Raw genomic sequence first — 72,089 nt, 5'->3', positions numbered from 1 at the left:
AATGGTTTTATCCAGTGACGGAGGATTTAAGGGGTTGGGGTGGGCCATGGTCCCTTCAAAAATTATGTCTTTTATAGCAATTTTTTTAATTTCAAAGACTAAATATGATAATTTGATATCTTGGTCCCACCAAATTAAAATTAGAACATGTAGAGACTACGTTATTTTGAATTTTATGGAACCTATTGGCTATTTATATATAAGAGACTACATGTTTTTATTGAGCTATTTTTCCCCCTCGTTGTTAGTGTTCAAGCTATGTCACTGGTTTTATCGTAAAAATATAGCAAGTGTTTTAGAATGTACTAAATTACTTTAAATTAAAGTTTATTATTATAATAATTATAAATTATAAATTATAATATATTTTTTTAAAGGCAAGTTGTTGGCATCGAATACTCTCATTTGTCACACACACGCGCTTTCACGCACGAATCCCGAACCGCATTACAGGGATCCGAAGAGTCCCTCAATCTTGAGACTGTGAGTTCGAGTCGCATTCTGGACAAAAAAGAATGTGCATGTTTGTTGTTTAAAATTATTATTTTTATTATTATTATTATTATTATTATTATTATCATCTTAATATATAATATATTACGGAGTATATATCTATTAGAGAATTTCTGAGACAAAATTTCATTCCTCGTTTCTGAATTTACATCAACTTTAACTCCCTGTCCTTTTATTTGTACATCCCTCGTCCCCAATGTATCAGAAATCTACATCCCTCGTCCTCCCGTCTATTTTCTGTCTATTTTACCGTTAGCCTCCTATCACGTGCAGAGCATGTGGGGGTAAAAAGGTTATTAAACTACAGCGACGAAGAGCGTAATTATGTCTTCTTCAATATCCAATTTAGTCCCAAAATCATAAATCATAAACCCTAATAATATCAAATTCATTCCTCTTCTAAAATCAAATTCATTCCTCTTCTAAAATCAATTAGACCCCACCCCCAAATTGACCTGCAAACACTCCATTAACGGCGGCTTCTAAGATAGCATCTATAGTTGCCATGGCAGCTGCCGCCACTTCAACTGAAATGTCCAGTTCATATTGATTATAAACGTTCCATATTAATTGATTTCGTCGCGAGGTTTTGACCTCTATATGAGACGTTTTTCAAAGACTGCATTCATTTTTAAAACAACCATAACCTTTATTTTATCGATAAAGGTTTAAAAAACATTACGTAGATTATCAAATAATGATAATCTAAAATATACCGTTTACACACAACCATTACATAATGGTTTACAATAAGAATATATTACATCAAAATAAGTTTCTTGAATGCAGTTTTTACACAATATCATACAAGCATGGACTCCAAATCTTGTCCTTATTTTAGTATGCAACAGCGGAAGCTCTTAATAATCACCTAAGAATAAACATGCTTAAAACGTCAACAAAAATGTTGGTGAGTTATAGGTTTAACCTATATATTATCAAATCATAATAATAGACCACAAGATTTCATTTTTATAGCACATCTCATATCAGGCATTTCTCAAACTGCATAGAGATAAAAATCATTCATATGTTGAACACCTGGTAACCGACGTTAACATAATGCATAGAATATCCCCAAAATAGAACCTCTCGTCTGTATAATAATCTCGAAGTACTAAACCATCCATAACCTGAATGGTGGTTGTTAAGCCCAATAGATCTATCTTTAGGATTCGCGTCAATTAGGGACCATTTCCCTAATTCTTAGGTTACCAGACTTGAAGGGCGATATTCGGTTTAATAATCCAACCATAGAATGTAGTTTTGCGTACTTGTGTCTATCTTGTAAAACATTTATAAAACTGCATGTATTCTCATCCCAAAAATATTATATTTAAAAAGTGGGACTATAACTCACTTTCACATATTTTTACTTCGTTGGGAAGTAAGACTTGGCCACTGGTCGATTCACGAACCTATAACAAATATGTACATATATATCAAAGTATGTTCAAAATATATTTACAATATTTTTTATTACGTTTTAATGATTTGAGTTTGTTAAGTCAGCAGTCCTCATCAGTAACCTACAACTAGTTGTCCACAGTTAGATGTACAGAAATAAAGCAATATATATTATCGTGAATCAATCCACGACTCGGTGTCTACAAGTCTCAGACTCGATCACAACTCAAGGTATATATATTATTTTGGAATCAACCTCAACCCTGTATAGCTAACTCAAACATTACTGCATATAGAGTGTGTATGGTTGTTCCGAAATATATATATAGATTGGTCGATATGATATGTCAAAACATTGTATACGTGTCTATGGTATCCCAAGATTGTATAATATAATATAAATTAGTTAGGATATGTTTAGTCTATATTTGTTACAAAATTTTCGTAGCTAAAACTAGCAAATTTATCCAATTTTGTTTTACCCGTCATTTCTTCGTTTCAAATCCGTTTTGAGTGATTCAAGTTGCTATGGTTTCATATTGAAATTAAGTTTATGAATCTAAACAAAAAAAGTATAAGTTTATTGTTGGAAATATAGGTTACAAGTCAATATTATATGAGGTAGTCATTTCAGTCGAAAGAACGACGTCTTGATGACCATTTTGAAAAACATACTTCCACTTTGAGTTTAACCATGATTTTTGGATATAGTTTCATGTTCATAAGAAAAATCATTTTCCCAGAAGAACAACTTTTAAATCAAAGTTTATCATAGTTTTTAATTAACAAACCCAAAACAGCCCGCGGTGTTACTACGACGGCGTATGTCCGTTTTTACGGTGTTCTTCGTGTTTTCAGGTTTTAAATCATTAAGTTAGCATATCATATAGATAGAGAACATGTGTTTAGTTGATTTTAAAAGTCAAGTTAGAGGAACTAACTTTGTTTGCGAATAAGTTTAGAATTAACTAAACTATGTTCTAGTGATTACATGTTCAAATCTCCGAATAAGATAGTTATATATATATGAATCGAATGATGTTATGAAAATCATTACTACCTCAATTTTAGTAGGTAAACCTACTGGAAGTGACAAAAATTGATCTAGCTTCAAAGGATTCATGGATGGCTTGAAAGTTCTTGAAGTAGAATCATGACACGAAAACAAGTTCAAGTAAGATTTCCACTTGAAATAAGATAGTTATAGTTATAGAAATTGAATCAAAGTTTGAATATGAGTATTACCTTTTATTAGAAAGATATCTTACTATAAATAAGAAATATTTCTTGAGCTTAGATGGTTACTTGGATTGGATTAGAAAGCTTGGAAGTAATCTTGCAAACTTGATAGTATTCTTGATTTTATGAAACTAGAACTTATAGAATTTATGAAGAACACTTAGAACATGAAGATAGAACTTGAGAGAGATCAATTAGATGAAGAAAATTGAAGAATAAAAGTGTTTGTAGGTGTTTTTGGTCGTTGGTATATGGATTAGATATAAAGGATGTGTAAGTTTGTTTTCATGTAAATAATTCATGAATGATTTATAATATTTTTTGTAATTTTGTGAGATATTTCATGCTAGTTTCCAAATGATGGTTATCACATGTTTAATGACTCACATGGGCTGCTAAAGAGCTGATAATTTAGTGTATATACCAATAGTATATACATCTTAGAAACTGTGTATTGTACGAGTACGAATACGGGTGCATACGAGTAGAATTGTTGATGAAAATGAATGAGGATGTAATTTTAAGCATTTTTGTTAAGTAGAAGTACTTTGAAATATGTCATGAAGTCTTCCAAAGTGTATTAATAAATCTTAATATACTACATGTATATACATTTTAACTGAGTCGTTAAGTCATCGTTAGTCGTTACATGTAAGTGTTGTTTTGAAACCTTTAAGTTAACGATCTCATTTAATGTTGTTAACCCATTGTTTATTATATCTAATGAGATGTTAAATTGTTATGTTAACATAATAAAATGGTGTATGAATATATCTTAACATCATATATATATATGTTAAAATACTATTACAACGATAATCGTTACATATATATATTGTTTCGAAATCCTTAAGTTAGTAGTCTCATATTACTTGTATAGTTTATTGTTAATACACTCAATGATATACTTAATTATCATTTTATCATGTTAAATATAGTATATCAATATCTTAATACAATACATATGTATTTAGTAAGACGTTGTTATAACGATAATCGTTATGTATATCGTTTCGAGCTTCATAATTCAATATTCTCATTTTTTATGTATATCACACATTGTCAATATACTTACTGAGATACTTACTTATCATAATATCATGTTAACCATATATATGCCCATATATATAACATCATGTCGTTTTTACAAGTTTTAACATTCGTGAATCGCCGGTCAACTTGGGTGGTCAATTGTCTACATGAAACTCATAACAAATAATCAAGTCTTAACAAGTTTGATTGCTTATCATGTTGGAAACATTTAATCATGTAAATATCAATCTCATTTAATATATATAAACATGGAAAAGTTCGGGTCACTACATCAACCACCACTTACATTTACGACGGTCCGTCCTACCTGTCACACCCCCAAATAGGGCCTGGGTAATTGTGACTAATTATATCAAATCACAGTTGTATAAACGAGTACGACTATATATGAGACGTTTTATTGAGTTTTGCAGCGGAAGATAAATAGATTACATTGTATTTAATAAACAACGCATTAAATATCTTTAATTGATATGATATGTAATGAAGACTCCAAGCATAGCAAGCAATCATCATCAAATTAGCAAATGCAAGTCCTTCAAATTATCCATGAATGACTAGTTGAAATGTTGCTTTCAATTAGCAAATACACAGCGGAAGCATTATGTAGGACATGAGAATAAACATGCTAAATAGTGTCAACCAAAAGGTTGGTGAGTTCATAGGTTTATCATAAATAATGATTTCAATAATAGTGTTAGACCACGAGATTTAACAAGAGTTGATTGATATAGAAATATCAATCTAAAAGTATTGATGAGTTTGTAATATCGAGACTAAACAAAAGTTACCCCGTGACACTTGTTATTCATGTCGTTGAATCATTATTATGTAGTCAAAGACCAACGGTCAACTGACTAGAGACGTCACTCTCAGTAGCGCTACTCACAATAACTAAGTTTGCATCTTATACCTCAATAATTAACGATATTACGGTGGGGATTTAGCATGACAAAGCATGTATATAGCATAAAAGTTTGAGTACTTGTGTCTAACGTATAAAACAGTTATAAAAGTTGCGCATGTATTCTCAGCACAAAAATATATATAAAAAGGGAGCTATGAAAACTCACAATATGATACGATAATTTGTAGTAATTATGCGTATGATGGCACTGAACAAGTACAGAGTTGACCTCGGATTCACGAACCTATATCAAGTATATATATTAACACATATACTTGTAATCGAATAAGTTTGTATATATTATTTCAATTGTTATATATATTTCTGTATATATATACTTATATATATATATATATATATATATATATATATATATATATATATATATATATATTCCATATATAAATATTTGTTTGATGAAATAATGAATAATGAGTTGTATTATTTTGTAATAACAATAATAATACTAGTAGTAAAATGATAATAACCATAATAAGGTGTAAAATTAATAATAATAATTATAATAATTGTAAAAGTGAAAATTCTTATAATAATTAAAATATTATATGTTTACGGTAGTAACAATAATAATCATAGTATTAGTAATAATAAGAATGATATTAGTAGTAAAAATAATAATAATAATACTATAGTGTTAATGATAGCAAAAATAATAATTTTTGTAAAAATGATAAATCCTTTCTAATAATAATAATGCTAATAAAGATAGTCATATTAGTAATAATAATAATGATAACATTAATAATAATACTTATATAAAATGATACTAGTAATAATAACAATGATAATAATAGTTTGTATTGTTTTCAAGATAATAATAATAATAATAATAATAATAATAATAATAATAATAATAATAATAATAATAATAATAATAATAATAATAATAATAATAATAATAATAATAATAATAATAATAATAATAATAATAATAATTCTAATCTAAATAATGATAGTAATATTTAAAACGATAATAATAATAATGATAGTTTTAATAATAATACCAATAATTATAATGATAATACTAATAATTATAATAATACTAGTAATACTAATAATACTCTTAATACTAGTAATAATAATTATAATAACATTAGTAGTAATAATAATAATAACAATAATAATAATAATAATAATAATAATAATAATAATAATAATAATAATAATAATAATAATAATAATAATAAAGATAATAATAATAATAATAATAATAATAATAATAATAATAATAATAATAATAATAATAATAATAATAATAATAATATAGAAATGGAAAACTACCTTATATAGCCTTTTCTAAAAAAAAGTCATGGACGGGACTCGAACCGTGACCTCTCGCTCACCCGAACTCCTTCTAAACCATCCATTCGTCTTAACATTTCTGATTTAAATTGAAATCCATATCTATTTAACCCAGTTTTATTTTCTGTTTCCACTTCCTTCTTCTTCACAAAATTACACACGACCAATCGACTTCAAAATCCAAAATAACTATTTCGGGGTTTCATTTAGGACTTGTAAAGATCATAGAACTTGAAAGGGAAGTTTTTGAACAACAAAAAAAATAAAAATAAAAATGGAACTGCAAGCTGTTGCTGTTCGCAAGTTTAAAAAAAATTCGTTTTTCGAATTTAAGCTTGTTTTAGGTCTTGCTGTCTTCACGATATAGTTTGAAAATCATATATATAAACTATTAGAATCATCAATTGAATCTAAAACATCAAAACAAACTCAAATTTTGCTATGAACAAATCGGTTGACTTTTTCATTATAAACTTTGACTCCAAAATTAAGATTTGATAGGATGAATTGGAAATTGAGGTTTTGCAGATAGTTTGAACAAAATATTCCTAACAACACTACATTATTAGATTTTGAAATAAAAGTTGAAATCGAGGTTTGGCTAAAATGGATCAAGAACAGAGGTTAAGAGAAAGAAAAAAAATAAGAAAAATTGATTAAACTAACTAGTTATATATATTTGAATGTGTTAATGCAATGTTTATAATCAATCAAACTTGTAGTGTACTGATTATTGATCGAAAAGAACAAATTAGTGACCAGTAGACATATAAAAATAATCAGATTAATGGAGCAATTATAAAAGAATAAAAGGCAGAAAAATAAAAATAAAAGTGGAGATCACGATGTATATAAAAAAAATTAAAAAACAGATATGATCTAAAAGCAGATTTGGAATTCAAAATAAAAAATAAAAGCAGTTTGTTATCATATCTAATTAGGTATCTGTCTGTTTTGTTTTTAATTATTATTATTAATTAAATACATTAATAATAATACTAATAATAATTATATTAATAATAATTATAATTTTAATAATAATAATAATAATAATAATAATAATAATAATAATAATAATAATATTAAAAATAAATACTAAAATGGTAGAAATAATAATAATAATAATAATAATAATAATAATAATAATAATAATAATAATAATAATAATAATAATAATAATAATAATAATAATAAGTATTAGTACTACTTATAATAATACTAATGATAATAATAATACTGCTTAATAACAATACTAGTTAATAATAATACTAGTAATGATAATAATGTTAGTAATGACAATAATGATAATGATAATAATAATAATTAATATCAAGTTTAATAATGATATTAATAATAATATGTTAATATTAATAAAAATAATAATAATAACAATAAAAATGTTAAATTATCATTATTAATAATGATAACTATATAATGTTAATAATATTAGTAATTATATTAATGATAATGAGAATTATTAATAATAATAATTATAATACTGATAATAATAATGATTGTAAGTGATGTATATACACATACATATATATTTGCATATCTTTTTATAACCGGTTATTCGTGAATCGTCGAAAATCTGTTGAAGTTTAAATGAATCGTCTCAAAGATTTTGTTCAAATTTTGTCAAAAATTTTCGGGTTGTCATAGTACCTACCCGTTAAAATAAATTTCGCCTCGAAATTTAGTTGTTGCCATCAATCGGCGTTGTTTGTACATAGACGAGGATATTTACATTTTATTTGGTCTTTACGTTCCCAGGTATGCTCGGGGCCTTGCGTGAATTCCAACGGATAGTATATTGTTTTGTTCCAAGAGTTTAAATCATACGAATCATAATTTCTACAGGTTCTTCTATGAAGTACATTTTATCATTAATACGGAGGTTATTCAAGGGAATAACACGAGTGTCATTTGACTAGGTTATCCCCAAAAGGGATGATGGTGTTATACAAGCATTTCAGTAAACTAAACACATGAAATGTGTTATGAATAGTATTGAGCTCATTTAAAACCTTGCGCGTTTATGCCACAATATTAGGGCAGAGAAACAGAGAGGAGTTCATGAAAATCACAGTCAGCTAGAACCTTATCTAAGTTGACTTCGTTGGAAGTACCAATACCCACTGCTACTAAGAACCTAACTGATTTCTCCCTTTAGGACAAAGATCCATTACTATGTTGTATCAGTACTTTCAGTTTTTATCAACATTGGGTAATAAAGATGAAACAATTGGATTGCAGGAAGAGTATAAACGAAGCTATCACAAAAGAGTGAAATGAGGAAATTAAATGCTCGCCTTAACTTTTGACGTAGTCACGATTGATTTTCGGAATTCAAGGGATTTAAAAAAATCTTCATAATCTATAAGATTTGATTCTCCGGTAATTAAGGAATTTTGAGATTTCTTTGATTAAATGCGGTGAATTGCCTCGATTGATGTGTTTGAAATTTTGCTATAAATTAGCTTCTTCTGTTCCATTATCTTTACCACTTCTATACTTTCTTTCTCAATTCAAACTTCCAAAAGATTAAGGAAATGCTTAATCCGGTTCTGATTCTTGTTATTATATTGACCATATATACAGTCATTCTTCTTTTTCATTTACCACCGGAGGAATTTGTTTTCTTCTACTATTCCCTTAGGGTTATAATGTTTTTAATTCTCTCGTGTCTTTACGTTGCAATACGTATTGATATACACGGTTTGTAATTTCGGTATCGTTATCGGGCTTTATATTTTCCCTTATATGTCGGAGCTCTTTGCCTTTTTATTCTCTTCTCGACTCTAAGTAAAGTGAGTAATGGTCCAGAATTTGTAGGTATGAAGTTTCAAATGAACCTACTGTTCTAAGCGTAATATCACGATTTGATTTGGTAAATTACCAGAATTATTGAGAATAGAACTATCAAGAATATATGTTCTTGATATGTTCAGAGGTTAAGTAGAATGTAAGAGTCGTGTAACATTATAAAGTCTATGAATCATCATCTTCCATTAAAAATTTAGCATGACTTACTGTAATATAATCACGTTGGCCTGATGTCATTATATTATACTAACTCATACTTCAATTCCCAACACTTCTTCAAAACATTTATAATTTAAACTTGGATTTTTACAGAATATAGAAACTAATACAGTTTCCTTTATGATGTAATAAAGATATCGCAAATAGATAATTAATTGCAGACAAGAATCGTTATGAAGATATCTTCAGAAATATAGGGGATATTTATAACGAAGGATACAATGATATCTTAGAATTTCTAATATCGAAGGATGATAAAGAAGATTTGTTCGTAAAGGTTTAGAGTCAGGAGTAAGGTATTCGTTAATGACTTAGCAGATACTGAATCATTTGGATTCTTTGAAGGCAGGTTTAATCTTTGTGATTTGTCCACAGCCTCCTTCATAGTTTGCTCAATCCATTTTCCAGTTCCAAATCTGAGCTTATACCTTTTTTTATTATCAAACTTTTGGCCCTTAAGACCTTCTATAATTTTGCTATTTCCTCTGCATTTAATGCAGCCATATTTGAATCATCGGTTATCAATGATTTCAAGAAATTTTATTTTTAGATGATTAAACGCTGATTGTAATTGTCAACGGATCTAATGGTTGACGAATAGGCGTTGTTGATTTCAAAAGTAATGAATGATAATTTCGGTGGTTTGATGTGATAATTCATCATAGAATACGAATGAATATAATTCATGAATGTAGTGATCTTTAGGAGGATAACATCTTGCTAAAGCTTTACTTGAATTCCGATATGTCAAAATCAGAATATGTAATTGAATTTGTATGAAAATGAGTGTTCTTTAGTGAACGGATACATATATCTTATGGATGTATAGTTACTGATTATTGAATCAGAATTTGTAGAATGTACGGTGTAACAAATTAATGTGAGATCTAAATATTTCTCGGGTATTACCTACCCGTTAAAATATCTTCACAATTAACAGTTTGTACAAAATAATTACAATCTTTATGAAGATATACATTCATATATGTATTCTTCAGATGTAATCATGGATTTAATGAGTTAATATAATATTAAACTCATTTGATTTACGGTTGAAACGAGAATAAATAATCTCCAAAACCTTAGAGATTTCATAATTGTCGCGAAATATTTTGCTAATGAAGTTATGAATCAATACTTCATCGTTCATTGTTATTGATATACCTCGGTATATTATGTTGATGCTCGTGAAATTCTTGTGAAATTCACAAGGCACGAATAATGTTTTCTAGAAAGTTTCGAGTACATCGAAAATAGAAGTGTAAAATTAAACATATATTTGAATAATACACTTGGTTTATTATGAAATGGAGTTTATTGTGCTGAAGCAGTGATTAACGATTGTTAAGTTATTAACAAAAGATGTACATCATAGCATATTAGTGATATGAATTAACCAAGTAGTACATACTAGTTAAGATTCACACGTAATAGCTTAGTACGAAAAGATTTATTATTGTTCCAATCCATATATATAAAGTATACATATATAATTCTTCAGGAAGAATGAGTCAATACATCTTAACTCATTATTACTAATATTCCTTGGTATCTATGGGGCGTATGATGTTGATGTTTGAGGTACTGAGTGTGATGTTGAGGCGTAGAATGCAGATGTTGTTGTTGATGAAGCTGATGTTGTTGGTGGTGATGCTGATGGTACTGGTGATGCTGGTTATGCTGCTGGTGCTGCTGATGCTTGTAGATTTCACATTATATTTTCCAGAGCCGCTACTCGAGCGCGAAGTTCGTTGATTTCTTCTATTACTCCGGGATGATTGGCGGTTTGGACAAGAGGATGAATAAGATCTAGAATTTTAGATATTATATATTCGTGGCGGGATATCCTGGAAATGAGGGTGAAAATGGTGTTCCGAATTGGTTCGCCGGTAAGTGCTTCAGGTTCTTCGTCAATAGGACAATGAGGTGGGTGAAAAGGATCACCTTCTTCACTTCTCTATTGATTAAGTAGACTACGAACCCACCCCCAATTCATCCAGAAAAGGTGATGACTAATTGGTTGGTTCATTCCGGTTACGCTGCCATTGGAGCTCGAGGAGTTCGAGGAATCAAGTGAGAAATCTATATTATGTGTTTGGAATAGGGTTTCGATATGAGATGAGTGTTGAATATTGAATGATATATTTGTCTCCTCGATATGCGTACATATAGCAATAAGATTTCCGTAATTTACGGAGGAAATTTAGGAAAAGTATTAGACAGAGTCTATTGAGATAGATATGATAAGATATAATAAGATATGATGTGTCTATACTCCAATAATGGCAGTATGACGTGTCGAGATCATAAAATGATAAGTATGTAATCTGATAATCTTTCGATTTAAATATTTTCAATTCGTAATGGCCTATTCAGGTCTAGGGGCTTGAGCTATAGGATCCTTTAAATCGGTAATCCAAACCCTTTCATTCTAGAGTTTCGTAGCCGCCATCCGTCAAGAAAGTTCAATGATCAAAAATAACGAGAAATCAAAGATTAAAAGTAATGAATATGAGTAGTGATGTCATTATAATGTCTTTGAGATTCTTGATAACTCAATGACATTTTCTCGGTTCGCAAACCGATGCATAAAGGCATAAGGCATATAGGTACGTGATATAACATGGAGGTTATATACGTTTGAGTATGAGTAATAACAAATATAGAAGTTTCAAAATTCATGAATAATATTTCATGTAATACATATGTAATACACAAAACTATGATAGATGACAAAAGAATGTCGAGAATTTCAGAAATCATGGTGTCGCATTTAAATGTGATGGCGAAATTGGATAGTACTTAGGAAAGTGAGCAGAGTTCTTAGATTGGCTCGGCATCCTAAGATAAGTAAAGTTTCCAAAGTATAGTGTAGCATTTAACAGTTAAAGGCAACAATTAAAGGCACTACGGTTAAGGAAAGTTGTAGTCCTACATTGCTAAGGTACCTAATTGTATAAGGCACACATAAAATGCAATCCTGGTTCTCTACAACAACACTGCTCTGATACCAATCTGTCACACCCCCAAATAGGGCATGGGGTATTTGTGACTAATTATATCAAATCACAGTTGTATAAACGAGAACGACTCTATATGAGACATTTTATTGAGTTTTGCAGCGGAAGATAAATAGATTACATTGTATTTAATAAACAATGCATTAAATATCTTTAATTGATATGATATGTAATGAAGACTCCAAGCATAGCAAGCAATCATCATCAAATTAGCAAATACAAGTCCTTCAAATTATCCATGAATGACTCGTTGAAATGTTGCTTTCAATTAGCAAATACACAGCGGAAGCATTACGTAGGACCTGAGAATAAACATGCTAAATAGTGTCAACCAAAAGGTTGGTGAGTTCATAGGTTTATCATAAATAATGATTTCAATAATAGTGTTAGACCACAAGATTTAACAAGAGTTGATTGATATAGAAATATCGATCTAAAAGTATTGCTGAGTTTGTAACATCGCGACTAAACAAAAGTTACCCCGTGACACTTGTTATTCATGTCGTTGAATCATTATTATGTAGTTAAAGACCAACGGTCAACTGACTAGAGGCATCACTCTCAGTAGCGCTACTCACAATAACTAATTTTGCATCTTATACCTCAGCAATTAACGATATTACGGTGGGGATTTAGCATGACAAAGCATGTATATAGCATAAAAGTTTGAGTACTTGTGTCTAACGTATAAAACAGTTATAAAAGTTGCGCATGTATTCTCAGCCCAAAAATATATATAAAAAGGGAGCTATGAAAACTCACAATACGATACGATAATTTGTAGTAATTATGCGTATGATGGCACTGAACAAGTACAGAGTTGACCTCGGATTCACGAACCTATATCAAGTATATATATTAACACATATACTTGTAATCGAATAAGTTTTTATATATTATTTCAATTGTTATATATATTTCTGTATATATATACTTATATATATATATATATATATATATATATATATATATATATATATATATATATATATATATATATATATATATATATATATATATATATATATATATATATATATATTCCATATATAAATATTTGTTTGATGAAATAATGAATAATGAGTTGTATTATTTTGTAATAACAATAATAATACAAGTAGTAAAATGATAATAACCATAATAAGGTGTAAAATTAATAATAATAATTATAATAATTATAAAAGTGAAAGTTCTTATAATAATTAAAATGTTATATGTTTACAGTAGTAACAATAATAATCATAGTATTAGTAATAATAAGAATGATATTAGTAGTAAAAATAATAATAATAATACTATAGTGTTAATGATAGCAAAAATAATAATTTTTGTAAAAATGATAATACTTTTTAATAATAATAATGCTAATAAAGATAGTCATATTAGTAATAATAATAATGATAACATTAATAATAATACTTATATAAAATGATACTAGTACTAATAACAATGATAATAATAGTTTGTATTGTTTTCAAAATAATAATAATAATAATAATTCTAATCATAATAATGATAGTAATATTTAAAACGATAATAATAATAATGATAGTTTTAATAATAATACCAATAATTATAATGATAATACTAATAATTATAATAATACTAGTAATACTAATAATACTCTTAATACTAGTAATAATAATTATAATAACATTAGTAATAATAATAATAATAATATTATAGAAATGGAAAACTACCTTATATAGCCTTTTCTAAAAAAAAAAGTCATGGACAGGACTTAAAGCCGTGACCTCTCGCTCACCCAAACTCCTTATAAACCATCCATCCGTCTTAACATTTCTGATTTAAATTGAAATCCATATCTATTTAACCCAGTTTTATTTTATGTTTCCACTTCCTTCTTCTTCACAAAATTACACGCGACCAATCGGCTTCAAAATCCAAAATAACTATTTTGGGGTTTCATTTAGGACTTGTAAAGATCATAAAACTTGAAAGGGAAGTTTTTGAACAACAACAAAAAATTAAAAAAATGGAACTGCAAGCTGCTGCTGTTCGCAAGTTTAAAAAAAAAGAAATTCGTTTTTCGAATTTAAGCTTGTTTTAGGTCTTGCTTTCTTCCCGAAATAGTTTGAAAATCATATATATAAACTATTGGAATCATCAATTAAATCTAAAACATCAAAACGAACTCAAATTTTGCTATGAACAAATCGGTTGACTTTTTCATTATAAATTTTGACTCCAAAATTAAGATTCGATAGGATGAATTGGAAATTGAGGTTTTGCAGATAGTTTGAACAAAATATTCCTAACAACACTGCATTATTAGATTTTGAAATAAAAGTAGAAATCGAGGTTTGGCTAAAATGGATCAAGAACAGAGGTTAAGAGAAAAAAAAAAGAAGAAAAATTGATTAAATTAACTAGTTGTATATAGTTGAATGTGTTAATGCAATGTTTATAATCAATCAAACTTGTAGTGTACTAATTATCGATCGAAAAGAACAAATTCGTGACCAGTAGACATATAAAAATAATCAGATTAATGGAGCAGTTATAAAAGAATAAAAGGTAGAAAAAAATAAAAGTGGAGATCACGATGTATATAAAAAAAATTAAAAAACAGCTATGATCTAAAAGCAGATTTGGAATTCAAAATAAAAAATAAAAGCAGTTTGTTATCATATCTAATTAGGTATCTGTCTGTTTTGTTTTTAATTATTATTATTAATTAAATACGTTAATAAAATAATAATACTAATAATAATTATATTAATAATAATTATAATTTTAATAATAATAATAATAATAATAATAATGACAATAGATAATAATAAAAATAAATACTAAAATGGTAGAAATAATAATAATAATAATAATAATAATAATAATAATAATAAGTATTAGTACTACTTATAATAATACTAATGATAATAATAATACTACTTAATAACAATACTAGTTAATAATAATACTAGTAATGATAATAATGTTAGTAATGACAATAATGATAATAATAATAATAATTAATATCAAGTTTAATAATGATATTAATAATAATATGTTAATATTAATAATAATAATAATAATAATAATAATAATAATAATAATAATAATAATAATAACAATAAAAATGTTAAATTATCATTATTAATAATGATAACTATATAATGTTAATACTATTAGTAATTATATTAATGATAATGATAATTATTAATAATAATTATTATAATACTGATAATAATAATGATTGTAAGTGATGTATATACACACACATATATATTTGCATATCTTTTTATAACCGGTTGTTCGTGAATTGTCGAAAATCTGTTGAAGTTTAAATGAATCGTCTCAAAGATTTTGTTCAAATTTTGTCAAAAATTTTCGGGTTGTCATACTACCGGTTCAACCCGTTCGCTCAGCCTCTAAATCCTCCATCTCCACCATCCAAATTATTCTTTTGTTTCCCTCATTTTATTTCTGGAATCCGAATTATTCTTTTAGAATCTTTCACCAATTTTATCTTTTTTTGTCAATTTTATATTTGTTGTTTCAATATATCAATCAAAATCCGTACAATCTTCATATAGCCACCATGGATGCACCCATTCAGATCGATGCTCAACAATAACTCGTCGATTCCTTTCCAGATCCGTCGATTCATCATCGTCAGGTACTTAAGGTTTTGTTTTTATTGTTAATTTAAGTTATAATTTAATAAATCAATTACCTTTATTTCGAAATTGAGGACAGGGGTTTTCTAGCTTTTTGATTTTATCAATTGATTTAGGATTTTCAATCGGATCAAGAGGATGAGAAGAAGGAAGTCGTGGCTTCTAGGTCTGAAGGGAATCAAAATCGGAATAATCACAGGGGAGGGGGATTATTAGGCGATGAAAATTGTGCAATTTGTATGAATAAGAAAGAGGAATGAATTTGATTTTATTAGGGTTTATGATTTATGATTTTGGGACTAAATTGAATATTGAAGAAGAAGACATAATTACGCTCCTCATCCATGTAGTTTAATGACCTTTTAACCCCCACATGCTCTGCACGTGATAGGAGGGTAACGGAAAAATAGACAGAAAATAGACGGGAGGACGAGGGATATAGATTTATGATACATTAGGGACGAGAGATGCACAATAAAAAAAAAGTTTAGGAGTCAAAGTTGATGTAAAGTTCAAGGATGACAAATGAAATTTTGTAAATTTCTAATCATCTTATTATCCTATAACGAAAACAAACAATTGTTTGGATTGTAAACATTATGTATCATTTATAACCCCCAACATCCTCTACATTTCATTTCATTTAAATATAATTTCAAATAGAGAAATTCTAAAACTATTTAATGTCTTACAATCATGCAAATGTGAATTTTTATATTTGTCATAATTTTTTGAAACTGCTAATATAATGGACTTGAAATACCTCATGTGAATATTTAATTTCGCATCTTCAAATATTCAGATAAATATGTAGCCCACATAAAGCAAAAAACATTTATTTATTCATTAATAATTCCGCATACACATTATACTTATTCAGACAATCAAATTTAATAGTAAAAAAAAATAAACTGGACATGCTTATGGTTCTTTATTGACTATTATATCTACACTTTATATTATATAGAGTGACGGAACTAGAATTTTTTCTTCCGAGGGCAAAATGAAATTTAAAACCGTAGCAAATTTTTTGGACAAAATATGGAGGTTTTTGGGTAAAAAATTGAATTTTTTTTTATGCAAATTATGAAAGTTTTTGGACAAAAGTTGAAGATTTTTGGGCAAAATTTGAAGTTTTTGGGTCAACAAAATATTAACTGTCAACAAAATCGAAAAACTCAAAATTTTCACACTGAAAAAAAAAATCGACTAGGGGCGGGCGTCCCCTTACCCTCATGTAGTTTGGCCAATGATTATTTAGTACTCAGTAGTATTATTAAATTAGTAATTATTATATTATTTTATCATAATCATAATCATATATGTTATTACACACATTTAATTATCGTAATATGTTAAAATATTCATTAATATATTATCTAATTATTGATACTCCATGATTTGCATTGTTGCATTAGCATTGAATCAATAGAATTTGTCTAGTTGATTAGAAACAAGAAGATAGAAAATGAAAACGGAACATGGGATCCATTAAAGTTTGGAAGTCACATGCATGTCTGTTTTCTAAGAGAGAATAGTAGTAGTGGACCCCCACCACCAAACCATTTCAATACATAGTTACATACACATACATACTGTTGCTGCTGTGACTTCGCAAAAATGCTTTAACCAATAAATATAAATATAAATAAACATACTTGAAAGAAAAAGACAATTGTGCGAACCAGCTCCAGAGCTCCTACTTCCATCCACGTAAACATTACCATTGCATCCATCTCATTTCTTCTCCTCCATCCCAATTCCAATTCCAATTCCAAATTCAATTTCAGTTTTTAATTTAGGGTTTTGTTGGTTTGTTTAAATCGGTAGTAAGGAAGGGGTACGAGGAGGACCCAATACCAGAACCTCCACTTCAATTCCCATACATACAGATTCGAATCTTCTGTTGATTATAATAAGTTGCTTGCTTGCTTGCTTGCTTAGAGTCTTGGACTTGCGGAGTAATTGGTAAAGTTTTTTTTATTTTTCATTTAATTTATATTATTATTATCAATTATTATTAATTATAATATTATATTAACTATAATTGTTACTCGTATTATATATTATATATTATTAGTTTTATTACTATTATTATTATTATTATTATTATTATTATTATCATTATCATTATGTTTTTTGTCTTTTTTTATTCAATCTATTGCTGGTATATAAAATGTTAAAACTCTTTATTCCGAGATTTGTCATGTGGGTAAGGTAGGGTAGCGTTATATCTGTAATCTGTAATCTTCTGTATACGTATATATAGAGGCTAATTGCTTAATTAATCAAGGATGATACCTGCAACATTCATCAGCAGTTGCCCCCCACCCCACCCATGTATTAAAGCCACTGCAGGAATTGCTTTCCTATGTATGTATGTGAATTTTTACTAATTACTCCGTATTAGTTTTGTTGTTGGTCTTTATTTTATTTTCTCCATTTTAATTCATGTTTATTTATTTTAAAATTTCAACTGTAATTCATTTAATACAATTTCCATAAATCACTTTCCAACTTATTCTGCTTTCCTTTATAACTACTTTTGCTGTCAATCACATGTTTCTTGTTGTTCTTAGTTTTTAACTTCTTTCGGTGATCAAGTAGTCATGATAGAATATCATCAGTATATCTTGTAGTTGCTTGTTTTCTATGGGTACCATCTTTTTTTGCTAGCATTATCATTACTCTTACTATTATCATTTTGTGTTATTATATTAGTATTTTGTCTTCGGGATTGGTAGATACTGTTTCTCGCCCAGAAAATGTCACCAAGTCACAGCAGTACAAACTTGGTATATAGTTATATACAAACAATATATCCTTATTTTTAAATGTATCAGAATGAGAAGTTCATGTCTCTCTTGTTTATTATGAATATGATCGTCTTCCCTTTTACATTGTAATTCTGTTTTTCTTATACTTCATACTCTAAAGCTAAGCTAAGCTAAGCTAAGCTAATGAATGTTGTAGTCACTAACATCTTGATATTAATGCAATTTTCGGACTTTTGATAATGCAATAATTGTTGGAAATATTATTGCTAATACGTATGTCTGTTATCTGCTTGTCAGTCTACTCCTGACCATTCAAGACTTTGGCTACTACAGTTGAGCATATAGTATGTAAATCATTATCCACCTTGGATCATCTCGTCGGATAATAAATGGATAATACAATGATGCGTACTGGAATTCGTGGCTACAAAAACGAATATCAGATACAGGTATCAGACAAGGATTTTGAAACATCAAAACAAGATTGCTTGCCTGAAACATTGGTAATGGAGTCTTCAAGCATTAGAAAGTTACAAGTTAGTGATTTTTGCTCAAAAAAGCTGTTTCTTCAACAAATGTTTTGCTTAACGAAAATGATCCCGATGCAAGTTATGACTCGGGAGGAAAAATACCTTCGCCAATGCCTCGAATTAATTCATTTGAGTGCCATGCGAGCAAATTCATCAAAGGTCAACGTTTTGTCTGATAGACTTCGTACCAGAGTAGTTGGTGGTGGAAATTCGGTCATAAGCGGGTCGTCTATCGAGGAGGATCCGATTGTTGGTTCAATCACAGGAAGCACAAGTATGATAAATCTTTTGAACAACCCTTTACTACAATTAGATTCTTCTAATGACGAAATTGAAATAAATTTTGCAAAACGGAGTGCGGTAGAGGTTACAGAATCTTCATCTATTGGTTCATCACATGACATATTAAAGAAAAGGGTGGTGGTTGAAGATCAAAATTTCCGTTGTGATCCCGTGCACAAAAGGCTCGTTTCATTCTCAAGCACAAACTCTATGTTCTCCGATCCTTCGTCTTCTTGTTCTTCATCGTCTTCATCTTCTTCGTCATCATCTTCAAGTGCATATCGTCAAGGAATGCTTCATTGCTCATGGAACAATGGATATCCGCGTTACGTTTTGTCTGTAGAGGATGAAAAGGAAGTTTATGCAACAAAATTATCCAAAATAGAGTCGGATTATTTTTACACATTTTATTCCAAATCTCGAAATAGGGAAAATGAAATTAACGATGAAGAGTCGGATATTGTGGGTAGAATGAGAGTGTCGACCTCGTTTGTTGCTTGTCCACTTGATATGGAGATTATGGAGACTCAGTTTATTTTATGCGGGACCAGTCATCATACTGACGGGGGTATTCATACTATGAATCAGACGGTTAAGAAGAGCAACGGGTTATCAAAAAAGGTGTCGAACATCTTTAGAGGAAACCATAATAGACAAAAGAGTGCCTCTATATTTGATGGGTCCGTTTCAATACAAGAAAACTCGTTAGAGTCAATCGATGAAGGAGATTTTGAGTTGGCTGCTATTATTGTGAAAGATCATATTCCCCACACTAAGAAGAAGGTAGAAGTTGGAGGGTGGGGATTGAAATTTCTTAAAGAAGGGGGTTATAATCGAAACTCCGCATCTCTAGTGACACAATCAGTACATTGTGAACCTTGTGCCCAAAATACGAGTTATCATCATTCAAGTATGGATGTTGTTGTACCAGCAGGTATTCATGGTGGGCCCAAAATGAAAAATGGAGGCCCGTCTAGCCTTGTTGAACGATGGAGGAATGGCGGTGCTTGTGACTGCGGTGGCTGGGATATTGGTTGCCCGTTAACAGTACTTAATGCTGGGCCAAATAACAAAGACGTTGTATACAAAGATGGTGTGTTTGGAAAGAGCAGTTCGTTTGATTTATATAAACAGGTATCATCTGCACCATTTGATCTTTGATTTACATTCTTGCGTCAGTTGCATGATAGATTTAGCAAATTGGTTGACTAAGAATTGGTGATGCCAAACACTATTCTTGCTCCTATCTAGGTTGCTGTTATCTAATATTTACTGAAAATGATTTTAAGAAAACAGTACAATTGTTGGATTCCGTATAAGAAAAAATTACGCGGTTGATCCTGTAGTTTATCTCAGATTAACGGGTGGTCATGTACTTTTTTTGACGTGGTCCCTGCTACTAACGGCCGTCAATTAAATCCGTTAAGACAGATTAGAAAAGTATGAAATTGCCCTAGCGTGTAGATCACGTCATAGCTTAAAGGATTTAATTGACGGCTATTAGTGGCAGGGACCACCCACGTAGTTTTGTAAACCACAATGACCAACCACTTAAAAAATAGTACATGGACCACCAGAGTAATCTGAGGACCAACCACGTAATTTTTTCTCCGTATTACATGATAATTGTAAAGTCCTTTTCTTGTCCCAACCCAACTGTTTTTGGTTATGTTTTTCTGTTGCAATGCAGACACCAAGTATATTATGTAATTGATTTCGACTTCTTTATTCATTGTATATTTGTTTTCTTAGTTAGATCCTTTTTTTCAGGGTTGTAAGCAAAGTCTACCAGTTTTAGAAATGATGAACTTGCGTGATGGTTTATACTGTATTCATTACGAATCAAGCCTGTCTGCTTTGCAGTCTTTTTCGATCGCTGTGGCAATAATTCATAGTCACAGTCCTTCACTCAAACCGAAAGTATATAGAAGTTGAACTAATTTATGGTTTTCCTCCCAGTCTCATCACCACATCTTCAAAGAAACTGATATTATTAGTTATGTGTTGCGTTAAGTTATTACTTCTTCGAAGTTGCCTCATGTAAAGAGACAGTTGTTCAAGTATACTAGATTGATGAAAGATATCATTGCTGCAAAGTATGTATAACTGTAGATTTCTAATAGGAGTGAATTGGATCTCTTGTTGTAGTATCAAAGGATTTAAGTTATGGATAGGGTGATGATGTAGTCTTGTAGCATAAACATGTATTATCTTTGTATTGCTTACCCTCTTTTTTTCATCTTTGAGTACGAAATATGATACTAAGATCATGTTTTTATTATACCATGGGAATTGAATGAATCATACCAACAGCTTTTTAGGACACAATTTTGTTATAAACAGGAGTTTGTGAAAACTGTAAATAATCATTTTCTAATACAATAGGAGAATTTAAGCACAATAATGTTTAGTGTGTGTTTGGGCGAAACTAGCTAGAATTGGAGTGTTTAGTGTGTGTTTCAGTGTTCGGTGAAACATCTTTGACACGTCAAACAAATATGATCGAGTGGTGGGAACTCCTTTGGTGGTCTCCCGTCAGTGACTTCAATCTCGGTGTTAAAAAAGACTACGGAGTAACACGATATATTTTCTACTACGGAGGTAGTAATTTACAAATATTACGAATGCAGTCTCTCAAATCATTAGTTGTCGATGACTTGATGTTAAAGCACTGCCAGTATAATTTTCTGTGTACATAAACCGAATTGTAATCAGTGAAAATGTAAGAGGATTGGGGCAATTTTCTGTGTTTTTATTAATACTCAAAGTTACTCCAGGAATACAAACTTATAGAGATAAACACTAGTATAATGACCCGTGAAATTACGGGCTTATTTAAAAAAAAAATTATAATGAAACAAATTAAAAAATTGTTATAAGCAACGTACGTTATCATCAATGTAGAAACAAAAGGTAATATCATAGTAATGGCAAACAACACTCGATGCCTTTTATTAACAACTGATAAGCCATATATATATGGCAGAGTACAAGACACGATCAAACACCACGTTCTACAGACTCAAACGTTAACCAAAAATAAAGAAAACAAACCGTAGGAATCGCTAGACTCATTCTACACCTACAGCAACGTAAACAAACTAAACATTAAACCTAGACTGGGTACCAAGCCCATTTATTAAAGCAGGCCAACCTAAATAAGCCCATAACAAAGATAAGCCCAATAAATCCTCCCCTAAACAAGAAAACGTCAGTCTTCTTGTTTAATCTTCACAATTCCAACCTCCTTTCTGAACTGAACGAAACTGTTGAGCTTCATGGGCTTCGTCATGGCATCTGCAAGCTGGTCTTCACTTCTACAAAATTCAAGCTTTATGTCCTCTTGATTCACAAGATTTCTAAGGTAATGAAACCTTACATCTATGTGCTTAGTAAGTCGATGCATCACTGGATTCTTGGACAACTTTATAGTGGAGCTGTTGTCACACATAATCTCAATCGGGCCAGTATACTTTTCATCCAGGTTACCAAGTAAACCTCTCAGCCACACACCATGACAAGCTGATGCAGTAGCTGCAACGTATACAGCCTCCGTGGATGACAAAGTAACAATATCTTGGTTACGTGAACTCCAACATATCGCTGCACCACTAAGTAAACATACATAACCCGAAGTACATCTTCGATCTTCTACATCTCGGGCATAATCACTATATGTATATATTTTGAGTGGTTGTTTCGAATGCTTCTCATATGCTAGCCTATAATCATAAGTGCCCTTAAGATAACGTAACACCCTCTTTGCTGCAAATAGATGTTCCGCGGTTGGATTAGCAAGAAAACGTGAAAGCAGACTTACTACATACATCAAGTCTGGACGTGTAACCGTTAGATACATGAGACTGCCGATTAACCTCTTGTACGTAGTGGAATCTATCTTTTCTCCTTCTCCACTATTTAAAAGCACAGTACCCGGAACAATTGGATTGTTGACAGGATTTGCTTCCCACATAGTAAAACGTTCTAGAACGTCTTTTGCATATTGTCGTTGACATAACGAGATACTTGTTTCTGTTTGTTGTACCTCAACACCGAGAAAGTACCTCATTCGTCCAAGATCTGTCATCTCAAACTCCTTTTGCATAGATTGCTTGAAACTTTCACATAGCATTAAATCATTGCCCACATAAATAAGATCATCAACATAAAGACTTACCATAATGATTTTGTTCCAAACTTTCTTGACAAATAACGTATGATCATTGCAGCTTTGCTTAAACCCTTCACTCTTAAAGTAGCCTTCAATACGATGAAACCAGGCCCGGGGAGCCAGTTTTAAACCATAGAGCGCTCTTTTCAACCGATACACCTTTGTTTCTTCACCTGCTTTGATAAACCCAGCTGGTTGGTTGACATAAACCACCTCCTTTAGCTCACCGTGTAGGAACGCGCTTTTAACATCAAGTTGAAGGATAGTCCAGCCATGTTTTGCAGCCACAGCTAGTAACGTGCGAATGGTATCCCATCTCGCTAACGGTGTAAAAACTTCTTTATAATCAACACCTTTCTTTTGCGCATACCCTTTAACAACAAGTCGTGCCTTATACTTATCCACCTTTCCATGCTCATTCAACTTGGTTTTATAAACCCATTTTACACCTATTGGTTTTGCACCATCAGGTAGATCCACCAATTCCCATGTTTCATTTTGTTGAATGGCTAATATTTCACTCTCCATTGCTTTGACCCACTTTTCTTCTTTACATGCATCTTCATAAGTAACAGGATCATCTACTGAGCTATACATAGCGTAGCCCACACTACTATAGAAAATGTGTTTAGAAATGTGTTGTTTGCTACTTTAGAGACGTGTTCTTCAACCCGTTTCTAAAGGGGGACGTTTGTAAAACTTTTAAAGAGCCCGTTTCTATTCTGGGTGCTTAGAGACGTCTTTTACACTTCAACCTGTTTCTAAAAGTGCTTAGAGACGTGATTATTCTTACTAAACCTGTTTCTGAAATGTTTTAGAGACCAGTTTCACATCAAAACACCCATCTCTATTGTACAGCAAATAAAAACAAATAATCGATTTTTTAGGGAATATATATATATATATATATATATATATATATATATATATATATATATATATATATATATATATATATATATATATATATATTATATGGAATGTATATATTTCAATACATTCTACCTAATATTAAACATACAGATGCTGTATTTAACAGACAACATACACACTAATTACATGGTCCTGCACTAAACATGAAAAAGTACATCTAATTAAAGAGCTAATTAAGCTGCAGCAAAAGAACAAATAAAAATTTCAGTTTAATTTAAGTTTCAAGTTGGCATACAAAAGAACCAAAGCAAAAATAACTCAACTTCAAAGACTCAATTCATAGTCATACAACCAAAAACCAACTATTACAAGTCTTCCAATAATATGATAGCCACAAAGCAACAATATTGTCCAAATCTATCGCTTCGTATGAGTCTGTACGGTCCCAAGGGATCTGTGTAAGAAAAATAAATGATAATAACCATTATGTAACAAACAAGAGGTTGGTCTATTTTGTATTTTATACGCCAAAATGATTTAACAAACACTTGCAATTTGCGGACAATCATCTTGTTGAGAATAGATGAACTCGTGCATCCACCGCATTACGTAGTAACCACACTCCCAACCTCCTTTTTGTTCTTTTTGTTGGTGGCACTAATTTATATAAAAAAAAGGATTTAAGAGTATCAATATTTAACACAAACAACTCATACCATATCAAAGTCATCCCCAAAACAAATACAATATGAACAAACAATACACTTAATATAGTATGTATGGATCTAAATATATAAAACGGGAGAAAGTTTACCTTAGGAAAGATCCAACGAATATCTTCAAGAATCCTGAAAGGTATTCAATATGAACATTTTATAATTTGAAAAAAAGCTAACATTGAATTGTATAAGCATAATAAAACTCTTACGTTTTTATAGGGGTTGCAATTGAGTAGTTGTCTTCGTTTGTTGACTTCCTTTTTAACCCAAGCGAATCCAATACGAATACCGTGTTGTTGTGTGGCCATATTATGAATAAGACCCAATGATGGCTGATAAAATTGCAAGCATTTTAGTATACAAAATTATTATACACAAAATTGAAACGGAAAGTATCTTACAGGTCCTTACTTTTCATAGTAGGGTGCGAGAAAAAACGTTTTATCCTTATCGTGTGTGTTGATTACATTCAAAAGATAATCCATGACATTTGCCATATTGCTAATACATCGGGAGCCTCGAATCTCATACGGGTTCAAAACCGCACATCTATTTCCACCCAGTTTTTGCATACTCTCATGTAACGACCTACAAAGATGTTAAAATATAATGATCTTTAGAAGAAACGGGAATGCCAATTTATGGTTGTAAAATAAGATATATATACATATATAAGAGTGTACTTACATGGTGAAATATGTTATTACTGACATATCGAGCCAACCATTTGTTAGCAGAGACATAAGATCATCAGAGGTAACAACAGTTTGTTTACACACACTAGGCCCAAAGACCTCCTCAAGAAAAAGCACAGCACCAAATCTAGGATTCGGTTGTTTCATCCATCGATCATAGAAAACACGAATAAATAGAGGTTTCTCATTGTGTATCATATTTCTATGCATTTCCAATTCCTGTATAGGTGTGATACAATAATAGATAAGTTCTTTTTTCTGAAAATCCGATTGAATTAATATAAATTGTAGATTGTAGATGGATATATACTACAGCCTATGGTTGATCAAATAAGACAGCTCCACACACACAATTACAAGTCACAAAAAAATTACTATAGCATACTTCCAGACTACAAATTACAAACACGGAACTAACAGATTACAAGTCACAAAAAAAGAAATAACTATATTACAATTCACGAAAATGGAACCAACAGAATTACAAGTCACGAGCTTTTCAAAAAAAAAAAAGGAATTACAAGTCACGAACTAACAGAATTACCTGGATCAAATAAGACACAGCTCTAAACATAATTATAAGTCACGAAAAAAAACTATAACATACTTCAGATGCATTTTCTTTATAATAATCATATAATAACAAACTAACGTAGTTACTTATAGTAATCATAAAACTAACCTAGTTTCTATTCATTGCAAAGTACGAGTAACTAATTAGATAACATACACATCGCATATTAACATATATATGTTTACATAGTAAGTAATATTTCTTAGAGTTTACCGGGTACGACTTATGTGCATTCTTATTAGGCTCTTTGGACAGCTTAGTAGACGTTTTCTCATTTAACGGCTTTGGCTTAGTGGATGTTCCCTTGTTTATCGACGTTGGCTTATGGGACGTTCCCCCGGTCACTGATGTTAGCTTAGTGGATGGTCCACTGTTTATCGACGTTGGCTTATGGGACGTTCCCCCGTTCACTGATGTTGTCTTAGTAGATGTTCCCCCGTTTAGCGATGTTAACTTTTAGATGTTCCCCCGTTTAGCGATGTTAACTTTGTTGGTGCTGTTCCAGAAGCAGATCCCTAGCAGCAAATTTTGTGAGTTTCGCGTGAGTAATTGTTACTAAAGTACCAACTGTCATAAATGCTTTAAAAAAACATACCTTAAAAAATCGGATTCTAGCTTTTGGCCACTCAATGAAAGAATTTCTAGCGTCAATAAGCTTTTCAATCTCTTCCGTTGGAGATGGAAGTTCTAAATCTCCATACTCTTTAATCACATCTTCAACTTGTACCTTGATATAACCCGGTGACAACGGCTTTCCATGAATTAAGCGACCAGTAGGACTAGAAACCGGATGTACTCTCGCAATAGCACAAGTGATCTGCTTTGGAATATTGGGGACAATCAAAGCACATTGGGTGGGCACCTGAATAACATATATAACATAACAGATGATATACTTGGTGTGCATTTGTAACAAAAACATGTATGTATTATCTTAGTAATGAAATAAGATATATTACATTTAACTTATCTAGCCGTTCCACATAAGTAGCTGAAGCATAATCAACTTTTTTAAGTATCGGTTTGACAACAGGTACATCATCTGATACTTTTTTAGGTATCGCTTTGACGACAGGTACATCAGATACTTTATTAGGTTTCGCTTTGGTAGCAGGTACATCCGATACTTTTTTAGATTTCTCTTTGACAACCGGTACATCCAACAGTTCTTGTGTACATTTAGAATTAGTAGGCTCCTACATAACATATGTACCATGTAGTATAATTAGTCCACCTTCTAAAAAAACATATAACAGTTTATCAAATATATAAAGTAGAATTACCACTGTTTTGGGCAAATGATCGAGATGCGAAGAATCATGGTCAGGATTGCTTCTACTACGTTTCGAATCAAAGTCAGGTACATCATCTTCAATAAAATCTGGTCCTTGTTGCTTAGACTCCAATGCAGCTACTTTTGCTTCCAATCGTTCAATTTTTTCTAGTAGTTGTTCTATTACTTTTAGTAACTCTTTTGAAGACTGGCGTTTCTTTCTTTGCTTCTTGTCGTACCCCGTGATACCCTTCTTCAAACCAACCGTATACCCTACTCCCCTTGTGCGCCCACCATGCTCCTTTCCTTCTACCAAGGTTAGCAAATCTGTTCCCGGAGCAAACTCCGAATTACGTTGAGACAATTTTGTCTGTAAATTAATGCATGAAGTATATTAGCCTACTAATACAGAATCATAAAAAAAGAATGTTAGCTACAAATGCAAAAATCATCAATCAATAATGTACAATAAAATAAAAATAAAATCTATAAAGTTTAATGGGTCTAAATGGTACTACATAAAATATTGTTTTCTAACATAAAATGTGAAAGCATCATTTATAATTAAACATATTTCTAAATGAGTATGTTATAAACGCCTAACGTAATCTTACAAGTTTTTTTTTTAATCAAACCGACTTAACATTCGTCTGCTCGGATTTGTCCGTACTTCTCTAGGGTTTCTTCTGTCCCGTGCTTTTCATTCAAAACCCTAATCACCGGCCAGATCTGAGCGACAATTATATCAAGGAAAGTTTTGGTTGCCGCTCCATTTTAGCAGCTAATTTTCATGTCTGAACTCGACCTTCAGATTCCTAGCTTCCGCTTTTGACCCATTTGCTGAAGCTAGTACTGAAGGCTCTGGTGCTGGGTCAAAAGATTATAGTTACAATAAAATTCTGAAGGACCTCAAGAAAGAATTCTGCTGCAATGGCACCCTTTTCCAGGACCCTGAACTAGGCCAGGTCATCCAGCTTCAAGCTGATCAGAGAAAGAACGTGTCTAGCTTTCTTACCCAGGCAGGAATAGTGAAGAATGAAAACATCAAGATTCAGGAATTTTAAGCTGCTACATGGGACACAGTGTGCAAGTCTATGGTTTACGCATATCAAGTATCCAAATGTGTTGTCTTTAATGTAGTTGGGTTGTGATTAAGTTCTGTTTGTTATCCAAGTTGTCTATTAGCGATTAAGTGATGAGAAGATTATGAAAATGTTTCTGTGTATTGACGTTAGACATAATAATCAGTGAACAGCTGAACCAAAAAAAAAAAAAAAAAAAAACTTACAAGTTTTTTAACTTTTTCCTCAACTTCAGGCGTTACTTTCCTGACCCCATCTTCCAACGGAGTACGCCCTAATAAGTAATTTCGTGCATGCCGACATGGAATCTTATGAAGTATTGTTGACGTTTTTGCTGATTTTCCCTCTGCTATCCATGTTGGTTCATTGCCACGATAACCCTTTGATCCCAATTTTGGTGGATTCGTCTTCAATTTAGCTAATTCCCTGCCTTTTTCCCGTTGCAACTTCACAAAACAGTAAAGAAACAGTTAGATACAATGCAACATGAGTAACTCATAACAAATTAACAACTTTATAACAATTCGAAAAAAAATACCCTTTTCGCTTCTGTATTCTGTTGTTCAACAAACTGTAGCCAATCCCTTTCCTCTAAAAAAGTGTACACTTTAAAAGGAGTTTCTCCATTGTCCATGAACTTCTTTCGGAGTCTCGTTTTAAAATCCCTCCACCTTCTTTCGTTGCACACCCTAAGTACTGGAGCTCTGACTTTATCAGTTTGAATTCCCCAGTAATTCTGTTGAAATTAAGAAAAATTATTAAGTGTTAATACACAAATACACAAAAAAGAAATCCCATATAATAAGTACGTAGTAATTATTTGAAACAAACGATAATGTATAGATTAGTAGATACGGATTATAATTTTCTTATCACTTCTATTTGTACTATTAAACAATGTCAACTACAATCAGATTCTTAGTTGGGGCAACCACCCCCGCTAGCCCTTTAGAAGTTCCACCCCTGGAAATACATATACATGTATTTAATAAGATAACAATGCAAATAAAAGTGTTGAATAGTTAGTACCTTTATTTTATTCCACAATTCATCTAATTTAGGCTTTGGAACGTCGCGCCAATCTTCGATAGCTATAGAAATAATCCTCCTCGAGTAGCTTCCACATTTATGACCAAATTTAACTTGATTAGGCCCAATAGCTTGCCCAAATTCATTGAACTCAATCTCTCTTTTTCCTTTAAAATTTTTTAGAGTTGTTGTTCCTCTTGTTCCCCTTTTTTTGGTTGTTCTTCGACTTCATCGTCACTGGATTCACTGAACTCATATTCTCTTTTTCTTTTAGAGTTTTTCTTAGTAGTTGTTCCTCTTGTTCTATTTTTGTGCAGTTGTTCTTCGTCTTCGTCGTCACTAGATTCACTTACCTGAATTTCTCTGTTTCCTTTTGAGTGTTTGTGAGTAGTAGTTCTCTTTTTTGTTGGTTGTACTTCGTCTTCGTCATCACTAGTTTCATACTCTTCAATATCAGTAGATTCAAGCTCATATTCAAAATCTTGTTCGGAATCCTGAAACAAAGGCAACAAAATCATTTTGATCAAAATTAAGTTATTGACGAAAATTTGGATATTCTTACAGGAGGCAAGTGTAGTATATGTTATAATGTGCCAATTTGGCTCAATTACTTGTTAAAGATCAGTTCTGGATGTTATTGATGGTTCAAACCCGTTAAAGATAGCTATAAGATAACGTGTAAAACCAGACTAAAGTGATCAGAAGTGACAGAAGTGTAACAATAGAAGTAAATGTAAGTTGAATGCTTGTTTAAACGTACCATAAGAATGAGGTTTGATAATGGCAGCAACAGTAGAAGTGAATATATATGTGAATGCTCTCCACTTAACCTATCAAGTTCAACGCATATGTGAACACAACCATACATATCTTTAAGCTACATAAACCAAGCCTTAAAAACAACCATAAATGAATAAAAAAAAAAATGACCAAATTCGTGTGCACATAAGAGATCATAACTACTTAATCTATTAAGGAAATCAGTTAAGAAGAGTATCTTTAGAGTTAAACTATTCAAGTGAACATTTAAGCATGAATAATGAACGCGCCACTGGTAGGTACATGATTATGCATACCCAATGACTAATTCCTGAAACAGAACTCAAAGCCTAGAACCAACAATTAAAAAGTTGAGTAATTGTAAGACTATGCAACATAACTAATTCCTAAATCCTCCATTGGTAAATACACATGATTTCTTCCATATAGAACTGTGTTAATGTCCCAAGGTTATGTATAGACTAAACTAACATCAGTATAGTAATAGTAATTCATTCTATGTACTCAACAACAATAATTTTTGTAATTAGTACTCATTTTATGTCAAAGTATCTTGCCTAAATTAAAGATTATAAACTTGCATATCAGTTGCAACAAGTAACAAAATAAACAAATTTAACATATAAAATATAGATAGTTTAATAATATAAACACTCCAAAAAACACATGCATGTCATAATCGTGTTTATATAAAGGTAAATAAATCAATTGAATATGAATTAAATACCAATATCACATTTAGATACTCACCTACACTAATAATTTCGCTAATCAACATTGAATCAGATAGACTACCAACAAAAATCTCAAAAATAAAGTTTAAACAACAAAGACAACTGCATAATTGACGAAAACAAGTGTTAGGTATACCTTCGTTTCGATGTCAATCAACTGCAAAAATTAATGAGGATCACGGCGGAATGACTCACGATGGCAGCTGTAGAGTGGAAATGAAGATGATGAGCGGAAATGGAGACGATTAGCGAGAAGTAGGGTTTAGGTGGTGAATGTACACTCTGGTGAACGGTTTTGGTTTTGCAATTTAGGGATAGAGAATGAAATTTGGAAGATTTTATTTCCCCAATTCTTTTTGTTCTTCCCGCTATTGATTTCATTCTCCCTCTAAATTTATTTTATTCTCCCTCTATATTTATTTATTTCTTTTTTTTTTTTTAAAGGCAGAAATTTATTTTAAGGTTGTAATGTTGTTCTATACGGAGTAATATTTTGTATTATTACTATAGTTTATATTTTATATAAATATAATAGTTATAGTTACTTATCATATATTCAAGGTTGCAAAAATCGAAAAAATCGGCCGAGTTTTTGCCGAGAAATCGTTTTAGAGTACATTATTAAATACGGAGTAAATAAAAACACTTGAAAAATATGTGTCTATAATTAAACGAGTAACTAACAAAATAAAATATTGCATTATTAAATCTCTATAACTATCGAAGGATATATGTCTTATGAATAAAAAAAACTCGTGCAATATCATCTGATAATATCCTCATGTTATGACTTCCTGTATAGAAAAGAAATATTAGTAAAGTAACATTTTATTTACTTGAACATATACGTTCATTCTATATTGAGTCGAATAAACGTTTGAAAACTTGTACCTGTGTGTTAAAACGAGGGGTATCAACCCATAATCCTTCTGTGTGGTCGGTTCTTAAGTAAATAGTATCATCAATAACATCACGTGTTTGTGAAATCTCGATAGAAAATGGAGGTAGCTCATCAAACTGGTCATATTCATCCTCATCCACAACATTCTCAACACCGAGTATACGTCGTTTACCAAGTAGGACAATGTGCCATCTTGAATTTTTCGGGTCTTGAACAAAAAATACTTGGGTGGCCTGTTTAGCTAGAATAAATGGTTCTGCTGAATAACCATTAGTGGAAAGGTTTACAATTGTAAACCCATGGTCGTCAACTTGAACACCGCGTTTGTTTTCGACCCATTTACACTTAAACAAAGGTATAGTGAATGTGTTATAGTCCAATTCCCATATTTCTTGAATGACACCATAATACGAGTTTTTTGCGATATTTGACCTTACATCATGAGTATTGTCGTGGAGTTCTGTCGCCGTGGCTATTAGAGTGACCCCGGTATTTTGCAACGTACTTTTTGCATCTTGTTTATGAGTGTAAAACGTATACCCATTAATATCGTAGCCTTGATATTTTGCCACCACAAAATCGGGACCCAACCCCAACATTTTCACTAATTGATCCTCTACATCAAGATCATTTACTCTTACCTTCAACCATGAAGAGAAACATTTGTTATGTTCAGCAAGCAACCATTTTTTGTCCCTACCAAGATTCTTAGATTTTAATAATGCCATGTGTTCATGTATGTACGGATCAATACACGTCATGTATTGTAGAACTGTAAAATGTGCTTGGTGTAGTTCATCATGTTCGACATTAACTATTTTTTTCCAATTGTCCCAACTCCTTGAAGTCTACCTTCGTGTCGAGATTGTGGGAGCCCAATAGTTCTTGAATCTTTCAGATAATCCGAACAAAATGTAGTCACTTCCTCTGAAAGATATCCTTCAATAATACTTCCTTCTGGTCGAGAATAGTTTCGTACATACCCTTTCAAGAAACCCATATATCTCTCAAATGGGTACATGTATCGTAGGAATACGGGACCACAAGCCTTTATTTCATATATAATATGAGATACCAAGTGAACCATGATATCAAAAAAGGAAGGAGGAAAATACATTTCAAGCTGGCAAAGAGTAATGATAATATCTTTTTGCCACATATCCAACACTTCAGGATCAATCACTTTCGAATGAATCATGTTAAAAAACAAACAAAGCTTTGTGATAGTGTGTCGAACGCCACTTAGGAGTATGTCACGAATTGCGATAGGATTCATTTGTGTCATTAAAACATGACAATCGTGAGACTTCATTCCGAGTAATCTATTATCTTTCAGTGACACCAACTTTTTAATGTTAGCAGAGTATCCAGACGGAACCTTAATTCCATGTAGACATTTACAAAATTTTGTTTTTTCAACCTTCGAAAGGGTGTAACAAGCTGGTGGTAGAAATGCTTTCTTCCCTTTATAGTAAGGCTTAAGCTCCGTTCGAATTTTCATATCTTCAAAGTCCTTTCGAACATTAATCCCATCTTTCGTTTTTCCTGGAATGTTCAATAACAACCCTATCAAACTATCACATACATTTTTTTCAATATGCATAACATCAATGCAATGTCGGACCTGCAAATGCTTCCAATAGGGTAACTCCCAAAAAATAGACTTTTTTTTCCAAAGTCCCTTCTTCGGAATTTTATTCTTTTTACCAAACACAATGTTTCTATGTTTAACTCTCGAGAATACAGTTTTGCCGTCCAAAGGTGGCCGTAAAATCCCATTTTCAATATTACCATCAAACACTTTATTTTTTTTTACGGTACGGATGATACCTGGAAAGTGAACTACGGTGCCCCATGTACACTGTTTTCCTACAAATTTTCAACCACCTCGACGATGTCTCATCCTCACAAAGAGGACATGCCTTACTCCCTTTCGTTGAATATCCCGATAAGTTTCCGTAGGCTGGAAAATCATTGATAGTGCAAAAAATCATAGCCCGTAAATTAAAATTCTCACATTTATACGCATCATACACTTGGACACCTGGGGACCACAATGTTTTTAAGTCATCTATTAATGGAGCCAGATAAACGTCAATACCGTTCCCAGGTTGTTTCGGACCTTGAATCAACAATGACATCATGATGTATTTACGTTTCATACATAACCAAGGCGGAAGATTATATATACATAAAAGAACTGGCCAAGTGCTGTGGCGACTGCTCAAGTTACCAAACAGATTTATTCCATCAGAACTAAGTCCAAAGCGGATATTTCTAATCTCTTCTCCAAAATCTTCTATACCATCGATATTCCTCCATTGCGGAGAATCAGCCACATGACGTACTTTCCCATCATTTTTACGCTATTCGGCGTGCCAACGCAATAACCTTGCATCTTTAGCATTCGCAAATAACCTTTTTAATCTTGGTATGAGAGGCAAATACCACAAAACTTTAGCCGGGGGTCCATTCTTATTCACATCACTACTAACTTCTTTTGTTGCGTCTTTTGACTTATACCTTGATGTACCACATACACGACATTTGTGTAGGTCTTTATACTCATTTCTATACAACATACAATCATTCGGACATGCATGTATTCTTTCTACTTCCAGTCCCATTGGACACATAATTTTCATTGCTTGGTATAATGAAACGGGCAGCTCGTTGTCGTCGGGTAACATTTCATGTAATAATTTCAAAAGTTCCGTGAAACTTTTGTCACTCCAACCATTGTTAGTTTTTAAGTTTAACAACCGCAGTACAGCAGAAAGCTTAGTAAACTTGGTACACCCGCTATATAATATTTTTTCGGAGTCGACAAACATTTGTTGAAATTTATCATAGTTGTTTTCATCAATATTACCATCCACGTCATGTAACATGTCTTCAAGATTATCTATATACCCATCACTGTCTGATTCGAACTTTTCATCAACAGCAACATTAGTAGCGTCGTGATCATCATCATTATACTCCCCAACAATTGGGTTACTATCAACTAATAATTCTCCGTGCCACGACCAACACGTATACTCTTCCACAAATCCGTATACTATTAGGTGTCGGGTAATTACATCGCGATCAACATAACTAGCGAAGTTTTGACATTTTTTACAAGGGCAAGATATTTTCTCGTTCTCTTTATTCACACGATCAGCTTCTGCAACTTTCATAAAATCACCCAACTCCGTGAGATATTCTGAAGTATGACGAGGTATCTTATACATTCATCTACTCCGATCCATCTGAAATTAATATGAACATAGATTTAAAATCATATAGGACACCACTTTAACAACGTTTTTTTTATATTGAATAAGTATACGTTGACAGTGAAATTAATAATAAACGTGAATTTGGTTAATTGGTTTAGTATGTGGTTATTTTGAAAAAAGTACATTTTTTTAATTTATATTTTTAAAGATTAAACTAATTTAAAAAATTAATAAGGAATAAAATCAATAAAACAAAAGGGAAAAGAAAGAAGGAACCGAGGCCTAAGTTATTATACTTATAATGCTTAGATGCAAAATCTTTTATGACTTTCAAAAAAAAAAAAAAAAAACATTTAAGTGTTATAATTCAGTAGGCTTATAACTACCTTTAGTGGTTTGATTCTTGATGTTATAATTCAGTAGGCTTATAACTACCTTTAGTGGTTTGATTCTTGATGTTATAATTCAGTAGGCTTATAACTACCTTTAGTGATTTGATTCTTGATTTAGAATAATAATAATGAAGTGTAAGAACAAAGATGATAATGGAGAGAAAGAAATAAACACTTTGTAAGTGTGAGAAATGGTGCAAGTTTAATGCTTGCATTCATGAGTATTTATAGCCTAAAATCTCAATATAAAAATACATACTTTGTGTACCAAAATTGACTATATGTATACACCAAAATTGACTATCCATATCTATATTATTATTATTATTATAACACTCCCCCTTGGATAGCAATTTTATTTTGTTGAAGATCAACTATAAATTACTGCCTCGTTAAAAACCTTGCTAAAGAAAACCCAGTGGGAAAAAACTTTAGCTAAGGGAAAAAGAGTGCAGCATGGAGTTGACTCCCCCTCAAGTAGACATCGCTTCAGCTGTTACATCTTTTGAACATGTCTCATGCCAATGTTATGAACGTGTGTTCTGAAAATAGCAGTTGGAAGTGCTTTCGTGAAAAGATCAGCAGAGTTTTTGCTAGATTGCACATATCTCATTTCAATCTGGTTGTCCTTAATGAGATTTTGAGTGTATGAGAAGAATCTAGGTGGTATGTGTTTTGTTCGGTCACTTTTGATATACCCTTCTTTCATCTGTGCTATGCAAGCTGCATTATCTTCAAAGATAGTTGTTGGACTTTTATCGCGTTCTAGTCCACAAGAATCAGTAATGAGTTGTGTCATTGATCTCAACCAAAAACATTCTCGAGTAGCTTCATGTAATGCAATAACTTCGGCATGATTTGACGATGTAGCAACAAGTGTTTGTTTTTGAGAACGCCATGATATTGCAGTACCTCCATTTAGGAATACATATCCAGTTTGAGATTTAGCTTTATGTGGATCAGATAAATAACCTGCATCTGCATAACCAACCAAATCTTGTTTTGATTCGTTAGAATAAAATAATCCTAAATCAGTAGTTCCTCGAAGGTATCGAAATATGTGTTTGATCCCATTCCAGTGTCTTTTGGTAGGAGCAGAGCTGAACCTTGCCAACAAATTAACTGCAAAAGAAATGTCAGGTCTTGTACAATTTGTAAGATACATAAGAGCTCCAATTGCACTAAGATATGGTACTTCTGGTCCAAGAATGTCTTCTTGATCTTCACATGGACGAAATGGATCAGCTTCAACATTGAGTGATCTAACAACCATAGGAGTACTTAATGGTTTTGCCTTGTCCATATTGAAACGTTTCAAAATCTTTTCAGTATATGTTGTTTGATGTACAAGTAAACCATTAGGCATATGCTCAATTTGTAAACCAAGGCAATACTTGGTTTTTCCGAGATCTTTCATTTCAAATTCTTTCTTTAGAAGTTGAATGGCTTCATGGATCTCTTTATTTGTACCTATGATGTTAAGATCATCAACATAAACAGCTATGATCACATATCCGGATGTTGTTTTCTTAATGAAAACACAAGGGCAAGTAAGATTATTTGTATACCCTTTGCTTATCAAGTAATCACTTAATCGGTTATACCACATACGTCCCGATTGTTTTAACCCATATAAAGATCTTTGTAATTTAATCGAATACATTTCTTTGGGTTTTGCATTTGATGCTTCTGGTACCTTAAATCCTTCAGGTATCTTCATATATATATCACTATCAAGTGATCCATATAGATAAGCAGTCACAACATCCATGAGATGCATTTCTAAATTTTTAGAAACTGCCAGACTGATTAAGTACCTAAAAGTAATTGCATCCATAACAGGAGAATAAGTTTCTTCATAATCAATTCCCGGTCTTTGAGAAAAACCTTGAGCTACAAGTCTAGCTTTATACCTTGTAACTTCATTTTTCTCATTTCTTTTTCGGACAAAAATCCATCTGTATCCTACAGGTTTCACATCTTTAGGAGTGAGAATGATGGATCCGAAAACTTTTCTTTTATTGAGTGATTCTAATTCAGCTCGTATTGCTTCTTTCCATTGAGCCCAATCATGTCTATTTTGACATTCAACCATAGATGTTGGTTCTGGATCATCATCATTATTCATGATGTCATATGCAACATTAAATGAAAATTTCTCATCAAGATTTTTCATTTCATTTCGGTTCCATAATATTTTTGAATATGCATAATTGATTGCAATTTCTGTATTGACATCATCAATCTCCTCTGCAGTAGGAGTACTGATTTGTGGTTCTTCTTGAACACTTTCTTTTACTTCATTATCAGCTGATTTTCTTTTTCGAGGATTTTTATCCTTTGAACCGATTGGTCTTCCACGTTTCTGACGTGGCAAAGATTCATGAGTGACGTTATTGCCAGCTTTTGGAATTTCAATTCGAGCTGGAGTATTTACTGCTGGTATATATGATTTTGTCACCGTTTTTGTATCTGTAAATGCATCAGGCAATTGATTTGCAAGTTCTTGTATATGCATTATCTTTTGAACTTCTGTCTCGCATTCTTTTGTGCGAGGATCAAGATACTTTAATTGAGGTTCACACCATGAAACATCATTTTCTTTATTTTTTATTTCTCCCCCTAATCTAGGGAACAATGTTTCATTAAAATGACAATCAGCAAAACGTGCTGTAAAAACGTCACCTGTCATAGGTTCAATATACCTTAATATTGAAGATGTTTCATATCCAACATATATTCCCAACCTCCTTTGAGGACCCATTTTTGTACGTTGTGGTGTCGCAATTGGAACATACACTGCACAACCAAATGTTCTAAGATGGGAAATATTTGGCTCTTGACCAAAAGCAAGTTGTAGGGGGGAATATTTATGACTTGCACTTGGTCTGATGCGAATCAATGCAGCAGCATGTAAAATTGCATGACCCCATATAGATACATGGAGTTTTGTTCTCATTATCAATGGTCTAGCGATTAACTGTAAACGTTTAATCAATGACTCGGCTAAACCATTTTGTGTATGCACATGAGCAACAGAATGTTCAACAACAATTCCTATAGACATGCAATAGTCATTAAATGCTTGAGATGTAAATTCACCAGCATTATCAAGTCTCACCCTTTTAATGGTGTAATCAGGAAAATGAGCTCTCAATTTAATAATTTGGGCAAGAAATTTTGCAAATGCCACATTACGGCTTGATAACAGACAAACATGAGACCATCTGCTAGATGCGTCTATTAGAACCATGAAATATCTAAATGGTCCACATGGTGGATGAATTGGTCCACATATATCACCTTGAATTCTTTCAAGAAACATTGGTGATTCTTTCTCAACCTTAAGTGGTGAGGGTCTAGTTATCAATTTTCCAAGAGAGCAAGATGTACATGGAACCATTGTATCATGATGGATTTTTCTATCCTTTAGTGGATGTCCATGAGTACATTCAATAATCCTTTTCATCATTGTTGATCCTGGATGGCCTAATCTGTTATGCCATAAACTGAATACACCAGGATCAATATATTTTTCGTTAACTACCATATGTATTTCTGGTACATTTATATGTGTATAATGTAATCCAGAACTAAGTCTTGGCAGTTTTTCAACCACATGACTCTTGTCAGTGATACTTAAATATTTCTCATTTTCTGTTGTCACTGACTGATAATCATACCCGTTAAGGTATATGTCGGAGAAACTCAATAAATTTCTGCTTGACTTGGGAGAAAATAAGGCATCATTTATTAAAAATTTTGTACCATTTGGTAGTATGAAATTTGCCTTTCCTATCCCTTTTATCAAGTTAGCAGGTCCTGATATTGTATGTATAGTTCCTTCCGTTGGTTTTAGATCAATAAAATATTTCTCGGATTTAAGTATAGTGTGTGTAGTTCCACTGTCTGCTATACAGAGATCTCCACCACTTGATTGATGTTGTATTCCAGCAAAATTCATATTGAACTTCATATATAAGAAATAAATAGTGAGTACATTAATGTTACACAATATTTTAAACGCAAATAGATAGTACTGAAACATTTAGCAAACATAATGACAAAGACAGACGATATTAAATCGTTTATTTTTCAAAAAACACACAACTTAAACATTCAAGAAATCTTCATATAAATCAGATGGTTTCTCAGTGACTGTTGGATCAATATTATCCACAAAATTTACTTCCTTTTCTTTACCTTTCAGCGAATCCTGATACATCTTAACAAGATGTTTAGATGTTCGGCAAGTATTAGCCCAGTGGCCCATTCTACCACATCTGTAGCAAGATTCTTCAGAATTTTTAGAAGAATTTTCTTCAACATCTTGTTTAATGGGCTTGTTTTGTGGTTGATATTTATATTTTCGTGGATTACTATTTCTTTGACCACCACGGCCACGACCACGACCACGTCCACGCCCATTACCATTACCATAAGGATGGTTTCTACCATAGTTATGGCTTTTGGCATGATGATGGTGATGGTTATTATAACCACGACCTTGCCCGCGTCCTTGTCCCTGTTTATAATTATTTGCAGTATTTGCTTCAGGGATTGCAAGTGTACCAGTAGGACGGGATTGCTGATTTTTCATTAATAGCTCATCATTTTGCTCTGCAACTAAGAGATATGAATTAAGTTCAGGATATGTTTTGAACTTTAGCATTCTCAAATTTCTTTGCACTGTGATGTTTGCAGCATTCATTGTGGAGAAAGTTTTCTCCATCATGTCTGCATCACTAATTTCATGTCCACAGAATTTAAGTTGTGAACATGTATTATACAGAGCTGAGCTGTATTCATTTACTTTCTTAAAGTCTTGGAACCTTAATGTTCTCCATTGTTCCATTGCAGCTGGAAGTAAAATTTCTCTTTGATTATTGAATCTGCTTTTGAGACCTTCCCATAAAACATGGGGATCTTCTACAGTCACATAATTATTTTGTAAGTATTCATCAATATGTTGATGAATAAAGCAACATGCCGTAGCTTGTTCTTTTTCAGAACAAGTGTTGTTTTCATTTATGGTTTCAAGAATGCCCATTGATTTAAGATGCATTTTTACTTTTATAACCCATGGCATGTAGTTGTTTCCAGTTGATTCTAAAGGAGTAAATTTAAGCTTTTCCAGATTCGACATTTTCTATTATCAAAAATTAAAACAAACATCATGATAAATTAGAGTCAATTTATATTCATAAGTATATAAACATTAAACATAAATTTAATATAACATAAATGATAAGTAGGTGACAGTGTCGACCATGTGTAAGCAATCATAAATAAATGTTATATAACAAAAATATAAATATTAGTAAACATAAATGAAAATTTGGCGACAGTGTCGACCATATATTTTTTCAGGTGGTATAACCGACCTATATCATTCTGGTGGTATAACCGACCATATATCATTTTGGTGGTATAACCGACCATATATCATTTTGGTGGCAGAGCCAACCATATTTAGTATTAAGATTATCGTGCTGATAACGTGTTATAATTCAGTAGGCTTATAACTACCTTTAGTGGTTTGATTCTTGATGTTATAATTCAGTAGGCTTATAACTACCTTTAGTGATTTGATTCTTGATTTAGAATACTAATAATGAAGTGTAAGAACAAAGATGATAATGGAGAGAAAGAAAGAAACACTTTGTAAGTGTGAGAAATGGTGCAAGTTTAATGCTTGCATTCATGAGTATTTATAGCCTAAAATCTCAATATAAAAATACATACTTTGTGTACCAAAATTGACTATATGTATACACCAAAATTGACTATCCATATCTATATTATTATTATTATTATAACATTAAGGAGTATATACTTTTGGTTGAAAAAAACATTTAAGGAGTTTTTTTTTTTTTTTTTATGGAGTATATATACTTTTAGTTTGTTTGATTTTAAATGTCCACACCAAATACCAAGGTGTTGCAGACTAAAATAAAACCCATAGACCAGATTCGAGCCTGGGTTCTTTTAGAAAGCATAAAAGGCGTCTGCCATCCGGGATGGATTGGATTTTGTACTAGTTACGGAAGTAATTATATTAATACGTTAAAACAAGCGAGTGTTATTACGGAATTCACTGTCCACAATTTTCTGTAAATGATATATACATAATATAATTAACTTTAGACGTATTTGATGTGTATAAGAATTATAGTATCATTTATGTTATTAATTATTAATTTAACCATTTATCTAACGCACATAATAGAAAAATATATTTTTTTTTTATTTTATACATTGACATTCATTAAGAGTATTAAGAAATATCAATTTTTTTTTATGCATTTATAGAAGTGGACACAATCTTTATAATATTCGTACACAAACTTTAATAATAATAAAAATAATCTTAAATACGATAATTCGTGTGAAAACACGGGTTTTAAAGCTAGTAAAATACTATAGCATAACAACACAAGTTTACCTTCATATAGTAAAATACGAAATTCATAACAACACGGGTTTTAAAACTAGTATTATTATAAAGAAATTGAAATTTAAGATATATACCTGTCGTAGATCTACTTTGAAGAAAATAGTCTGCCTATCTTTGTATGGTTAACCTGAACATATATTAAATAGCGAACCAAATAAATTAAATATACATACTTCCTAGACACATTCATATTATTATATTAATATATATACATTAAATATGTTTATATAAAAAAAAAATTACCAACATATTAAATGGGTCTAGGTCAGTACCTCAAACTGGAAAAGAATTGAAAACTCAAGAGAGTAAATATAATGATGGAAGATATATATGTTGTTTTCAAATGAATACACGTACATTATATATGTTAGTCTAATAGGTATAGATAGACTAAGACTATTTAAAAATTAGGTTTAATAGGTATAGATAGACCAAGACTATTAAAAAAAATTACCCCCGCAATTAGTTAGGCCATAGTATTTCAATTTATCAAAAACTATGTGAGTACCTTTTGGATAGATATCTGATAACAAGATATATTGATTATATACTATCTCCGTCCCATTACAAGTGTCCACTTACTTTTTGCACACAGTTTTAGGAAATCCCACTAACTCTATTTTTCACTAATCAGAAATCTTCTCTCTCCAGAATAACCTCTTCTTATTGGTTGAAATCTAAAGTGGACATTTGATATGGGACAACCAAAAATGGAAAGGTGGACATTTGAAGTGGGACGGAGGGAGTAGTATTTAAATTTGTTTTTTAGTTTGTTAAGTAAAGAAGCGTACAACATGTACGTTAAGCGGAAAAAAATTAATTGTTGGTAACATCACATAGAAAAAGGAAATCGGTTATTGTCATGTTACCCGTCTCTAAAAATGAAACATACAAATGGGTTCATTAAAATAGACCGTGTCTATACTTCCGCAGTGGTTTTTTTAATACACATGTGTTTTATTCGAACTAACCCGTTTGTAAACACCTTTAGAAAACGGTTTCTTTCAAAATCAATATAACCTATTTCTATTGGGCGTGTCTATTGTATTTTTTGTAGTAGTGCCACTTCATCTTCCAATGCTTCTTCATCTGATAGATCATTACCGGGGGTGTAATCCTTCATCCAAATTGGTGCTCTATGTGACCGAGTAGATGATTCCGGTTGTGGTGTGCCTTCAACAGTAGCTAACTCGATATTTGTGGGTACTTGATCTTCATGGGTAACATCTGATGTGGCCTCTGGTGTACTTCCATTATTATTATTTTGAAGATCACATACCGGTGAAATTTCCTCCTCTATCACTTGTGAACTGCCACTTTCTTCTTCCACTATTAATGATCCAATTTCTGTATCAGTCATTTTCCAATCCCACTTTGCTTTTTCATCAAACACGACATCTCTGCTAATAACAACCTTCTTTTCAACTGGATCATATAAACGATAAGCTTTAGACTCAACACTGATACCCAAGAATACACACTTGTGGCTGCGATCGTCGAGCTTAGTTCTCATTTGTGCAGGTACATGAACGAAACCTACACAACCAAAAACTCGAAAGTGTTCTACACTAGGCTTTGCACCTGTCTACAACTCCTCTGGTACCTTGTCATCTAAGCTTCTACTTATACATCTATTGAGTACGTGAGTTGCCCATTTTACTGCTTCTATCCAGAAAAATGAGGCATAGATTTATCAATGAGAAGACAACGTACCATATTCATAATCGTCCGATTACATCGCTCAGCTACTCCGTTTTGTTGGGGAGTGTAAGATGCCGTTAATTGTCTTTTAATGCCACTTGATTCACAGAAATCATTGAAAGCGTTTGAAGTAAACTCTCCTCCCCTGTCACTTCGTAAACACTTCACCTTTTTCCCAGTTTCTATTTCTACCAATGCTTTAAATCTCTTGAAATGCTCAAACGTTTCTCCTTTATGTGATAGAAAATATACCCATGTTTTTCTCGTATAGTCATCAATAAACACGAGAACATACCTTTTTCCCGATTGAGAAGCTGGAGTTATTGGCCCACAAAGGTCTGTATGGATGAGTTGTAATTTTTCAATGGCTCGCCATTTGCTTTGTTTTGGAATTTCTTCACGTCTTTGTTTACCAATAGCACATGTATCACAAATGTGACGACCTGGAAATTTCCGACCAAATTTAAACTTAATTTTTATATAATTCCGACTTGATAAGCAATGAATTTTAATAAATCTTGAACCTCCGAAAAGAGTTTTACACAAGCTTTTGGTCACCCTTTTATTCCGACGATTCACGAACGTCATAACTTGATTTAATTGTTTAATTGTTTAATTATTGTGTATATATATGGATTTATATATATTTAACTTGAAAATTTGATAATTAAATATCTCATTAAGTATATTAACAAAGTATTATATATATTTTCATACTACTAATTTAAAGAGTTTTCAAACAATATATATATTACTATTTAAACGACGTAATTAACTTATGTTAAAATGTATTTACATATAATGTATTACGAGTGTAAATACATCCTTACAAGTATTGAATATACTTTATAATATACCAATACATATAAAGGATAGCTATACTCGTATTTTCGTTCAATTTCCTTAAAGAATTCTACTCGCATTCATACGGTATTTTTACCCGTATTATACACAGCTTCTAGAAGTATTTGGTATTGGTATATACCAAAAGAAATTTGCAATTATTTGTGTAATGTGTCATCCATGAACTAATCAATTTAATATGTCATGCATGACTTAATACAATTTAACTTATCTTAGATATTTTCACTAAAAGCCAAAATTATAAGCTTATAAATAAGGACCATTTTAACTCATTTTTACTCCACATTTTCTTAAACTAAAAACATACACTTGAATGCTCTCATATCATACTTTAATCTCAGCAACTTTCCTCTTCATAATCAATGTAAAATACTTCTCAAAATCCTTGTTCAATTCCTTGTATAGTTGCTATTTTATTATACTTATAAAACTTGTAAAAACTAGAACTTGTTTTGGTGAACACCAAGCTTGTTTGAAAAACTAATCTAATCTTTCTAACTTAACTCTAATAACACTTATTTATATGTATTATGATGTTATATTAAGTTAATATAAGAACTTATAACTTGTACATATGAAGAATACCTTGAAACTTAACATATATCCTTTAATCTCCATTCGGTAAAAAGCAGGATGTTTTGGGTTGGGAATTAAAAACCTATCTTAGACTTTGAGTTCGAGGCTAAGACTTTGGAAATATGTTAATATATGTAAATAAGACTTCCAGTAATTTTTTTTCATGATTTTAGACAAAGTGGAAGTGTTTTTATCAAAAATCATATATTGGGTGGATGCCGGGATTTTTCCAAATCTGTCCACCGACACAAAAAGAGGGTAAAGCTCTAAAAATTACTATTTAGGATGAACTTTTCGAATTGGTTTTGTAAAATTTACTTCTTAATGAATCCATAGCAATTTGATTCACTTTAAATGGAGTTCTAATGAATATTTGGCGAGCAAAACAAAATCTGCTAAAATTAACGTTGTATGGACAAAATTTATATTATAAAAACTATATTAACCATATCCTTGTTAACATTTTCTATATCCTATATATATTTGGACATGTTATCAGTAGTATAACAAAATATTATAATCTTGGTTAATTCTGTGATTGTATATATGTATAATAATATTCTTGGTACGTCCTAACACAATAAGTATACAATACGTTTTGATAAATCCTAAGACAATAGGTACACAATATGTCTTAGTTAATTCTAAGACAATACGTATACAATACATCTCTGGGTTGATACAAAGACAATATGTATACAATACATCGTGGGGTAATTCTAAGATTATATATATATATATATATATATATATATATATATATATATATATATATATATATATATATATATATATATATATATATATACCGATTATTGGACTGTTGGACTTTTCGGACTATTTTGGACTACTAACAAAGGACTACTAACAATGGACTACTAACATAAAATGTTAAAAATTATTATATAAGTATTCTATGAACTTGCTTTATTTTATTCATATGTCGTATTATTATCTGAATCATTATTATTGTTATAGGCTCGTGAATCCAAGGACGACGGTCATATTTTTAATAAGTTGAAAACTTATTATTAATATACTTTTACTACTGTGAGTATATAATCCCATTTTTAAACTCTACAAATATTTTGGGATGAGAATACATGCATTTTATGTTTTACGCCATAGACACAAGTACTTAAAATATATTCTACGTTGAGTTGTACCACTTTGCATATCTTCCCTAATAGCTTGGTAACTAATATTTACATGTTGTAAGAACATGTATACGTGAATCCTATTGATAGATCTATCGGGTTTGACAACCCCAACCGGGCTAGTCGCTCTAGTATCGTAAACGATTGCATAGTACTTCGTTTTTACTACACTTGGTACAGTGTAGGGAGATTTCATAATAAAGGGAATATGCCACATTAATGGTTAAATATGGTTACCGAAGCGCTCAACAACTTATAGAATACTTTTATACACTTGCGAGTGTACATATATTTATAACTATGAAATCTTGTGGTCTATATTTATATCGATGATAAGCCTATATATCTCACCAACCTTTGTGTTGACTGTTTACGCATGTTTATTCTCAGGTCCTTAAGAAAGTCTTCCGCTGTTGCATTATCTGAGCAAGCTGTGCATGGAGTCTCATACTTTTATTTAAATAAAGTGTTACATTCAATAAAACCTTTGTCATGTATTATATTCGACTGTTACGTCACGTGTGTAGTATTTGGAAACCGATGTATTTTGGGGATTATTTCTTAAATAATCGTCCACTTGTTTAAAACATGCATTATGTATAATAATGATGTGCTTTTTATGAAACGAATGCAATATTTTCTAAAACGTATCATATAGAGGTCAAATACCTCGCTATGGGACCAATGAGAACGTACTGCATTTATAGTAATATGGACGGGTCGTTTCAACAAATTTGACTTTTCTGAGCCAAGTGTGGTAACCCATCAACCATCTTCCTGAATTTCATGGTCCTCAATGCTTCATAATTCACATGGCCAAAGCGTTGGTGCCATATCTGATCTTCCTCCTCACTGCTTACTTTCAAACACCTTTCTAGTGATGGTGTGATGGATGCATATATTGGAAACATGCGGTTTCTTGTCATCGTAGAGGTCATAATGAGACCTCGTTGAGGATGATATGCTTGACAAGTCTCATTGTTCATCACAAACTTCACCTTCTTTGCTTGAAGCTGACCAATGCTTATGAGATTAGATGTGAGCTCGGGAACATAATAAACCTCTGAAATGATCTGAGTTATTCCATTCACGGGGATACGAACATCACCTAACTGTAGTGACCCGAACTTTTCCATGTTTATATATATTAAATGAAATTGTTATTTACATGATTAAGTGTTTCCAACATGTTAAGCAATCAAACTTGTTAAGACTTGTTTAAATGAAATAGGTTTCATAGAGACAATTGACCACCCAAATTGACAGGTGATTCACGAACGTTAAAACTTATAAAAACTATATGATGACATATATATGGATATATATATAGTTAACATGATATTATGATAAGTAAGTATCTCATTAGGTATTTTAATAATGAGTTATATACATAAAAATGACACTATTGAATTAAGAAACTCGAAAATGATATATATAACGATTATCGTTATAACAACGTCTTACTAAATACATATGAATCATATTAGGATATTGATACACTATGTTTAATCATGATAAATGATAAGTAAACATGTCATTAAGTGTATTAACAATGAACTACATATGTAAAAACAAGACTACTAACTTAATGATTTCGAAACAAGACATATATGTAACGATTATCGTTGTAACAACATTTAACTATATATATATATATATATATATATATATATATATATATATATATATATATATATATATATATATATATATATATATATATATATATATATATATATATATCATACTATGATATATTAATATATCATAATATCATGATAATGTAATAATTTAACATCTCTTTAGATATAATAAACAATGGGTTAACAACATTTAACAAGATCGTTAACCTAAAGGTTTCAAAACAACACTTACATGTAACGACTAACGATGACTTAACGACTCAGTTAAAATGTATATACATGTAGTGTTTTAATATGTATTCATACACTTTTGAAAGACTTCAAGATACTTATCAAAGTACTTCTACTTAACAAAAATGCTTACAATTACATCCTCATTCATTTTCAACAACAATTCTACTCGTATGCACTCGTATTTGTACTCGTACAATACACAGCTTCTAAATGTATTTACTATTGGTATATACACTCCAATGATCAAATCTTAGCAGCCCATGTGAGTCACCTAACTATGTGGGAACCATCATTTAATATCTAGCATGAAATATCTCACAAAATAACAAACTAATGGAGCCTATATGGTGACACCATATTCACGTGAATGAACACACACATACACACTTTTATTTTGCAACTTACATGCATCAAACTACTCTCTCTCAAGTGTTCTTCCATTGTTCTAAGTGTTCTTCATCATCTTCATCAAAATCTAGCTTAATCTAGTTCATAAATCCATACATAAACCAAGTTATAAAACAACTACTCAAGAACACACCAACAACACTTCCAAGTTTGCTAGCTTACTTCCAATCTTGCAAATCCACTTTGAGTGATCATCCAACCTCAAGAAATATTTCTTATTTACAGTAAGATATCTTTCTAATACAAGGTAATTCTCATATTCAAACTTTTATTCAATTTCTATAACTTTAACAATCTTATTTTGAGTGGAAATCTTACTTGAACTTGTTTTCGTGTCATGATTCTACTTCAAGAACTTTCAAGCCATCCAAGGATCCTTTGAAGCTAGATCTATTTTTATCATTTCCAGTGGGTTTATCCACAAAACCTGAGGTAGTAATGATGTTCATAACATCATTCGATTCATATATATAAAACTACCTTATTCGAAGGTTTAAACTTGTAATCACTAGAACATAGTTTAGTTAATTCTAAACTTGTTCGCAAACAAAAGTTAATCCTTCTAACTTGACTTTTAAAATCAACTAAAAACATGTTCTATATCTATATGATATGCTAACTTAATGATTTAAAATCTAAAAACACGAAAAACACCGTAAAACCGGATATACGCCGTAGTAGTAACACCACGGACTGTTTTGGGTTAGTTAATTAAAAACTATGATAAACTTTTATTTAAAAATTGTTCTTCTGGGAAAATGATTTTTATTATGAACATGAAACTATTTCCAAAAATCATGGTTAAACTCAAAGTGGAAATATGTTTTCCAAAATGGTCATCTAGACGTCGTTCTTTCGACTGAAATGACTACCTTTACAAAAACGACTTGTAATCTGTATTTACGACTATAAACTTATACTTTTTCTATTTAGATTCATAAACTTAAGTTCAATATGAAACCATAGCAACTTGAATCACTCGAAACGGATTTAAAACAAAGAAGTTATGGGTAAAACAAGATTGGATAATTTTGCTTGTTGTAGCTACGTGAAAATTGGTAACAAATCTATATTAATCATATCCTAGCTAACTTATATTGTATAATACATATATTCTAATATATTATGTAATCTTGGGATACCATACACACGTATACAAATGTTTTGACATATCATATCGACCTATGTATATATATTATTTGGAACAACCATAGACACTCTATATGCAGTAATGTTTGAGTTAGCTATACAGGATTGAGGTTGATTCCAAAAATATATATACTTTGAGTTGTGATATAGCCTGAGACATGTATTCACTGGGTCATGAATTGAATCAAGATAATATATATCGATTTATTTCTGTACATCTAACTGTGGACAACTAGTTGTAGGTTACTAACGAGGACAGCTGACTTAATAAACTCAAATCATTAAAACGTAATAAAATTGTTGTAAATATATTTTGAACATACTTTGATATATATGTACATATTTGTTATAGGTTCGTGAATCGACCAGTGGCCAAGTCTTACTTCCCGATGAAGTAAAAATCTGTGAAAGTGAGTTATAGCCCCACTTTTAAAATCTAATATTTTTGGGATGAGAATACATGCAGTTTTATAAATATTTTATGAAATAGACACAAGTAATTGAAACTACATTATATGGGTAAATGATCGAAGCCGAATATGCCCCTTTTGCTTGGTAGCGTAAGAATTAGTAAACCGATCTACTAATTGACGCGAATCCTAAAGATAGATCTATTGGGCCTAACGAACCCCATCCAAAGTACTGGATGCTTTAGTACTTCGAATTCATTTTTATCATGTCTGAAGGATTTCCCGGAATGATAGGGGATATTCTTATATGCGTCTTGTTAATGTCGGTTACCAGGTGTTCACCATATGAATGATTTTTATCTCTATGTATGGGATGTATATTGAAATATGAAATCTTGCGGTCTATTATTACGATTTGATAAATATATAGGTTAAACCTATAACTCACCAACATTTTTTGTTGACGTTTAAAGCATGTTTATTCTCAGGTGATTATTAAGAGCTTCCGCTATTTCATGCTAAAATATGGACAAGATTCGGTGTCAGCATGATTGTATAATATTGTTTAAAACTGCATTCGAGATTTACTTTGTTGTAACATATTAATATTGTAAACCAATATGTATTGGTAGTGTGTAAGTGTGATATTTTTAGATTATCATATCTTGATAATCTAGGTGGTGTCTTTTTAACCTTGTCGATAAAATAAAGGTTATGGTTTGTTTTAAAAACGAATGCAGTCTTTGAAAAACGTCTCATATAGAGGTCAAAACCTCGCAAAGAGATCAATTAATATGAAACGTTTATAACCGATATGAACGGGACATTTCAGTTGGTATCCGAGCGTTGGTCTTAGAGAACCAGAAATTTGCATTAGTATCGAGTTTGTTAGGATACATTAGTAAGTCTGGACTTCGACCGTGTTTTCTTTAAAAACGATTGCTTAACACTTTTGTTGGAAACTATATATTATTAACATGTAAATATTATGTGATATATTAACCTCTTAATGTGTTTGATATTGTGTGATAGATGTCTACCACTAGTACAAATTCCATCGACTTACCTAATAATAATGAAGAGTTCACAAATTCCCGAAGAAGAACCGGAAGAGGAGGAACCGGAAGAGGAGGAACCGAAATAGGAGGAACCGAAATAGGAGGAACCGGAAGAGGAAGAACCGGAAGAAGAAGAGGTTCCGAAGGAAGAAATATTGATACCTACAGTAAATTGATTAAATAAAAGAAAATCCTCAATCAACGGACCAAAGTCAATAATGGTCAATGGTGTTTCCACCGAGGAAGCAAAATATTGGGAAGATTACCAATTTTCCGATGAATCGGATCCCGATGAGGATTCCGATGATGTTATAGAAATTACCTCGACCAAATTTAATAAAGCAAAAGAAAATAATAAGGGAAAAGTTATAAAAATAGAGAAACTTGATTCCAACCCCGATGAACTTTATATTTATCGGCAACATCCGTATTTCCTAAAATGTAACAATAACCCGAGAACCTCTAAACCACCAGGTTTTTCTAAACCATTGTGGAAAATGATGGCTCGTATTAGAGGAACACCATATATCCCTAGAAAATTAGGAAAACGAACCAAGTCCGAAGAAGAAGAAACCAATGATTCAGATTAGAGGGTTGTAATCATGTTGTGTATTATATGTATTGTAGTGTTCTTGTACTTTTATGTTTTATGTAAAAATTGCTTGTATTGTTTGTTAATTATCTTTTACTAATCAAATCCTTGTCTATTCTACAGTATAAAAACACAAAATGGACGTTAAGGGTAGACAACCGAATATTTTAGAAGACCTACCAGAGGATATGATTGATGAAATCTTGTCTAGAGTCGGTCAGAATTCATTGGCATAATTAGTTATGGCGAAATTAACTTGTCAAACATTTGAAAGACTTTCCAGAAATGCCTTAGTTTATAAAAGGCTTTCCTTTGATAGGTGGGGTATATCACATTGGGGAGACCGTAAGTTACGCCGTGTTTTCTTTAAAGCGTTAAATGCGGGGAACCCAAATGCAATTTTACGCTACGGGTTAAGAACCTATTTTGACTCAACATATCCCAACATAGGATTTTGTGAGTTAGAAAGAGCTTCTAACATGCAACATAAAGAAGCATGTTATGCTTACGGGTTAGTGATGTTCGCTTCTTACCAAAGTGAGAAAAAGAACATCGGATTACAACTTTTAAATAAAACCTTCCCACAAGTGACGGATTCAGTAGTTGGGGTGAGAAACAAGGTTTTTAGATTATTACGGGGCTGTTGGACATTACGAAACCCTCGTCCTTTTGACGACATTACAACATGCTGCCTAGTCAATAGTCATAACGGTTAATTTCCACAAGACCAAGGATGGGAAGTCGTCTTAGTAAAACCAGAATGCATGACTTGTTTCTGGACTTATGAATTACGTGTCTTTATTTCTTTTGCTGAACGACTTTCTTATTAACTAGAATTGCCTTTATAGCTGCTGAGTAGCAAAGTTATTATGTGCTACATTTCATCCTATATGTATAACAGCGGTATTGTAAGTTTGTAAAATATTGTATAAAATTTGAACGTGAAATATTATTATAATCATTTTTTTCCATATAGAATTGTAGTAGTTGAATTGTATATTAGCTACTAGGTATGAACTTAACGGGTAGGTACTACCCGAATTAAATCTATAAAACGCTAATATGAAGAAAAAACTTTTATAAATGAGTTCATACTATGCTACGAAATACTATTGACTACTCTTAAAATTATGTATGATTAACTTAATTCTTTTGGGCTATTTTTGAAGGAAATGGCACCGACGACTCGTCAGAATTTGAACATGAGCGAGGAAGACTTCCGTGTTTTCCTTGCAGCAAACATAGCCACAGTACAGGCTGCGATGAAAAATAACAATAACTCTGGATCTAGCAGTGGAACAAATTCTACAAGAAATCGTGTAGGATGCTCCTACAAAGAATTCACTGCCTGCAAACCTTTGGAATTTGATAGAACCGAAGGACCAATTGGATTGAAACGGTGGACCGAGAAGTTGAATCGGTGCTTGCCATAAGTAAGTGTACTGAAGAGGACAAAGTTAAGTATGCTACGCATACCTTCACAGGTACTGCGTTAACGTGGTGGAACACCTATCTTGAACAGGTAGGACAAAATGCTGCTTACGCACTACCGTGGTCGGCATTCAAGCAATTGATGAACGAGCAGTACCGTCCTAGAAATGAAGTCAATAAGATCAAGGTGGAACTTAGAGAGTTACGAACACAAGGGTTCGACATTACCACATATGAACAACGATTCACAGAGTTGTGCCTATTATGTCCGGGAACGTTCAAAGATGAAGAAGAGAAGATCGACGCGTTTATAAAAGGGTTACCAGTAAGGATTCAAGAAGATGTGAGTTCACACGAGCCCACTTCCATACAAAAGGCAAGTCGAATGGCTCATAAACTCATAAATCAGATTGAGGGAAGAATTAAAGAGCATACGGCCGAAGAAGCCAACACAAAACAACTCAAGAGGAAGTGGGAGGAAAACGGTGACAAGAGTCACCAGTACAACAACAATAACAATTACAACCACAATCGCAACAACTATCCCAACAACCGCAACAACAATCGCAACAATAACCGCAATCCTAACAATAACTACAATAAACATCCCAACAACAACAACAACTACAACAACCGTTTCAACAACAATAACAATCCTAACAACAACCTCAATAACAACAACGGCAACAAAAACCAAAATCAGCCATGTCATAGGTGTGAAGAAAATCACCCGGGGTTTTGCACGACATTTTGCAACAGGTGTAAAAGAAATGGTTATAGCACGACAAAGTGTGAGTTTTACGGACCAAGGTTTTACAGAAGTAAAGGAACAAATAGTGTTGGAACAAGTAATGCCAGAACGAATAGTGTCGGAGCAAGTAATACCAACGCTGTTTGTTATAAATGTGGAAAACCATGCCACATTATTAGAAATTGCCCAAAACAAGGGAATACTAATGGGCAGGGCCGCAGAAGAGTTTTCAATATTAATGCGGCAGAAGCACAGGAAGACCCGAAGCTTGTTACGGGTACGTTTCTTATTGATGATAAATTTGCTTATGTTTTATTTGATTCGGGTGCGGATAGAAGCTATATGAGTAGAGATTTTTTTGCTAAATTAAGTTGCCCATTGACGCCTTTGGATAGTAAATTTTTACTCGAATTAGCAAATGATAATTAATTTCAGCAGATAATATATGTCGGGATAGAGAAATTAAACTGGGTGATGAAACGTTTAAGATTGATTTAATACCAGTCGAGTTAGGGAGTTTTGATGTAATAATTGGCATGTACTGGTTGAAAAAGGTGAGAGCAGAGGTCGTTTATTACAAAAATGCGATTCGCATTATGCGTGAAAAAAGAAAACCTTTAATGGTGTACGGAGAAAAGAAAACGCGAAATTAAATCTTATTAGTAGTTTGAAGGCGCAAAAACTAATAAGAAAAGGTTGTTACGTCATTCTAGCACACATCGAGGAAGTTAAACCTGAAGAAAAGAACATCAGTGATGTTCCCTTCGCAAAAGAATTTCCTGATGTATTTCCGAAAGAATTACCGGGATTACCCCCACATCGATCCGTTTAATTTCAAATAGACCTTGTACCAGGAGCTGCACCAATAGCTCGTGCTCTATATAGACTCGCACCCAGCGAAATGAAAGAATTACAAAGTCAGTTACAGGAACTTTTAGAGCGTGGTTTCATTCGACCAAGTACATCACCATGGGGAGCTCCTGTTCTATTTGTCAAGAAGAAAGATGGTACATTCAGGTTGTGTATCGACTACCGAGAGTTGAACAAACTTACCATCAAGAACCGCTACCCACTACCGAGAATCGACGACTTATTTGATCAACTACAAGGCTCGTCGGTTTATTCGAAGATTGATTTACGTTCTGGTTATCATCAAATGCGGGTGAAGGAGGATGATATTCCAAAGACTGCTTTTAGGACGCGTTACGGTCATTACGAGTTTATGGTTATGCCGTTTTACTTGACTAACGTACCAGCTGTGTTCATGGACCTCATGAACCGAGTGTGTGGACCATACCTTGACAAGTTTGTCATTGTTTTCATCGATGACATACTTATTTACTCAAAGAATGACCAAGAGCACAAAGAACATTTGAGAAAAGTGCTAGAGTTGTTAAGGAAAGAAAAACTGTACGCTAAGTTTTCAAAGTGTGCATTTTGGTTGGAAGAAGTTCAATTCCTCGGTCATATAGTGAACAAAAAAGGTATTCAGGTGGATCCAGCAAAGATTGAAACCGTTGAAAAGTTGGAAACCACAAAAACTCCGAAACACATACACCAATTTTTAGGGCTAGCTGGTTATTACAGGAGAATCATCCAAGATTTTTCCAAAATAGCAAAACCCTTAACTGCATTGACGCATAAAGGGAAGAAATTTGAATGGAAGGATGAACAAGAGAAAGCGTTTCAATTGTTGAAGAAAAAGTTAACTACGGCACCTATATTGTCATTACCTGAAGGGAATGATGATTTTGTGATATATTGTGATGCCTCAAAGCAAGGTCTCGGTTGTGTATTAATGCAACGAACGAAAGTAATTGCTTATGCGTCTAGACAATTGAAGATTCACGAGCAGAATTATACGACGCATGATTTGGAATTAGGTGCGGTTGTTTTTGCATTAAAGACTTGGATGAACTACTTATATGGGGTCAAAAGTATTATATATACCGACCACAAAAGCCTTCAACACATATTTAATCATAAACAACTGAACATGAGGCAGCGCAAGTGGATTGAATTGTTGAATGATTATGACTTTGAGATTTGTTACCACCCGAGGAAGGCAAATGTGGTAGCCGACGCCTTGAGCAGAAATGACCGAGAACCCATTCGAGTAAAAGCTATGAATATAATGATTCACACTAACCTTACTACTCAAATAAAGGAGGCGCAACAAGGAGTTTTAAAAGAGGGAAACTTAAAGGATGAAATACCCAAAGGATCGGAGAAGCATCTTAATATTCGGGAAAACGGAACCCGGTATAGGGCTGAAAGAATTTGGGTACCAAAATTTGGAGATATGAGAGAAATGGTACTTAGAGAAGCTCATAAAACCAGGTACTCAATACATCCTGGAATGGGGAAGATGTACAAGGATCTCAAGAAACATTTTTGGTGGCCGGGTATGAAAGCCGATGTTGCTAAATACGTAGGAGAATGTTTGACGTGTTCTAAGGTCAAAGCTGAGCATCAGAAACCATCAGGTCTACTTCAACAACCCGAAATCTCGGAATGGAAATGGGAAAACATTACCATAGATGTCATCACTAAATTGCCAAGGACTGCAAGTGGTTTTGATACTATTTGGGTAATAGTTGATCGTCTCACCAAATCAGCACACTTCCTGCCAATAAGAGAAGATGACAAGATGGAGAAGTTAGCACGACTATATTTGAAGGAAGTCGTCTCCATACATGGAATACTAATCTCTATTATCTCTGATAGGGATGGCAGATTTATTTCAAGATTCTGGCAGATATTACATCAAGCATTAGGAACTCGTCTAGACATGAGTACTACCTATCATCCACAAACTGATGGGTAGAGCGAAAGGACGATACAAAAGCTTGAAGACATGCTACGAGCATGTGTTATTGATTTCGGAAACAGTTGGGATCGACACCTACCGTTAGCAGAATTTTCCTACAACAATAGCTACCATTCAAGCATTGAGATGGCGCCGTTTGAAGCACTTTATGGTACAAAGTGCAGGTCTCTGATTTGTTGGAGTGAAGTGGGGGATAGACAGATTACGGGTCCGGAGATAATACAAGAAACTACCGAGAAGATCATCCAAATTCAGCAACGGTTGAAAATCGCCCAAAGTCGACAAAAGAGCTACGCTGACATTAAAAGAAAAGATATAGAATTTGAAATTGGAGAGATGGTCATGCTTAAAGTTGCACCTTGGAAAGGCATTGTTCGATTTGGTAAAAGAGGGAAATTAAATCCAAGGTATATTGGACCATTCAAGATTATTGATCGTGTCGGACCAGTAGCTTACCGACTTGAGTTACCTCAACAACTCACAGCTGTACATAACACTTTCCACGTATCGAATTTGAAGAAATGTTTTGCTAAAGAAGATCTCACTATTCCATTAGACAAAATCCAAATCAACGAAAAACTTCAATTCATCGAAGAACCCGTCGAAATAAAGGATCGTGAGGTTAAAAGACTTAAGCAAAACAAGATACCAATGGTTAAGGTTCGATGGAATGTTCGTAGAGGACCCGAGTTCACCTGGGAACGAGAAGATCAGATGAAGAAGAAATACCCGCACTTATTTCCAGAAGATACGTCAACACCTCCAACTGCTTAAAATTTCGGGACGAAATTTATTTAACGGGTAGGTACTGTAGTCACCGGAACTTTTCTATGTTTATATATATATTAAAAGAAATTGTTATTTACATGATTAAGTGTTTCCAACATGTTAAGCAATCAAACTTGTTAAGACTTGTTTAAATGAAATAGGTTTCATATAGACAATTGACCACCCAAGTTGACCGGTGATTCACGAACGTTAAAACTTGTAAAAACTATATGATGACATATATATGGATATATATATATATATATATATATATATATATATATATATATATATATATATATATATATATATAGTTAACATGATATTATTATAAGTAAGTATCTCATTAGGTATTTTAACAATGAGTTATATACATAAAAATGAGACTATTGAATTAAGAAACTCGAAAACGATATATATAACGATTATCGTTATAACAACGTCTTACTAAATACATATGAATCATATTAAGATATTGATACACTATGTTTAATCATGATAAATGATAAGTAAACATGTCATTAAGTGTATTAACAATGAACTACATATGTAAAAACAAGACTACTAACTTAATGATTTCGAACGAGACATATATGTAACGATTATCGTTGTAACAACATTTAACTATATATATATCATACTATGATATATTAATATATCATAATATCATGATAATGTAATAATTTAACATCTCTTTAGATATAATAAATAATGGGTTAACAACATTTAACAAGATCGTTAACCTAAAGGTTTCAAAACAACACTTACATGTAACGACTAACGATGACTTAACGACTCAGTTAAAATGTATATACATGTAGTGTTTTAATATGTACTTATACACTTTTGAAAGACTTCAAGACACTTATCAAAGTACTTCTACTTAACAAAAATGCTTACAATTACATCCTCATTCATTTTCATCAACAATTCTACTCGTATGCACTCGTATTTGTACTAGTATAACACACAGCTTCTAAATGTATTTACTATTGGTATATACACTCCAATGATCAGCTCTTAGCAGCCCATTTGAGTCACCTAACCATGTGGGAACCATAATTTAACATCTAGCATGAAATATCTCACAAAATAACAAACTAATGGAGCCTATATGGTGACACCATATTCACGTGAATGAACACACACATACACACTTTTATTTTGCAACTTACATGCATCAAACTACTCTCTCTCAAGTGTTCTTCCATTGTTCTAAGTGTTCTTCATCATCTTCATCAAAATCTAGCTCAATCTAGTTCATAAATCCATACATAAACCAAGTTATAAAACAAGTACTCAAGAACACACCAACAACACTTCCAAGTTTGCTAGCTTACTTCCAATCTTGCAAATCCACTTTGAGTGATCATCCAACCTCAAGAAATATTTCTTATTTACAGTAAGATATCTTTCTAATACAAGGTAATACTCATATTCAAAATTTGATTCAATTTCTATAACTTTAACAATCTTATTTCGAGTGGAAATCTTACTTGAACATATTTTCCTGTCATGATTCTACTTCAAGAACTTTCAAGCCATCCAAGGATCCTTTAAATCTAGATCTATATTTCTCATTTCCAGTAGGTTTATACACAAAACCTAAGATAGTAATGATGTTCATAACATCATTCGATTCATATATATATAACTACCTTATTCGAAGGTTTAAACTCGTAATCACTAGAACATAGTTTAGTTAATTCTAAACTTGTTCGCAAACAAAAGTTAATCCTTCTAACTTGACTTTTAAAATCAACTAAACACATATTCTTTATCTATATGATATGCTAACTTAATGATTTAAAACCTGAAAACACGAAAAACACCGTAAAACCGGATATACGCCTTCGTAGTAACACCGCGGGCTGTTTTGGGTTAGTTAATTAAAAACTATGATAAACTTTGATTAAAAAGTTTTTCTTCTGGGAAAATGATTTTTATTATGAACATGAAACTATATCCAATAATCATGGTTAAACTCAAAGTGGAAGTATGTTTTCCAAAATGGTCATCTAGACGTCGTTCTTTCGACTGAAATGACTACCTTTACAAAAATGACTTGCAATCTGTATTTTCGACTATAAACTTATACTTTTTCTATTTAGATTCATAAACTTAAGTTCAATATGAAACCATAGCAACTTGAATCACTCAAAACGGATTTAAAACAAAGAAGTTATGGGTAAAACAAAATTGGATAATTTTGCTTGTTGTAGCTACTTGAAAATTGGTAACAAATCTATATTAATCATATCCTAGCTAACTTATATTGTATAATACATATATTCTAATATATTATGTAATCTTGGGATACCATACACACGTATACAAATGTTTTGACATATCATATCGACCCATGTATATATATTATTTGGAACAACCATAGACACTCTATATGCATTAATGTTTGAGTTAGCTATACCGGGTTGTGGTTGATTCCAAAAATATATATATTTGAGTTTTGATCTAGCCTGAGACGTGTATATACTGGGTCGTAAATTGATTCAATATAATATATATCGATTTATTTCTGTACATCTAACTGTGGACAACTAGTTGTAGGTTACTAACGAGGACAGCTGACTTAATAAACTCAAATCATTAAAACGTAATAAAATTGTTGTAAATATATTTTGAACATACTTTGATATATATGTACATATTTGTTATAGGTTCGTGAATCTACCAGTGGCCAAGTCTTACTTCCCGACGAAGTAAAAATCTGTGAAAGTGAGTTATAGTCCCACTTTTAAAATCTAAAATTTTTGGGATGAGAATACATGCAGTTTTATAAATATTTTACGAAATAGACACAAGTAATCGAAACTACATTATATAGGTGAATGATCGAAGCTGAATATGCCCCTTTTTCTTGGTAGCCTAAGAATTAGTAAACCGATCTACTAATTGACGCGAATCCTAAAGATAGATCTATTGGGCCTAACGAACCCCATCCAAAGTACCGGATGCTTTAGTACTTCGAATTCATTTTTATCATGTCTGAAGGATTTCCCGGAATGATTGGGGATATTCTTATATGCATCTTGTTAATGTCGGTTACCAGGTGTTCACCATATGAATGATTTTTATCTCTATGTATGGGATGTATATTGAAATATGAAATCTTGTGGTCTATTATTACGATTTGATAAATATATAGGTTAAACCTATAACTCACCAACATTTTTTGTTGACGTTTAAAGCATGTTTATTGTAATGACCCGGAAATTTTCAACCAAATTACAACCTTAATCTTTATATGTTTCCGACACGATAAGCAAAATCTGTAATGTGGAGTCTAGAAAAGTTTGAAATCTATATTTAGGTAATCAAATACCCTTTGACCATGCCTGACGATTCACGAACATTTATGTGTATATAGATATATATATATTATATATAGTTATAGTAATTGTCTCGTACCTCTTGATAAGTTATTATTCAAACTAAAATAAACGGTGATCCGAAAATGTGTTATTTAAGTTATAGGCTTATTAAAAGTATATTTAGGATTTAATTATTTAATTTTAACATTTTTTATATTTTACCCATAAATGAGAGGGACAGTTGATGTAATTTTTATTTAACAAATTAGTGATCAAATTTTATACCATAATGACTGAAATAAATAAAGATGATTAATTTAAAAAAATTTAGAATTTTTTTGAGAACTTTATTTCGACACTGATGAACAACGGAGTACGAAATAACACCTTAAATTAAACTGTTGGCACAAGAGAGTGACAGCTAATGACTTATTAATTTCACACGTTTATATATATTTATATTATATGTCATATTCTCTATTGCTTTAACTTTCTGTAATTGAAGATATTAAAAGTAAAATACTGTGTCAAATTGATGTAATGTGTCTCCACATCTAAATATCTAATCTAATCTATCTATTATAATTACTCTATAATTCTATATATAAACCTACATATGAGATATAGAATAGGAAAAACTCTATCATTCTCATCAACACACACCAATAAAATCTACACCCATCCCACTTCTTTCTTCTTGTTTCTTTTGTTGAACTCCCATAATCACCACCGCTACCATAACTATACCCCACTATCTTCAAAAACTTATTTGCCAAGTGTAACCTTAGGGTACCAAAACAAAATCAAACAAAGTGCTGGATGTTGTAGTCGATGAGCATAACCACTAAATGAGAACCCATCTTTCTCCTACTCGATTCTTCAAACTCACAAACGATTTAAATTGATCGACCACTAAATACTACACAAACCACCACCTTCGAACCTTAATTGTGGTCACCTTCACCTCCACCACCGTCGGCCACCACTCAATCACCTTCCTTTGTGCAAACCCATTTGGCGGCCACCATCCAACACGCCATCAATCATCCAAAGAAACCCACCAAAAAGGACTGATGCAATCACAACACCAAATCCTTCTCAGCTAAGATCACCACCACGACCTCCACCGCTCAACCGTGAAACCACCGCCACCTCCTTCTTTCTCCATCTCTTTTTTTTTTCTCTCTCTCCAAATCCTTATAACCAAGAATCAAGAACAACCATCCTTCATCACCCTAAACTGTTAACCGTAAATCACCTTCAACATCTTTCTTTGCTATCAATCGGTTCACCACTATCACTCACCATCAAACCAAATACCGTCACCACCATCTTAATATCTCTCTTATCTCCTTCATCGCCACCCAACACCATATAGCCATCACCAAGCGTTTTCTGTTTCATTATCAAACGACTATCATCACTGTAAGAACTGCTGTAACTACCGAGTACAACTGCAACTCGATGTATATTGTTCTTAGTTAACTCATCACTATAAACCCATTTCTTTTTCACTGTTGTTTTCCGGTTAAAAACCCTAATACCGTTGAACCAACTCCATCAAAACCTGCACCTCTACGCTCAATATTTTTCTGTTTTTGATAACCAACACATACACCTTTTTTATTCAATACTGTGATGGATGTATATAATTGCTGCAAGTTCCCTATTGATTTACAGAAAAGCAAATAATTGATAATTGTTTTTTTATGATTAAAAGAGGAATGGAGTGGGGACAAGATGGGGTATTCTAAAACACGCATGTTTTCCAGTTTACCATTAGGTTTTATTTTAAAAGCCATCAATTATTATAAAGTCTCAAAATAAACCGAATCCCTTTTTGTTATCTTGCGACTTGGGAGAGTTTTGGGCCGAGAAGTTTAATTTAACTTGGACCCTGATATTTTAATGATACATATTTGAGATGTAAATCTGTGGGCCAAGATAAGCATTGGACCGAGAACCTTGGTTATGTCGGGCATAATAACAGTGTTAAAAAGATTTCGGGTATCCATTTAAATCAAAATCGAACCAGACAGAACATTGGTTATGCATGTGGTTAGTGAGCGAGAGGTCCTGGGTTCGAATCCTGTCGTGAGCATTTTTTTTAGAAAAGACTTAAATGGGTTCGTGAATCCGAGGCCAACCCTACATTTATTCAATGATGTTATATGTATTTTTACTACAAAATACAGTATGGTGAGTATATAGTCCCTTTTAAACTTTAAATATTTTTGGGCTGAGAATACATGCGCTATTTTTATAAATGATTTATGTTATGGACACAAGAGACTAAAATTACGTTCTACATGGGTTTGAATCGAAAATCCCCTAGCTTGGTAACTTTAACTATTGGTTTATGAACTGGTAGGCGCGAATCCTAAAGATAGATCTATCGGGTTTTACACCCCCACCCAGATGTTGTTCTAGTAAACTAGAAGAACGGGTGTTTAGTACTTCGAGGTTAACGGAACGCACTTGATTCGGTGCACATATTATTATAACTCAGGGGTACACACTCTTGTTAAGGCTAGTTACCGGGTGCCCACTGCTTGGAATGCTTTTCATACACTTGCGAGTGTATTATGTTTATAAAAATGAAATCTTGTGGTCCAATGTTATAACGCTGCTAGCATCAAACCTATATATCTCACCAACTTTATGTTGACATTTTAAAGCATGTTATTCTCAGGTACGAATTAAGTCTTCCGCTGTGCATTTGCTCGTGTTTAGAACAATACTTGGAGTCGATCATCGCAATGGAACCAGATGTTGTTGACTTCGTCCAGTTGGATTAGGACGGGTCTTTACATTTATTCTCAGGTGATTATTAAGAGCTTCCGCTGTTGCATGCTAAAATATGGACAAGATTCGCTGTCAGCATGACTGTATAATATTGTTTAAAACTGCATTCGAGATTTACTTTGTTGTAACATATTAATATTGTAAACCAATATGTATTGGTAGTGTGTATGTGTGATATTTTTAGATTATCATTTCTTGATAATCTAGGTGGTGTATTTTTAACCTTGTCGATAAAATAAAGGTTATGGTTTGTTTTAAAAACGAATGCAGTCTTTGAAAAACGTCTCATATAGAGGTCAAAACCTCGCAAAGAGATCAATTAATATGAAATGTTTATAATCGATATGAACGGGACATTTCACTAACCCTTGGACATTTAGTCTCAAGTCGTTTCGCAACCGCACTGTGTGACTATAGTTTGTATCTAGTCGCACAAACTAATCTTTTACCCCTGTCATATGATTTGAAAAAGCCGAATCCAGAAACCATACTGTTTTGGATGCTTTCCTTTCAGCATCTACAGCTGCCATCGACAACAATTCTTCGTTCTCATCAAACTCTGCGTAGTTTGAAACTCGTTTCCCAGAAGTACATTCGTATGCAAAGTGTCCCATGTTGTGACACCGATAGCATTCCAATGTACTCTTGTCAGTATGTGAACGACCATGTCCACGACCACATCCACGTCCACGTCCATATGAGTTTCTTCCTCGTCCCCTTCCAGTGTCATGTTCCACCTTCAAAACTTGTTCGTCTGACACTCTTTTTAGAAGTTTCTGCTCATGAACCAGTAATGAGCTCTGAAGCTCATCAATAGTTAACGTATCAAGATCCTTGGATTCTTCGATGGAGCACACAATAGGTATGAAGTTGTTTGTTAGTGTGCGGAGAATTTTCTCCACGATTTGAATATCTTGCATAGTTTCCCCACAATTTCGCATATCATTTGTTGTTACCATGACTCTTCCAAAATATGCAGCAACAGTTTCTCCTGATTTCATCTCCAGCATTTCAAAGTCTCTTCTTAAACGTTGGAGTTGAGCTCGTTTAACACGAGCATTTCCCCGATACTTCATCTTCATAGCATCCCATATTTGCTTAACCGTATTCTTTTGAGTGATCGTCTTAAGAATATGTTTATCAATTGACTGAAACAAATAATTCTGTGCCTTCAAATCCTTTAATTTCAACGCATCGACACTGATATGTTCAGTTTCTGATAGCTTTGCCCTATCTCCTGGTTCAGTGTACCCTTCTTCAATCACTTGCCAATATTCCTTTGACCGAAGAAGATTCTCCATCAACAAGCACCAGTGATCATAATCCCCATCAAACTTGGGTACACAAGTCGTCTGAAAATGGCTTTTTTCTTCCGCCATTACACTATCTCTTTGAATATGATTGCTCACAATGTTTGCTCCTGATACCACTTGTATAAACAAAAGGTAATATCAGAGTAATGGCAAACAACACTCGATGCCTTTTATTAACAATTGATAAGCCATACATATATGGCAGAGTACAAGACACGATGAAACACCACGTTCTACAGACTCAAACGTTAACCAAAAATAAAGGAAAGAAACCGTAGGAATCGGTAGACTCATTCTACACCTACAACAACGTAAACAAACTAAACATTAAACCTAGACTGGGTACCAAGCCCATTTATTAAAGCAGGCGAACCTAAATAAGCCCATAACAAAGATAAGCCCAATAATCAAAAGTTCGACCGCAGGAATTACACTTTACCTAAAGATAATAATTTGATGAAAAAGTAATTTTTGTATTTCATTTAGACTTTACCTGTTTTTAATATGCTTTCATGAACATATCTAACTCATCACCTTTTAATCCATGTAAATGTTAACTAAATCCAACTGAACATGTTCTTAAAAATGTGTTCTAATAAATACGGAAGTTCGGGCGAGACGTTGATAAATTTACAAGGCTTTAAATTAGCACGATGCATGTCATCTAGATTAAATTTGAAGATAAAGTTTGTCAATGAATTTTGAGAGAATGTAGATCAAATAAGAGGAAAAGTAAATGAAAAATGAATTGATGGAATGACATTAACGGAGCATATTGTTATTGAATTTGAATTTTAAAATCGGTTAATAAACAATAAAAATTGCAATATTCCTTGAAAATTGAGCATTTAGTATTTATTTTGAATTTTGAAATGGTTAAGAAACAATTAAAAATACGATATTAATATTTCTTAAAAATTCTATTTTCCTTAATTACTTATATTTAAAAATTAAATATATATGACATCATCCAAGTTCATAAGAAAATGACATGTGGCAACTTGATGTTAAATAGAGGTTTAATCTTTCATAAGGATGACATCATCATGTTTGAGATTTAATATATAGTATAGATAACTTGCTAGCCATTAAAATAAAACAAGATAAAAATAACTTCCTAATAATTAGGATCACACTTTCAGTCACCCACATTTCATTCAACATTAATCCACTTTCCTCAGTACTTTCAAAGATTTTACTATGTCATAATTTGATCCAACAATCACCCCCTCAATTGTGACTTATACATTGAAGATCTTTCATCCTGAGAAGTTCCCACATTTCTTTGAACTTGATATTTGGTAATGCTTTAGTTAGGACATCTGCCCTTTGCTTTTCATCACTGATATGCTCAACTGTGATTCGACCCCTTTCAACACACTCATGTATGAAGTGCTACCGAATGTCAATATGTTTGCTCCATCCATGAAACACCGGTTCTTCATTAATTCTATAGCTGAGCTATTGTCTACGAGCAAGGTTACCTTTGAGTAGCACTAACCCATTTTTCACAAAGCAGATTGTTGGTTCCTGATTAACAACAAGAGTATTGTAGAGGGGGTGAATATAATTCTTTTTTATTAAACACTTAATAAACCAGTGAGTGTATTCAAACAAATAATTTAAATGAGAGTCTTGGGTAATTTTCAACATTATTCTTTTATTGATATGAATCTCAAAGAATCATAACTGTTCTAAGGCGGAATAAATAGTTGGTTGATTACAAATTACGCCTAAGTGTAGCTAAAGAAGATATCTTAAAGCTATTACAAGTTTGGACTCTATTTAAATAAACCCACGCCACTAAATATTACAATAGTGGATAATTTCTATTTATAGTAGTCCTATTATCCATGTAATTGATCTATTGTTCACTGGTACATAGAAAGTCTGTACTTGTGTAGACAACTGCGTCAGAGAGCGTGCTCTCTTTCTTTCCTCTTTGGTAGCTATTTGCAGGAGCACTCCAATTCGGTTTGGCACCACTATTTGAATAAACAAATAGAATGTTGGGTTCTCTAGGTGTTGACAAAGTATTAGACATGTCTGCACATGTGTTAAACTTCTGCATTCCCACGTGGTTTTGTAAGGTCACTTGTCAGCTGCCGACACCTATCCTTTTCTGTTCAACTTTGTCTCTGACTTCTGTTGAATAGTACAATTGTTGTAGACCACATAGAAAACAATTATGCTTATAATGGAGCATAATTCGTCTAAGTGTTGTATGCTACTACCAGCTATGCTGGTTCTTCTACTGGTTCACTTGATCTTCATAATTTGCTAGGCGCACATCCTGTGCTGATTGAAGAATACTGTCTACCTTGTGCTGGTATACCAGGCAGCATACTGGGACACTTGACACAACAACAAATGTTGTCTATACATGAATAAACCTGTGTTGGTTGCACATAACATTTTAGTGTACATAATTGTTGTTTTGTCATAATTAAATCCTTAATTATTTTAGGGACTCAACACAGATTCTTTAGCCAAATTTCTTGACATGCAGCTGATGTAGCTGCCATGAACTCTGCCTCATGTGAGGCTAATGCCACTGTATTTTGCTTTTGTGATGCTGAGCTGAACAAACATTCTCAAATATAGAACCGTACATGATGTTCCTTTTCTATCATCTGTATCCATCCCATGACTAGAGTTACAGTACCCAACTAATCGTTCTTTTCCACCTCTGCCGTAGACAAGTCCATCATGGATTGTCCTTTTCAGATACCTCGCGATGTGTTTCACAGCCTTCAAATGCACCTTATTTGGTGTCTGCATATAATGGATAGCAATTCTAACTGAATAGGCCAAATCAGGCCTCATATGGATCAGATAACGAAGAATTCCCATGAGTCTTCGATTGCATTCACTTCTTTGCCTTCTTCATCTTTGGACATGCTATGCTTAGGCTCCATAGGATACCTTACCGAGTTACAATTTCACATACATGTTGTTTCTAATATATTCTTGGCATATGCAGCTTGTGATAACGCAATTCCATCATCACTTTGTTTCACCTCTATTCCCAAGTAGTAACTTAACTTACCTAAGTCAGTCATTTCAAACACCCGTTTCATCTTTTCTTTAAAACTTCTTACTTGATGCTCACTTAATCCTGTCACAATTATGTTGCCTACATAAATACCAACTATTAAGACTGATTTAGAGCAACGAACCTTGTATATAGCCTAGTCATGTGTGCATTTCTTGAACACCATTTCTTTAAATACTTTATCCAGTTTGATATCCACGTATAAATGGTAAACTTCCTAATTTTTCATTGTTGCAATTGCCAATAATAGCCTGATGGTTTCTGTGATGATCCGTCCAAATCCCTTTGGACGAATACATCATTCATTGATTTCATAGTGAGGTACTGACCTCTACATGATACGTTTTGTAAACATTGCATTCTTTTGAAAAGGCACACCATAATTGAATATCAATTTCCAAGGTTTTTGACGTTTGATGATTTCTACATATAGACAATCACCGTAATTAATAGTTTACAATACTACATCCGTTGATAATGCAGTCAAAATAAGATACATGGTGATGATTTTGTGAATGCAATGTTTTCTCGAATAAAGCATGTATGACTCCATGCACATAGCTTGTATAACAGATAAGCAAACAGCGGAAGACTTCTAGGAACCTGAGAATAAACATGCTTTCAAGTGTCAACACAAAGGTTGGTGAGTTCATTGTAGCGACCCCGACAAATCGTCAAGTGACGGCGTCGTCTACGTGGGTCCCATTACCTGGTCATAAGTCTTTATGATAACGTTTGACCAAAATATGTCGCCTTCATTTCAAAATAAAGATTGTTTTCAAAGTTTACAAGAATAGTTCAACCATAGGTTAAGTTACAAGGTTATAAGTACAAATGAAATCTAGGCGACACAGTTTAAAGTAAAGTCAAAGACGCTCCATGAAATGCATGTATACTCGACATCCAATGCAAGTATCAAATAGTGAGCGGAAGCATGTTTCACATATCGTGCAAGCCCTGAGAAAAACATAGAAATCTGTCAACGAAAAACGTTGGTGAAATCATAGGTTTAAGTAAGTAAGTGAGTAAAAGTAAGTAAGTCGAACCACAAGGTTTGCAAAGTTGAAATAATAGTAACACATTCTAAAAGTTAATATTCACGAGCACTCAATTATCAAAGCTTAACATTCCGTCCGTTGAACCCCGTAATAATAATGTTAGAACATACACTGTTTCCCGAAAATATATTTCACCCGTAGACGGTAGCGAACCGTCCGAAGTGAGGGTTTGTCAAACCCATATGGCCATATAACATAAGTTCTCGCTTACACCATCTGATGTAACTAATGATAATCGAATTGAGGATTTGTGTTCAAACTCGTATGTAGAATGTTTGTTTTCCCTGTACTTGTGTTCACGTAGTTTAAAAGAACGTTTATGTTTTCTCATCCCAAAAGTAAGTTCAAAAAGAGTAAAAGTGGGACTATGATCTCACCTCGAGTGCAAGAGTTAATAAAGTACTTCAACAAGTAAACGCGTGCAAAGCCAAGCTAGTCTTGACCTAAACATATAGGTTATATCAATAACGGTAAACACAAACGGTCAAAGATGTTCAATTAGTCCTATGGCTCGTTACGACTCGATTATATTAGCATGTGAATCAAATTGTCAAGTTTCATGCAAGATACTAGTAAATAATCATGTTAGAAAGGTTGCATAAGTATTTGGTTAAGTTTGACAAAAAGTCAAACTTGGTCGGGTCAAAGTCAACGAAAAAGTCAACATGTTCGGGTCGGGTCTCGGACAAATTTTCTATGCTAGTTATTCATATATAAGCATGTTAAAACAAGTTGCAAGTGAATTGGAGGTCTAGAACATCCCAAACATTTTTGGTAAAATGGACAAGTGGGACAGAAGCTGGACACGGCCTATGCCGCGCCGCGGCCAGGGGTGTCGCGCCGCGACCTAACACGTGGTCTGGCACCTGGTCAGTTTCAAGGTTCAAGTCTTGGTCAAAACTTCAAACAACCACAAAACGCAAACCGTAAACAACTAGAAGACGTATCTTATACCGTTGGAAAGCTCTTTTGACAAGGAACACAACTAAGCACTTATCATCAAACGACAACATCATTTACAATAGCCAAAAACTCATCAAGTGATCATTAAACGTTCATTTCAAGGTTTCAAGTTCATCAAATGCAATTTGAGTTTCGGGAAACCAATTCACACATATGATATGCCATTTTGAAGGTAATGGAGCATACATTACTACTAAACACTAACAATTAACATTCCATGACATTCAAGCATCCAAAAATTCATGTCAAGAACTATCAAACCCTAGTCAAACATCTCAAAATCAATAATCATGTTTTTGAAGTTTTCTTAATCATCCTCCACATCAAATTGAAGCTAATGATGCTAGTAACATATTTAATACATGAACTTTAACAATTAAACAACTTTTAATCATCCAAAATCAAAGATTTAGCAAGCAATTTTCATAATGAACTAGTTACACCAAATACAACAAATCGAGCATACAAATTACATACACGACATCACAATGAGCCATAGACACTAATTAACAACTTTATAAGTCAAGAACACGAATTTAAATAAATCTAGTGTTTTAGAAATGTTACCCAAATGTGATGAAGTTGGTACCAAATCGAAGAGGATGAAGAGAGGATCACGAATATATAATTTGTTTTGATTGAAGCTTGATCGATTGTAAGTAGATGATGATTCTTGATGATGAAGGTTGAAAGAAAAGTTGAAAGTGTTAAAGGAAAAATGAAAATGAAATGAAAATAAATGAATGGAGGAGAAAGGGTGTTGACTAGTTGACCTAGTCACACCTTTGATCACTTGGCAAAAATGGTCCCTCTAGTTCGGGTGCGGGTGCGTGAATTAACCAAACGAATATTTTAAAAAAAACGCTAGAGTAAACGGGTGTCGTTATAATTAAATAACGGAAGATATTATATATATAATAATAAAAAAAAAAGACGGTGTTAAAATAAATTTAACGGAAAAACGCGGGATGTTACATTATCCACACCTCAGAAGAAATTTCGTCCCGAAATTTAGTTGGAAGTAATAGCCGATATCTCTTACTCGAGACCTAGTGTTGTAACTCTACAACTGAGTGAAGGTGCTGTCTTGGGTATTCCACGAACCCGAATAGTGGGGGTGTTACGTAGTATCAAGGTTTGGTTTCACGACCCACAAGTTCAACCGGTTTCCTATGAAGAGAAGTTTGTCGTCGATAGTTGAGGTATCTAACAGGATTGCACGTTCCTGTTCCGCAGGACACATTTCTAAGTTTGTTACACGAAATGTAAGGTAAACGGAAACTTAATTGAGTCGGAAGTTCTAAACGGTAGGAAGCGGTTCCAATACGCCCCAAGGTTTCAAAAGGGTCA

The 72,089-nt window shown here is 32.5% G+C and overlaps 4 protein-coding genes and 1 pseudogene across 5 annotated transcripts; 2 read left to right on the top strand and 3 right to left on the bottom strand.

Annotated features, from left to right (window-relative positions):
• The first annotated feature begins 17,807 nt into the window (after positions 1–17,807).
• Positions 17,808–22,020, top strand: LOC139852575 (uncharacterized). 2 transcript variants are annotated; one of them, XM_071841878.1, is made up of 3 exons: positions 17,808–18,116; positions 19,223–20,871; positions 21,508–22,020. In XM_071841878.1, the coding sequence occupies exons 2-3, from the start codon at positions 19,315–19,317 to the stop codon at positions 21,670–21,672; spliced, it is 1,722 nt and encodes a 573-aa protein (XP_071697979.1). In that variant the 5' UTR covers positions 17,808–18,116; positions 19,223–19,314; the 3' UTR covers positions 21,673–22,020. The 2 variants fall into 2 exon arrangements, with proteins under 2 accessions (XP_071697979.1, XP_071697980.1); XM_071841879.1 differs by lacking the exon at positions 17,808–18,116 and adding an exon at positions 18,471–18,525.
• A 2,990-nt stretch (positions 22,021–25,010) lies between these two features.
• On the bottom strand, positions 25,011–27,881 carry LOC139854553 (uncharacterized). The gene is made up of 10 exons (XM_071843852.1): positions 27,729–27,881; positions 27,365–27,631; positions 26,983–27,284; positions 26,188–26,414; positions 25,912–26,088; positions 25,710–25,832; positions 25,596–25,629; positions 25,328–25,438; positions 25,131–25,235; positions 25,011–25,019 (listed from the first exon to the last, which is right to left on the bottom strand). The coding sequence occupies exons 4-10, from the start codon at positions 26,403–26,405 to the stop codon at positions 25,011–25,013; spliced, it is 777 nt and encodes a 258-aa protein (XP_071699953.1). The 5' UTR covers positions 26,406–26,414; positions 26,983–27,284; positions 27,365–27,631; positions 27,729–27,881.
• Positions 27,882–28,832: 951 nt separating this feature from the next.
• Positions 28,833–29,106, top strand: LOC139853345 (protein translation factor SUI1 homolog; annotated as a pseudogene).
• A 5,828-nt stretch (positions 29,107–34,934) lies between these two features.
• LOC139854552 (uncharacterized) lies at positions 34,935–35,804 on the bottom strand. The gene has a single exon (XM_071843851.1). The coding sequence runs from the start codon at positions 35,802–35,804 to the stop codon at positions 34,935–34,937; it is 870 nt and encodes a 289-aa protein (XP_071699952.1).
• Positions 35,805–64,787: 28,983 nt separating this feature from the next.
• Positions 64,788–65,729, bottom strand: LOC139854550 (uncharacterized). The gene has a single exon (XM_071843850.1). The coding sequence runs from the start codon at positions 65,727–65,729 to the stop codon at positions 64,788–64,790; it is 942 nt and encodes a 313-aa protein (XP_071699951.1).
• Between the last annotated feature and the right edge of the window lie 6,360 nt (positions 65,730–72,089).

This window comes from Rutidosis leptorrhynchoides, chromosome 6 (genome assembly GCF_046630445.1).
Source record: "Rutidosis leptorrhynchoides isolate AG116_Rl617_1_P2 chromosome 6, CSIRO_AGI_Rlap_v1, whole genome shotgun sequence".
NCBI lineage: Eukaryota > Viridiplantae > Streptophyta > Magnoliopsida > Asterales > Asteraceae > Rutidosis > Rutidosis leptorrhynchoides.
Note: the sequence above shows the minus strand (reverse complement) of the source record. Positions and strands in the feature narration are given on the sequence as shown.

Bases quoted from the DNA above. Each gene is read 5' to 3' on its own strand.
- LOC139852575 (XM_071841878.1), top strand. From the start codon at position 19,315: ATGGATAATACAATGATGCGTACTGGAATTCGTGGCTACAAAAACGAA. The intron at 20,872-21,507 runs GTATCATCTGCA...CCTTTTTTTCAG, and splicing joins CGTTTGATTTATATAAACAG to GGTTGTAAGCAAAGTCTACC.
- LOC139854553 (XM_071843852.1), bottom strand. From the start codon at position 26,405: ATGCATAGAAATATGATACACAATGAGAAACCTCTATTTATTCGTGTT. The intron at 25,630-25,709 runs GTAAGAGTTTTA...AATACCTTTCAG, and splicing joins ATTGCAACCCCTATAAAAAC to GATTCTTGAAGATATTCGTT. The intron at 25,439-25,595 runs GTAAACTTTCTC...TATATAAATTAG, and splicing joins TTCGTTGGATCTTTCCTAAG to TGCCACCAACAAAAAGAACA.
- LOC139854552 (XM_071843851.1), bottom strand. From the start codon at position 35,804: ATGTATAAGATACCTCGTCATACTTCAGAATATCTCACGGAGTTGGGT.
- LOC139854550 (XM_071843850.1), bottom strand. From the start codon at position 65,729: ATGGCGGAAGAAAAAAGCCATTTTCAGACGACTTGTGTACCCAAGTTT.